This window comes from Diabrotica virgifera, chromosome 1 (assembly GCF_917563875.1).
Source record: "Diabrotica virgifera virgifera chromosome 1, PGI_DIABVI_V3a".
NCBI classification, from domain to species: domain Eukaryota; kingdom Metazoa; phylum Arthropoda; class Insecta; order Coleoptera; family Chrysomelidae; genus Diabrotica; species Diabrotica virgifera.
In genome coordinates this window covers 74,218,452-74,290,540 of record NC_065443.1, presented here as the reverse complement: position 1 = coordinate 74,290,540, position 72,089 = coordinate 74,218,452, and the positions used below count along the sequence as shown (strand labels likewise).

The following is a 72,089-nucleotide window of genomic DNA, read 5'->3' as shown; positions in this document are numbered from 1 at the left end:
CCATCTAAATATTTTTATTATCCCCGTGTATATTATATTTGTTTTAAAGGTTTTATACTGTTGTTTTGTCAGTATTTTATGGCCATGTGTTAGCTTACCACCAAACATATCAAATAAATCTTGCCCTAATACACTTTGTCCTTATTTGTTTCGGAACTCTAAATTTCCAGCAGTATTTCACAGTAAAATACTCGGAAGAGAAAGAAAAAGAGGAAAAGTTAAATTATATCTGTTTCCGATAATACTTGGACTCATTTTTTGTAAACAACACCATTTCTATATAGCGGACTCTATTATGTAGACCTAATTTAGTTCATTGGGTGAAATGTAGTAGAAGTACTACAGAGTGGCCCATGTTAAATATATTAAACGAAGCTACAACTATACAAGAAATATATTTTTAAATGGAAAATGGAGCAGATATGGAATTAGTCTTTATAAATTCTAAAAGTATGAAGAGAAGTATTCGTAGTTCACAAATGTAGTCTAGAGGTAACAAAGTACTAAACTCTAAGAAGGTGCCACAAAAATTTTTATTAAAATGTTCAATCTTAAAAAAGGACGCGTTTCGGCCAAACACGAGCCATCATCAGCAATTACAGGAACAAAACAACAAAGAACTGACCCAACAAGAAGGAGGAAGATCGATTGGTTCAAAAACAATTTGTGCTACACAAAAATTTTTAAATTAAGTTTTAAACGATTTACATCGTGTTTTATGTAAAATTATCAGTATGGAAGAACATCCGAAGCTTGTTCATCTCCCTATGAATCTGTGACAATCAACGGAAAGCACGAATAATAATATAGAATTAATAAACACCGTCAAAGTACTATATATACAACCCATAACAAAAATAAAAACAGTGACAAAAATAACAACAGGATTTGTAACATCAAAGGGATTGAAGTAACGATTGTGGTCTGTCACCCACTTTATTTATTTTTTTTATATAAATTTATGTGTCTCAGCTACAATGGCAAGCAGCCAGTGCAGTCAACGGGGGCAGTAGCAGCAATGGTCACCAAAATATCAAACAAGGAAGTGGCTCAAGCTCTTCAAAAAATAAAGAAAGGAAAAGCGGTAGCACCAGATGATATTCCTGGGGAAGTATGGAGAGCATTGGGAGAGACAGGAACAAGGTGGTTAGCAGGTTTATTTAATAGAATTATGGAAGTTGGACAAATTCCAGACGAATGGAAAAGCCGTATAGCCTGTCTACAAAAACAAGGGAGATATACAACAATGTACAAACTACAGGGCTATAAAACTGCTTAGCCACACCATAAAAATATGGGAAAGAGTAATTGATAGACGGATACGTGAAGAGACCGAAATATCCGAGAATCAATTTGGCTTTATGCAGGGCAGATCAACAACAGATGCAATTTTCATTATAAGGCAGTTGATGGAAAAATACAGGAGTAAAGAAACAAACGCTCATATGGTATTCACTGATCTTGAGAAAGCATATGATAGAGTTACTCGAGAGATTCTGTGGTGGGCACTCAATAAGAAAGGAGTCCCTGGTGAATATGTAAAGATTGTGAGGAATATGTATGAGGGAGTAACGACTAGTGTTAGGACAGGTGTGGGAGAGACTGATAAATTTCATGTGAAAGTAGGATTGCACCAAGGCTCGGTGCTAAGTCCGTATTTATTCTCATTAGTTTTGGACCAGATAACAGCGAAACTACAGAGTAACATTCCATGGTGCATAATGTATGCTGATGATGTCGTGTTAGTAGGAAATAGTGAAAGAGAGTTAGAACAAAAACTGGAACAGTGGAGACAAGCTCTCGAGGAAAAAGGTTTAAAACTTAGTAGGACAAAGACAGAGTATTTGGAATGCTCAATAAAATGGTATCTTTGGATGGTGAACTGATTGCAAAAAGCAATAGTTTTAAGTACCTGGGATCGGTATTACAGAGTAATGGAGAAATAGATGGAGATGCATGCAGTAGAATTAGGGCTGGATGGATGAAGTGGAAGGAAGCGAGTGGTGTCCTGTGTGACAGGAAAATTCCAATGAAGTTGAAGGGAAAATTCTATAAAACAGCCATAAGGCCGGCTATGATGTACGGAACTGAATTTTGGGCAGTGAACAAGAAAGAGGAACAGCGAATGCATGTGGCGGAAATGAGAATGCTTAGATGGATGAGTGGAGTGACAAAAAAGGATAAAATTAAAATTGAGTATATTAGGGGAAGTCTAGGTGTGGCACCAATTGATGCCAAAATGAGAGAGCATAGGTTGAGATGGTTTGAGATGGACATGTTGGTAAAGGGGACTAATATTGATATGACCCAAGAAAGAATTGTGTGGAGAAATGCAATTGGGGAAGCCGACCCCGCATAGGGATAAGGCAAAGAGAATGATGATGATGTCTCGGCTACAATGGCCATTGACACAAACAATATTGGTTATACAATAATTAATTACAATGCGGACTTAAAACTAATTATTCTAACAGTTATTTTCTAAATCTTAAATAACATTTGGTAAAAATTATGACAAAAATATTGGAGATACAATTATTAGATACTATAGAGACCTACAACTAATTATTACAATAATTATTAATTATAATGATTAATTATTAATCACTGAATTTTGAATAACAGGTAGAAATTATAAAGACAAAAGATCATATTGTGTTAAATAATTGAATATCTTTCAAGAAACTAATTAGGTTATGAATTTGATCGGACGAGTCTAAAATATCATTAATATTTGGCTTAAGTTTATGTCGATTTCTTTGTGTCACATATAATACTGAGGTCACTCAGTAAGGATGTGTTTCACGCTTAAAACACTAGAGCAAATTTGACAATTATGCTTCGGTTCAGACTTCATTAAGTATTCGTGTGTGTATCGGGTATGTCCAATTCTCAACCTTCGAATGACTGTTTTTTCTTTTCTAGTCATAGTTGGGAGTGCAAATAATATATTGACAGTCTGCCGTATCTTGTGTAATGTGCATTTGATTGTGTTCCAGTGGATTTGCCAAGAAATATGTTGTTGCTGCTTAAACATCTGCTTCAAATCACTACGGATTTGAACATGTACTTTTGAGTGCTGACCATTTAGGCTAGAGGCTAGTTTGGCGGCGTGATCTGCTTTTTCCTTACCGGGGATGCCAATATGGGATGGTATCCAGATGATAGTAACAACAAAGTCTCGAGAAGCAAGTGTAAATATACCTCAAAAGTACTTTAAAAAAATGGAAACAAAAATATATAAGGATGGGGATATCACGTACCAACACTATGGTATATACTGTCAACTTTGCAGATGATCAAGTAAAAGTGGCTACAGATAACAATAATATATGAATATTTTATATGAGATAAGTAAGTAAAAAGAAAACCGAATAGTTGTGTATTGGAAGACAACAAAAATATGTCATATTAGAAGACTTAACCACGATATAGTACAGCTACGACTACAAATATCTAGATATCAATATTTCGCACGATGGAATATTAGACAAAGCAACAAGAGAAAGAAATACGGTATTTAGAAAGGAGATCATAATGTTAAACAGTATTTTACGGGAGCAATCCATCAGCAAAGAAAATAAAAGAGGTTATGAGAGTATGACGAAAAGTTCACTCTATACAATTGTGAGGCACGGCAGAGAAAGAAAGATCACTGACAATGCTGAGAACAAAGGAAAAGGATCTTTGGAAAAGAACGGCTGGAAAAGATCTAGAAGAGAAAGGATTACCAATAAACGCATTAGAGAAATGATGGAAATCAAAACGAGCAATAATTAGTTGATATTACACAAATTAATTTTATATTTTCTGACAAAGTATGTATTTTGATTACATACATTTTTCTTTTGGTTTCAATTAATTTAATTCAAAATAATTTTTCTTAAACACCCTTATAAAAAATTATGTTTATATTACTGAATAGAGAATTAAATATCCTTTCAAATGAGCTAGCACTCACCCGTATTCTTATTTAAAAAATCATCGATTGCGTCATCACGCCCAGTTGGATTACGTCCCTAGTATGATATATGTCAAAAAATCATAATTCAAAAGTAAAAATCGACTTGTCTCAGGATTTTTCTTTATAGTTGCTGGCTTACGAAATAACGATTTTATTCCAAACATTTGCACCATGCTGTATGTTTTTATTACCAACAAACTTAGCGAACTTTTATGAAACAAATTCTGATTAATTATGTTACCTGAAAAACGCTAAATTTTTCCTCAAATAACAAAGAAATAATAGTAACGTTAAAAAAACTTAGAATATAGGAATGGTCGTGGATAACAAGCCCTGACAATTAAAAGAAAATGAGAAGAAGGGCAATTAAATGTTACATTCAAAGCATTGTAACACACAGCAAAATAAGTTGTGGACGTCTATGAAGAAATATACATTTTAAGAAGAAAAGAAAGTTTAAATGTTGAGTTGAGTCATTAAGTTTGCGTTTTCAAATGGTTGGTTAACAATTGAAAATACATATAAAACAAGAAAAGAAGTAAAATTGGTCTCCCTAAACTCATAAAAAACTTAGACCATTTTTGGTAGAGACTCCCGCTATACTAAAAGAGAAATGAAACAAAAGGGTAATCGTGCTGTTTCTGAAATTAAAACTACTTCAGTTTGGAGTTTATTGACAACCTAGATAGCGCCATTAAGAAGTTTTATAGGAATGTCGGATATTAAGTCTGTAGTTAAACATAAACTACTAGTTTTATTACAAGTTGTAACCGACATTATGATCAGAAGCGCTATTGAGTTGTCAAAAAATAAAGCCAATAGGATGTCGTTAAATTAAAAATTTATTAACTGACTCTGTTTTCTTTCCCAGAAACTAAAATTAAATGGGACTAAACTCTATTATTTCGGGAGCTTACGGCAATATTTGTATTTTAGAGTGCAGAAACATATAATATTCGGTTACATCTAATCCAACTATTTCTATACTAAATTAAATTGATTATATTTCATGAATGTTCCGAATAGCTTCACTTATAATAGCAATTGCAAATCGAATTACACATTTTGAAGTTTATGACCATAGAGGTTGTCCAAGTAATGAAGCATAAAATAGGACAAAACCTCGCAATTTTTACAGAATAACCTCGCAATTTTTACAGAATGGATCGATTTGCTTGAAAATTTGAGAATAAGTAGTGGATAGTCCATGGATATAAAATCTATATGATGCCAAAAGGCGCTTTTACCATGGGGGTGGTTGCCACCCCATGTTGGGGGTGAAAATTTTTTATTATATTTTGACCACAAAAGTTGGTAAAAACATTTATTCTAAGCAAAAAATATTCTATACATTTTTTTGATAAAATTAATAGTTTTCTATTTATTCGCTATCGAAAGTGTTAGTTTTATATTAAAAAAATTAATGTTTTTAATCAGTTTTCTGCAAATAACTCAAAAAGTTTTTGTTTTATCAAAACAACTTTGCTTAACAAAAATGTACCTTTTGAAAAAATCAACAAAACCGTTTTTCTTTATTTTCTTTAAGACCAATAGTAATCGAGCTATACTTTATTATATTTTAGGTCTTCTTCGGCAAATGCTTAATATTGTAGTTTCAAAGTCAAAAGACGGGAAAACTAAGCATTTTTCGAGGTTCACTTGTTTAAACTAATTTGAAGTATTTAAAAATTTCTATCTTCAGAAATAAAAAAAGTCTTTAGCTCAAAAATTAGGCGGCTTATAATGAAAAGAATGTCAGGCCCTATATTTTTCAGCGAAAAAGTGATCGAAAGCAAACCCCTAATCACCACCCTGATTAAAATTAGTCATTGACCTTATTTCGTCTTCTTTACTTATGTATTATTAATAGGTTCTAGAAGTTTAACTGGTTTAGAATGATTAGTTTTAAAAAAAAATGGAGTCAAAAGCAAATATCGAATTTTTGAAGTTTGGTAAAAAATTCCTTTTTCTTCAGAATAGGAAGATTATCATCAGAGATACAAAAAAATATTTAAATATAAAATTATAGCTTATTTAATTTCCAAGAACTTGGTTTGCAAAAATTTTCTCTACGGTAAAAATTAAGTGAGGTATTGGCAATTAAAACTTGTAATAACATGCAAAAATCACCTTTACCAACCCTTTCAAAGTCACCACTTTTTGCGACTGAGGATTTTAAAAGGATTTGGTATTAATAGTCTTATAGATCTTGTAAAAACCTACAAAATTATTTTTTAACAAACTCTCTAAGATAAAAATTAAAAAGGTTACGGTTAAAAAATCAATATATTTTTTTCAAAAAAAAAAAAAGAAATCCAATTGGAAGCATAATAATGTAAGTTAGCTTTGCTTTCAGTCATTGGCCTTATGAGTTCTTCTTTATTTATGTATTATTAATAGATTTTAAAAGTTTGACTGGCTTAGAATGATTAGTTTTTAAAAAACTAGAGTTAAAAGCGAATAACGACTTTTTGTAGATTGGTAAAAAATGCCATTTTCTTCAAAATAGAAAGATTAGCATCAGATATACGAAAAAATGTTTTTATATGAAATTGTAGGTTATTTAATTCCCAAGAACTTGGTTTGAAAAAATTTTTTCTACGGCAAAAATTTAGTGAATGGTAAATGAGTATATATCGAAAAACATTGATTTTTTTCTATATAAAACTAATACTTTCGATAGCGAATAAATCGAAAAGTATTAATTTTATCAAAAAAATGTATAGAACATTTTTGCTTAGAACGAATGTTTTTATCAACTTTTGCAGTCAAAATCTAATAAAAATTTTCCACCCCCGAGATGGGGTGGCAGCCACCACCATTGTAAAAGCGCCTTTTGTTATCATATAGATTTTGATCTTTGGACTATCCACTATTTATTCTCAAATTTTCATGTAAATCGATCCATTCTGTAAAAATTGAGAGGTGAAATGCTTCGGTTCCTGGACTAAGGTATATATTAACTATAATTAATCTCATTGTAATTATATCTCATGGACTGGTTTGCGGTATCTCTTTCTAGCACATTGTATCGAGAAACTAAGATGCCATTAAGTGTAAGTATAGGCACAGAAGGGGAGGACAACTGTCGCAGCTGTACTATGCGTAAAAGTGAAACAGCACTAATCCAAATAAAAAAGATGGTGTCGTCACTTCGCTCTGAATGACACTCTGTCTATGATAATATATAAGCCTATGTTTATGACTAAAGATACTTTTCCTTCTTCTTCGTTTAGATCTTAACATCCTCATCAATCTGATTTTACAACCCTGTGTGGGTGTTAGCCTCCTCCAGAATTTATCTCCAGTCCGTTCCAATCCATCGCCTTCCTCTGCCAAGAACGTATTCCCATATTTTTCATGTCTTCATCTATGATATCAAGGAACTTTATTCTGGATCTTCCTCTTGTTCTCAGACTAATGGATCTATCAAGATGCTTTTTTACAGCTTCGTAATTTTTTGCCATCTGCATTACATGTCCTACCCACCTCAGACGCGCTATTTTAATGTAATTTCCGATTCTAGTTCATGGTATATAGTCCAGGGTAATAAGGTTTTTTCCATGACACTTGAACAGCCTGGGTACTGAAGCGTTTTTTCGACAGGAAATACCTATAAGAGCAAATTGTAACTATTTCCTGCGTAGGATCTGGCGGCCATATTTATTTATAAACAATTAAGTGTCAAAAAGTGGCATTTTTTACTTTTTTTTTTTTCAAATCAATGGAAAACATGGAAACTTATGGTTTTTTTAGTAAAAATTTCTTCGAGATTATGGAAAAAGCTTTAAAATGACTTATTACAAAGTTTGATATACTCATTTGTTGTAAATATAATTGCGAAATGTTGTAAAAATTAGTGTACAGGTTTGAAATTTTTGTCAAATAAGGGTTCTTTGGTGCTTAATATGTGACAAAAATTCAAAGCGATTCATTGAATTTTTTAAATTTTATTCAAATTGTTTATCCCAGAGAGCATTTTTTTGCAATAACATAAGTCAGAAGAAAATGACGTTAGAACCATTCCACAGGTGTCAAATGAAAGAGCATGAGCTATATTTTCAACTTGGTTTAAAAAAAGTGAATAAAAAATGCATTTATTAGTAATAAATAATTATGCAAAAGTATCGTAAATCTTTCCTTATAAACTTTTTACTTTGTTATATAAGAAATTATACATATTTATTACAATTTATTATCAATTATGATATAGATAACATTACTTGGTAGTTGTGCACTTAAAACAGGGTAAAAAAGTTAATTGTTTTGGAAAAAGTTATTCAAAAAGTTTATAAAGAAAAATTGTCTATATTTTGCATAATTATTTATTATTAATAAATGCATTTTTTATTCACTTTTTTAAACCATGTTGAAAATATAGCTCATGCTCTTTCATTTAACAGCTGTCGAATGGTTCTAAGGTCATTTTTTTCTGACTTATGTTATTCCAAAAAAATGCTCTCAGGGAAAAACAATTTGAATAAAATTTAAACAATTGAATGATTCGCTTTGAAATTTTTATCACATATTAAGCACCAAAGAACCCTCATTTTACAAAAATTTCAAAGCTGTACACTAATTTTTACAACAGTTATTGAGAAAATATTTTTTTTGCAATTCCGACCTTTTTTCGCAATTATATTAACAGTAAATGAGTATATCAAACTTTGTAATACGTCATTTTAAAGCTTTTTCCATAATCTCGAAGATATTTGTACTAAAAAAATCATAAGTTTCACTGTTTTCCGTTGATTTGAAAAAAGGGGAAAATGCCATTTTTTGACAGTTAATTGTTTATAAATAAAATTGGCCGCCAGATCCTACGCAGGAAATAGTTATAATTTGTTACTATAGGTATTACCTGTCGAAAAAACGCTTCAGTACCCTGGTTGCTGAAGTGTCACGAACAGAGTATATTTTTGTCTTATTACCCTGGCCTAATATTCTATAAAGTTCGAATCTCTAACCTGTTCTCCACACTATATTGTCATTTACTGCTACATACATAGATTCGCCATATTTTTCGAAACATCCTAACATAATATTCTCATTACTTTTTGTTAGAGTTTAACTCCAAGTCCAACACACGGCTTTTGTCCAACAATTTAACAACTAATTTTATACTCCTATTTCTTTCATTGCTCTGAATATTTCTCTTTTATTTACAGAGTCGTAGGCTGCCTACGACTAATAAATATAAATTATGTGATGAGTATCATAAATAATATGTGATGAGTATCTATGCTACTGTTTTTTCTAAAATTTGTCGCAGAGTTACAATCTGATGAACTGTCGATCTACCACTTCTGAAACCAGCCTTGTAGACCGGTCTGGTTAGACTTAAAAATAGGAGTGAGGTTACAATAATTACCATCAAGCTGAAAATTGGCAGGATTGTTCAAAATACCATCATAAATGAAGTCTAGTCCTCATAAATCCGACCTCAGCTAAAAAATTTACGCGGGGTCAAAGGTCACCAAATATGGTTTTTAGCGATTTTCAGCGAAACGGTAAGTTTTATCATAAAATTAGTTCTAACAAAAAATGTAGATTAGATAATTATCTATAAAACATATCTTAATACTTTTTTCCTAAGAGCCACCGTTTTTGAGATACAACGATTCAAAGAGTTGAAAGAGTTCTAATCGTCATATTATGTGTTAGTACACCACCTATATATATCACTGAAGCTGTAATACAAGTAAACATAATATTCTATCGTTCAACTTAACTTATATTACACATAATAATATAAGATATTATAAATACGATGTTTCTACTATACAGCTTGCGGTCTACCGAGGGATGCAATGTATATATGTATTATATTAGAGTGCCAACAAAAAAATCTTTACAAAGTGAATGTAACGTGAAAATAATAAGAATTATTATTTCAATTTTACGGCTTATTCTTAAAAAAATAGTAAATTGATATTACAAAGTATTACCCTATAGTAATTAAAAAAAACAGTAAAATCCTGTATAAAAGGTATATTTAAAAAACCCTCAAAAGGGCCACATCAAATTCACATAACTAGTTTTCGACTGGTTAACCAGTCGTCATCAGTGCTTACGTGCAATGTACATGCTAACCACCAAGATCTTATTTTACAAAAATATGTGGGTCAAAGCCCAGTAAAAGTAGTCCGTCAAGGAAACATTGGTTTAAAAAGCTACATTAAGTGTGGATGTTTAAAATATTTAACTAATCTGCCCCAGGTAACATCTAAGCTGTAGATTTGACTTGTTTACATGTTGTAAGTATGACGGCAAGTATGAATCTTGGTGGTTAGCATGCACATTGCACGTAAGCACTGATGATGACTGGTAAACCAGCCGAAAACTAGTTATGTGAATTTGATGTGGCCCTTTTGAGGGTTTTTTAAATATACCTTTTATACAGGATTTTACTGTTTTTTTGTATTACATGGTATACAGCCAACCACAGGAAAACTTTTTCCTTGTGAATTCTTACAATATTTCTTCTTATTTATGCATCTTATTCAATTTGTAAAGATGGGTTTTGTCTGAATAAACACGTTCTATCGGTACTTCGGCTAATCTAATCACCCTACCTATTCTTTTCTCAGAAGGGTTTGAACATAATGATAAAAGCCAACTTTCTAGGCAAAATGTTGAAAATATGCTGTTGAAAAAAAATTACTGCTGAAAATATATCGGTAAATAATGATGCTGACGTAACGATAATTGAAACAGCCATAGAGCAATTCAATTTAACAAATATATCTATCGTTGTAGGTGATGATGTATACTTGCTCGTATTAGTCACTGCTCGAACTCCAATCGAAAAACTATCTTTTGTTAATACCTGGAAAAGCTCAACATCAATCGGAAATATATTCATCGAAAAGTTTATCTACTTTTGCAAAGTGTCAAAATCATATACTATTTTTATACGCAATAACTGGCTGTGATACATCTGCATTTTTCAGAAGGGGTAAAACGACTGTTTTTAAAATGTTTGAAAAACAAGATTTACTTGAATGTGCAAAAATAAAAAAAAACTAATTCAACTCCACAAGAAGTTATTTCCAACGGAATTAGCTTTCTTCTCTCTATGTATGGAGCGCCTAAAATTACGTGCTTAGAGTAGTTTCGATATGCACGTTTCTTTAAAAATACTCGAAATAAAAAACAAGTGCAGTTATCTTGTCCTCGTCCAACCTCAGCGACTGCTCATCAACATCTTTTTCGAGTATATTACCAAGTTCAAGTGTGGCTTGGTTATCAGCTAGATCCAAAAGACTGGGGATGGAAATTAGTCGATAGTTCATTAGAACGAATTTAAACTTTACTCCTACCTGCGCCGGAAAAACTCCTGAAGACAATTTTTTGCAGCTCTAGAAACCAAACAAGTTGGACTGTTTTGTTCGGTAGCATGCATTAATTGTCAAAACCGGTCGTGCTCCAATGTTGAATCACCAACAATTGAGGATTCATTTGATTCTATCGAGGAGCCATGCGGTGTGTCATTATTGGGAAAATTTACTTGCACCCAGGATGAACAAGAAGAAGAAAAAGAAGAAAAATTAGAAGGGGAAGAAGAAGAAAAACAAGGAGAAGAGGAAGCTGTAGTATTAGAAAATTTTGAACCAGTTGGATAAATTTCACTTTTTTTAATTTATACCGCTTTTTATAACTTTTATCATTTTTATCCCTTCCAGTCTTTTTTCCAGTCATGGAAAAAAGGCGGTAGTAGATCAGATGTAGAAAATATAATAGTAAAGACACAACATGCATACAGCTCCTTAAAAAAATTTGAAACACATGCGATAGATCAGAACTAATCCAAATCAAAACATATTTAACAGCTGTATTAAGAGTATAGTATTTTATGGCACAGAATCTTGGAGACAGACGAAAAAAAACAACCACCAAAAAATTACAAACCTTAATAAGACTAGATAATAGCTGTAGGCCTGGATCTGACTGTAACAAGAGATCATGAAAACATTGGCCTGAATTGGAGAGGGGTTAAACAGAGAGAGAGGGAAATAGAGAGGAACGAAAAATATTAGTAGAATTAATTTCGAACAAATAAAATATAAGAGGATGCGCATCTGCATCAGGAGGAAAGGCAATAGAGAGTTCGTAATAAGTAGGAATAAATTAATTAAAAATATAAAAAAAGAAAAACAAATAAATTAAAGACAAAAATATGTTACACACATGGCTCACTTAAAATAGGATAGAATAAAAGTATTACTATATAGGGCTTTTCATTCACAGTCATTTGTTTCGAGCTTCTGTCATGTGTCATATAATATTAATATATGTACGTCATACGTTATTGGCATATACCAATGACACAAACCAAAGACGTATGACGTAGATATATTAATATTATGTGACACATGACAGAAGCTCGAAACAAATGACAATCGATGAAAAGCCCTATACATTGACGTATCGTTATTGATTAAGTAACCTTAATCCTGGAGGCCCATGAGCTCCATTTTCTTCACAATTTTTTTGTGTGGTTAGAGAATATCTCAATAAACAAAGGTGACATGGTGCCAACCTGCGCTTTTACCCTGGGGGTGGATGCCACCTCTCCTCGGGGGTGAAAATTATTTTATTAGAAATAACCCCACAATTCGATAGAGGGACAAATTATAAGCAAAATTTGTTATATAAAGTTATTAAAATAAATCAAAACTTTTTGAGTTATTAAACATCAAAAATTTTCATTTTTCGTGAGAAAAATGCATTTTTTGTTCTGAAGCTATTTCCTTGTGGCATTTTTTATAATTACTTATTTTTTATGGGAAATAAGCCACAATTTTACTAAAAAATGAATTTATTAACGTTTCGAACCCCAAATCGGGTTTCGTTGTCAAAATACAAAATACTATTAAAATAAAACATGTTGTTGCTAAGTAAAAAAATTCTTCTAATAATTTATTTAATCTGACTCATTTATATTGGCAATTCAGACGTATATTATACATTTTAAAGTAGAAGACTTTAAAATGATATCGCCAATATTTATGAGTTGCGTTCCTGGGGCGACTTTACTAAAAGATAGTTCATTCGATTACATGAAATCAATCCCAACTCAAGAATATCCGTCGCAAAAAATCATAGCATGTGATCTGTCTTTAAAAAGACAACCAAATGCAACGATGACAGTAAAATTCTCGCGTTAGAGATTCCATAGTAAATCACGAGGGAAAACCAGGAAAAAACCTCGTGATACTATCCCGACATCGTAAGTATTTGGTCTTACATTTAATCTACCTTCAAAAAACTAATACCAAATTCTGACTTTAATATGTTTAAATTATAAATAATATTAATATTACATAGATATACAATAAGTAATACTAAAATATAAAATTTGAATATAAAACTCGATATGTTATTGACTTATATTTTTATTTTATTGACTATATTTTTACTTAGCAACAACATGTTTTATTTTAATAGTATTTTGTATTTTGACAACGAAACCCGATTTGGGGTTCGAAACGTTAATAAATTCATTTTTTAGTAAAATTGTGGCTTATTTCCCATAAAAAATACGTAATTAGAAAAATGCATGTTTTTAACCGATTTTTCATAAATAACTCAAAAACTATAAGTTTTTACAAAAAAGGTATTATTTTCAAAATTGAGGCCAATAAAAAATCAAATAAACTCCTTACTAGAAAAACCTTTCAGTGTTAACTAAAAGTGAGTTATAGGTAATTGAATGTATATTTCTTTCGTCGAGTACCCAAATCTAAGTATTCAAGCTTAAATACCGGGAAAATGAAGCATTTTATAACATAAACTTATTAAACATTTGTTAAAGTTCTTAGAAATATCTATCAAACAAGCCCTAGAAGAAGTTAATAGCATTAAAATTTATGCACCAAAAATTTTTCAAAATTTTTCTTTTAAAAATTTTTCCAAAAAATGTTATTGTTTTTTTGTAAATAACTCCGTTAATTTTTAATATATCAGGTTCACCTAAAAACTAATTAAAAGATGATTCCAAGAGCTATTAAAAGCGTCGAATTTAGTCTTTTAAACCTCTTACTTTTTTAAAAATAAAAGGTTAAATGGCCCCGTTTACATGGTTCTCGCAGCAAAATTGAAATTTTAAACGTTTCTATCTCGATTATCTTTTACTCTACGGAAATAGTAAAATGAATGAAGTATTTGAAGCGGAAAAGACTAAAATTTAGTGATATATCATTTTTTTTCGTATCTTGAGTATTTTTGGAGTTATTATCAAAAGAAAATGAAAAGTACGATAATTTTAAAAATTATGATTTTTTTAAATTATATCTTTTTGTCAAAAATATATAATTTTAAAAATTATGATTTTTTTAAATTATATCTTTTTGTCAAAAATATGCATTCTAAACCGGTCAAAATTGTTGAAATCATTAAGAAGTGTTAACCTAAAGAAATTCTTGTTAGGATTACTACAAATTTTAATTTTTGAGGAAATGGCGTATGTTTTATTTTTCACTTTTTCCTAAAAAAATCGAAAGGGTTCTCTTATTTTCATCATAACTTGCTTAATTGTGATGCAATTAACTTATACTGGAGCTCACTTGATAGGCATTCCGAAGTACTTTGACAGGTGCTAAACAAGTATATTCTATAAAATGCATCGTTTTCTCGTTATGTAAGCTTGAATACTTAGATTTGAGTACTCGTCGAAAAAAATATACGTTCAATTACCCGTAACTCACATTGAAATAACATTGGTTTAGTTGTTCAAGTGCGGATTAAATTGTATTAAATTTTTATTATCGTTAATTTTGGTAATAATATTTTTACAAAAGCTTATAGTTTTTGAGTAATACGTGAAAAACAGCTTTAAAACATGCATTTTTTAAGAAAAAATAAAATCTTTGATATTTAATAACTCAAAAAGTATTGATTTATGTTAATAACTTTATATAACAAATTTTGCTTAGCAGTTGCCCCTCTATCGATTTCTAGTATTATTTTTAATAAAAAAAATATCGCTCCCGAGAAGGGGTGGCATCCACCCCCAGGGTAAAAGCGCAAGTTGGCATCATGTCACCTTTGTTCCTTAAAGTATCTTCTAACTACTCACCAATTTTCATGAAAATCGATTAAGGTTCAACGAAATCGGAGGTGAAAACCTTCAGTGACTCCACTATTAGGTATAGGGAATGCTTTAGCAATAAAAAAGTACCGTAAAATATCATTTTACTACAATACTAAAATACAGGATGTTCCATTTAAGTAAACTCAGAAAATACTTATTTCGAGTTTTGACAAACCCTGTAAGTATACTAAAAACATACATTTCTCTATAATAATAATATTTAACAATACTAGACTATATTAAAAATCGTTTAAACATAAATAGAAATTTTTGTGTCAAATCACTACAATTCTACAGGGTGTGAATATTGCTACGAAATTAACAAAAAAACGTAATTATCTTTTAAACTTCTACCTAAATAACATTTTTCGTAACTCTTACGATAAATGAGTAATTGGACTTCCTCGCACTAATTCCCCACCCTGTATGAAATTAGCGAAACACCTAATATTAGAAAAAATAATAATGCAGCAAAATTAATTTTTTCACAACTAATTAGCGGCAAATTTCTATTGTGCGTGCCGTATTATTTGCGAGAAGTGATTCGCTATAAGTTTATGTACATCTGCTTGTGGACATCCTGTGAACATAGTACATCCAACGTGCTCTTTGTGCTTTTACTTTTTGTATTATGCTATGTTGGTTGTACAGCTCCATTATTTTCTTATAATTTGTTCTTCTCAATATGCCATCATTGTCCTTTGTCCCTCCATATATCTTGCGTAATATCTTTCTTTCCCATTATTCCAATTTCTGTGCGTCCAATAGTCCAATGTATAAGAAAACAAGTATTTTCTTTTCTATTTTTATTTATTAAATTTTCCTGCATTAAGCTCCCATAAATATTCTTTCATACTCTTTCAGAGTAGAGATTAACGATTAGAGGAGACAAAATACAGCCTTGCCTCACTCCACGCATGATCTTCACATATTAGGTGTGTTCACCTTCAACTCTAAAGGTTTGCAGTCTGATTTCAGTAAAGGTTTCTAATTATTTTCAGATCTTAGTTGTTAATTCCTGCTTCTTTTAGTATTTGCATCATCTTGGCGTGCTGTACTCGATCAAACGCTTTCTCGTAATCAACCAGCCATGCGTATACGTCGTAATTGACGTTTCTGCATATACAGGGTGTCCAGAAACTCTACCGACAAACGAAGACAGGAGATTCCTTAGATAATTTTAAGATAATTCAGCCCAATTCACCTAGTCCGAAAATGCGTCTTAAGGGAGCTAGAGCTCTTTGAAGATGGCGTCATGAAATTAGTTTTTCTTAAATACCTCTAGAACGCTTCTATTTAGAAAAACGAAAATTGGTATGCGTATTTACTTTTCAGAGGTGAATCGATTCCATTCATTGCAAATTTCTAGTACCTGTCATAGGCGTCCGTTTTGGGTAGAGCAACGGGTATTTTATCGCATAACTTTTTTGTCCTTAACTTTTATGCATTTCTGACACCGGATTATTAAATTGTGAGATATTCTAGTACTAAAAGGTACTCTTGTTTTAAGTCGGTAGGACACACCGTTTTCTAGAAAAATCGATTTGAAAGTTTTTCGATTTTGGAATTTGAAAAAAATTGAAAGAACTTTTCAACAAAAAACGAAGTATTTTACCAACATAAAGTAAGAGTAACTTTTAGTACTCGAATACCTCATAATTTAATAATATAGTGTCAAAAATGCTCAAAAATTCAAGACAAGAAAGGTATGCTATAAAATAACAGTTGACCTACCCAAAACGGACGCCTATGACCAGTACTAGAAACTCGCAATTAATGAAATCGATTTATCTCTGGAATATAAATAAATGTACCAGTTTTCGTCTTTCTAAACAGTTTTTTTTTAATTTTTTTTTAATTCATAAAGCGAAAAATTTTCGAATCGATTTTTCTAGAAAACGGTGTGTCCTACCGATTTAAAACAAGAGTACCTTTTAGTACTAGAATACTTCACAATTTAATAATCCAGTGTCAGAAATGCATAAAAGTTAAAGATAAAAAAGTTATGCGAAAAAATAACCGTTGCCCTACCTAAAACGGACGCCTATGATCTTTACTAGAAGTTTGCAATAGATGGATTAGATTTAAATCTTGAAGATAAATACGCGTACCAATTTTTGTTTTTCTAAATAGAAGCATTCTGGAGGTATTTAAGAAAAACTAATTACAAGACGCCATCTTCAAAGAGCTCTAGCTCCCTTAGGAAGCATTTTCGGACTAAGTGAATTGGGTTAAATTATCTTAAAATTACCTGAAGAATCTCCTGTCTTCATTTGTCGGTAGAGTTTCTGGACACCCTGTATACGGAATAAGACGTGTATTGAGAACAAAGGCTCTCTCGTACCAACAGCATTTATCAACCCAAAGTTATACTAAAACAAGTATTTTCTTTTCTATTTTTATTTTTCCAATTTTCATGCCTTTTCCGTGTTTTGTTTTCGTAAATAAAACGTTATACCAACGTGATGTAAGATAAATTTTGATTATAAGTGGATAGCTACCATAATCTTTCTAAGAACGTAAACTGGGCGTTTCCAATAAAAGGTGAATTAGATTGTAGAAGCGTTTAGGTGAAAAAGTGCTCTGCTCGTTGCGAAATAATGTGTTACACATATTTATCTACAAGTTCCTGTTTATAATGTTGCGTGATGACGTTCTGGCATGCAACTAAATAACCTACTTTGTAGAATGCATTTAGCTAATAAAATGCGAAAGAGATCTCTGAGATGTGTCTACCGTTGGTAATTCATTAAGAGTTATTTGTAGTTAGGAGACTCAATTGTGTGAATGTGTTTTTATTACTTGTGTTATACAAAGTGTCCCAAGATCGGAACGAATTTGATATCATTATTATCTTTGTATAATCTAGTGAATATAAAACGACCATAATAGGCCAGCGGCACACCCCTAGTTTGAGGCTTAGAAATCGAAAAAGCGACCATGATAGGTGAATGTCAAATTTTGGCAGATGAGATTTGTCCGAGATGTTTGAACAAATTAAAAGAGAAGTTGTTAATTTTTAAACAATTTGTCGTCAGATTTCGTTAGTTTCATGTTTACTTAAAAAAGTTGGGTGACAAACTTTTTAGTTTGTAATTTTAATTAAGACAGCACTAAAACATTAAGTCATGAAGAAATTTTCTGGAAAATTTCAAGTCAAAATATGCAATATGAAAAAAGTTATGTGACTTTATAGACGAGTGGCACTCCCCCAAAACAATGCTTGTTTCTCGACATACTGACCACGGTGTGGTGAATGGCTAATTTTGATCATACTTTATGTTTTTGATGGTTCTGAAAACGACAATGAGGTTTATTTTGAATTTTAGATGGAGGAACATTGTGAAAATCGCAATTATACCCTAAAAATAAAAAAAATGATATCACGTTTTTCTTAAAATTAAAAGTTGCACCATTTTTTTTTCTATAAAAAATTTTGTTCTTTGTGCTCTATGTTTGAACATAAACTTCTTAAATAGCTAAATTTCAAATTTTGTCACTCTACTTTTGTGATTAAACTTTGCAATTCAGGAATCTGAACCTTTTACTTTAAACAATTAATAACTTTTATTATGATAAGACAGAAATATTGAAGCAGGTCCCATTGCCTTTAAAAAGGTAAGAAATATATCTGTACAGTGGAACCTCGATAAGTCGGCCCGCAATAACCCGGAAGTCCGGCTAACCCGGACCGATTTTCATCAGACAAACATTTCAATAATAAAAATGTATGTATTATGTTAAAACATTTTATCTGTAGCCTCTTCTGGAATGTCTTAAAAATATCGAGTTTCATTGATAAAACTTCGCTTGGACCATAATATAATATTTGAGAGATAATGGGTATTTGTGTAATTTGAACTATACGATAGTAAAAATGACTCATGGCACACGGTGGCGGCAGCAGAGCGATGCTAATTATCTGGGGCTACCGCAAAACAACAGACACCTGTTATTCCTTTATTTATTTCCAACTGTCTTTTACAAAAATATTTTTTAAACAATGGTCTTTTAAACAATGAAAGAGCCACTGTTCTTAAATAACATAACATTGCTCCGATGGCAGACGAAATTGACACAACCGAAACTGACTGAGTTTTTTTACCTAGAAATGAACAATACTCTATACTATACTGTCTATACTATACTCTTTACAACTATAGGTAAGTTAGATGTGTATTGTGCATATATATTTCATGTTATTTTAATTATAATGGTATAACGGACTTTATCTATAAGTATACCGTATTTTATTAATTTTTACCATGCTCTCCGGCTAACCCGGATTTTCGATAACCCGGATCGGCCGCGGTTTCGATTAATCCGAGTTATCGACGTTCCACTGTACTATAAACATTTCAGAAAAAAATATTAAAATAAAACAGAGTTGTAGCGAGTTAAACGCAAAAAAGACGTGATTTCATTTTTTTTTATTTTTAGGGTAAAATAGGGATGTTCACTAATTTTTAAATATAGTTAAATTCAATAGATTACAAAGTATATAAAAACGTAACAATCATAAAACTGTTTAAAAATGTATATTTTTTAAGATAAATGAGTTCATAATGTTGATTTTCTTGGAGGCTAGAAAAACGGTACCCTGCAGCGAGGCTACGGTCTGTGACGTTAGCAGTCGTAACGTCTTTGATCGACGACTAGTTTTGTATACTTATTTACTCAGTGTATTTAAATGTGTGCAGTTTTTTACGTACTTAATTATTAAAAATAAAGCCAAATAAGTGGTGTTTTGTTCCTGGTTGTGTAAATACATCAAAAAACAGTTCTGACAAGATTTTTATTACCGTTCCAGCCAATTTAAAACAGAAAAAGAAATGGTTTGTTGCAGCTAGAACTTAAAATAACTAACTTAAAGAACTAACTTAATAAAATAAACATTATAGAAGTTTTCCAGAGACTTTCGGCCCTTGGTAATAATGTAATTGTTCTTTCTGCATTTACATTTTTCAAAAATACTTATTAGTTTTCTCAGGATTCGAAAAAAATGAATGAATTTAAATAGCATTGGACCAAGATTTTGCACCTACCTCCTTAAAGAGTAAATGAAAAAGTTTCGGGACCTCAAATTTGTATTCCTTAAACTGGGATATTCCTAAAAACGGGATTCTAATAATACATACAGTAAAAGTAAACCTTGAAATAACTGTGGATGTAGGTATAATAATTGTGGATGTAGGTATGACTTTATATTATATTAAAATCATTAATACTTTAGTGAAAATATTGGTTGAAATGAAAATGTATAATACCCAAGTTCAAAAATATTTTTTACCTTGGAATAGTTGTCAACTCGAAATACGAAACAACCGAAATAAGATCTAGAGTTGAAAAGGACATAGCAACATTTAACAACATGCATGAGAAATATTTTCACCCATTGCGACATAATATCTCTCCCACTAAAAATGCGGCTGCTAAAATGTTATTATTTCCGGTCTTGCTATATGGCGCAGAGGCCTGGACAATAATGGAAACATTAATGAAAAAGCTAGAGGCATTCGAGATGTGGGTGTACCCACGTATCCTCAAAATATCCTGGGCAACCCACACCAACGTACAGGTATTGCGTCGAATGGGAAAACAAAAAGAAATCTCATTTACAAATAAGAAACGAAATCTTAAATATTTCGGTCATATCATGAGGCATGATAAATATCGTATACTCCAATTGATAACGCAAGGTAAAATAGAGAGCAAACGCGGACCCGGAAGAAAAGACACTCATGACTTAAAAACTTACGCCAATGATTTGGACAAAAATCGATCGAGTTATTCAGAAACGCCTCGAATGAAATTAAAATTGCCATGATGATAGCCAACGTCCACAACGGACAAGGCACATGAAGAAGAATAAAAATATTTTTAATACACCTAACCAAGGTAAAGTAATAACCAGCCAATGTACGTATACAATATGCATGCGTACAGTGCATGCATACAACTTTCTCTATTTTTTTTTGTGGAGTATTAAGCATTTATTTTTTTAGCTTAAAGAAGACATGGAAAATTATATGGAATATACACTCAGTAAAGCTGTGGTAGATTTATTTTTTTACAAGATGCCAATAAATCATACACCATTGTTACATCTACACTACAGTCGGTAGTTTATACGAATCGGCTTTCTGAAAACCTTTTTCCATTTTATTTGTTTATTTTTGTAAAACCCAAAATATGTCCTTACAAACAGTCTATCCACTTTAAACTAAACAAATTCACTATAAAACTCCACTTTAACCCTGATAAAACAAGAAGAGAACAAAATAAAATGACCTGAAACGTCAAACAGGTAAACAGTAACACTATGAGAATGGCGCGCGCTTGGGGTATGCAACTAGTGACGTAAGGCCAATAGAGAAGCGTTCTTGAAATTTAAAATAATACTAGATTTCTAATAAAGATTTTTTATAGAAAGGCTTTTTCAATTTTGTTGAAATTTTGGACAATTATTCCTAGGGTGTTTCTTAATCGTTTTACATGTTTGAAATGACTTTTTAATTTTTTGTGAACATCCCTATTGCGATTTTGACAATGTTACCGCACGTAAAATTCAAAATAAACCTAATTTTCGTTTCCAGCACCATCAAAAACATAAAGTATGATCAAAATTAGCCATTCACCACACCGTGATCAGTATCTCGAAAAATAAGTGTTTTTTGGGGTGTGCCGCTCGTATAAATGCACATAACTGTTTTGCTATTGCATAGTTTGACTTAAAATTTTCCAGAAAACATCTTCATGAATTATATTTTATTGCCGTCTTGGTTAAAATTATACACTAAAAAGTTTGTCACTCAACTTTTTTAGGTAAACACGAAACTAACGAAATCTGACGATAAAATGTTTAAAAATTAACAATTCCTCTTATAATGTGTTTAAAGATTTTGGACGTATCTCATTGTTATTTAAATACTTCAAAGATGACACAGTAATATTTCAAAAGGAAATATTTACAGCGACCAAAGATACAGCGAGGTAAATTTGAACAATCATCAAAATTGATTTTTCGCATTTTTGCATAAAATTTAATTTTTGTTCCACCAATTCTTGATAAAAATAAACTTCATATTCGGATTCTGCGACCTCGAAAACATAAAGAAGGATCAAAATTGGTCATTCACCTTAAAGTTGATTTTCGTGGTCGGTATAACGTAATTATTGGGGTTGCTGCCCAATTATAGGGGAGCCCAGGCGGGGATTTTTGCAGTTACTCGAGCGCGTCAGATTATTACATGGGGAGAAACCTTGTAACCTGAAAATGTACCTCTACCATATATTGGCTCTTAATGCAGGGGAGTTCGTTAAGGGAGGGCCGAAAAAAAAATCCATCCTTAGAAAAACTCGAAATCGTCAGATTAAGATAAGGTAAGTTAAGTACATGCAAAACAGTGTATATTTTAAAAATCTGACGATTTGAGCAGGACGTAAGGAAATGGGTGAGTCCCAAAGTTTCACAAGAAAAAAGCAAATATTTCACGAAATGAATGACAGATCGAAAAACTAAAAAATACGTACAGAATATTTTTTAAAAATCTATCGAATGGCACCAAACATGACCTCCCACGGAGGTGGAATGGGGGGTTATTTTAAAAAGTGGCAGCCTCCATTTTTTATTGAAGATTTGGATTTCTTACGTAAAAATAAGTAACTTTTATTCGAAACATTTTTACAAATTATGGATAGATGGCGCTATAATCTAAAAAAACGATTGTTGGAAATGGAAAATTAAATTTAAAATGGCAAGTCCCCACTAAAATGGAAAACTTTACTTAACTTTTTTTGGTTTTAGGACCTACTCTTCACAAGCCAATAGGTCCCCAAACGCTCGAGTGACTGCACATTTAGCAGACTTTGCTCCCCTACCATAAGGTGTAACCGAGGATATTACTTTTTAATAATGGTATATTGTGTTTAGGGGTTATAGCCCTCATTTACCATAAGTTTTACGTATATTCTGATAAATTCAGATCACTGTTCATTCGTGTTTACAAACCGTGTTAGCGAAAGGCCACACGTTTGATAATTTACGGCGCCGTAAGAGCAGTAAACCTGACGAGGCATTGTTTGACTACCCCCTATTTCATCTACAACAATGCCTCGTCAGGTTTACTGCTCTTACGGCGCCGTAAATTATCGCCCGTGTGGCCTTTCGCTTAGTATTAGTTGCGAAGTTGTTATGCTATGGGCGGATATTTCTTTCAACTGACGCACCGAATTAATTTTCATCGAACATGGAACTCTAACGCACAAGTCCTGTAGTCGGTACAGTTCGGCTATTCCTATTCCGTTCCGCGGGACCTTAAGTTCGTTTTACGGCTACTGGTAGCGTAAATTTGTCGCCCGTATGGAGCCTTGAGCCTTAGGCTACGGCTCCACGGGCGAGAAATTGACGCTAGCAGTAGCAGTAAAATGAACTTAAGGTTCCGCGGAACGGAATGGGAATAGCCGAACTGTACCGACTACAGGACTTGTGCGTAGTCGGTACAGTTCGGCTACTCCTATTCCGTTCCGCGGAACCTTAAGTTCATTTTACTGCTACTGCTAGCGTCAATTTCTCGCCCGTGGAGCCGTAGCCTTAGCCGAAACATACACACGTCAGTGTTGTCCCCTACGCCCCTTTCGTCGAGCGGCCTTATTTTTTCTGGGTGAAAGATGAAGGTCCTAAGTGTAGCGTAAATGGTTGAAAGACGTAAAATGCAAATACTTATTTTTGTATGTTTTTTTCGCAATCATTGCTATTTTGCAACAAGGGTGACTATTTTTTAAATTTTTAACCAATTCTATATTATAGGAAATTTAATTACGCAACTTTTATGTCAGTACAACTTTTTTAGAAATGAATAGTTTTAAAGTTATAATCAAAAAACCAAGAAAAAAATCGAATTTTTCCTTCATATTTTGACATTTTGATTATTTAAACAGTATATTTATATTTAAGTTTTATATATAGTATATTTATATTTAAACTATTATTTGAGTTATTTTCAAGCAATTTCTGCAAAAAAATTTGAGTCACCTCTCAACGTCCATCTCAAAACAGATGCGCCCTGGACTATACTGCACGAATCGTCATGGGCTACCAAATACTGTCAGAATTCCCACTTTGGATTGGCCCGCTTATATAGTCTTGACATGAATGCATTATGGTTCATTCCACCAACATACGCCTGTTTTGGATTATCGCGACAACGAATATTTCAGTGTGCAACATAAGAAGTACGAAAGTAAATGGCTCTAATAATTATTCCAATAAACAGCAATGTAATTTGCAATTTATTTTCTTTCTTCATATTTTGCACAATAAAATATTCGTTGTCGAAATAATCCAAAACAGACGTATATTCGTGGAATAAAGTATAGAACATTTATGGGATATTTTAGGGAAAAAACTAAAAAGAGGCAACCGTCGACAGAAACGATTCAAGAGCTGGAAATAGTGTTGAATAAAAAATGAGAACATATACCTCAAGAACAGATTCAGCAACTTATTGCAAGAATGCCTACCTAGGCGTATTGAAATTCTACGCAGATATAGAGGAGGCAATACTCGGTACTAAATAAGAAAAGCCATCTGTGGGTAATTAATATTTTATTTATTGTTATGCTAATTTTTTGCGTTACTTATTACTTTCTTTTGGGTTACTTATTTTTGGTTTATTTCTTTTTTTTTTCCCTCCCATTTAAACCACTACCACGTAATAACTACAGAATAAAAAACATACAAAATGCAAGTATCCAGATTTTTTTGATCAGGGCTGTATTTTAAAGTCAAATTGTGGCATATTCCCAGTAAATACAGTAAATTGTATTAAGAGGCCACCAGGACAATGTTTCGGAATAATAGTAAGGTTACTTAAAATTTCATGTGTCGACCATATTAAAAACGAAGTGCCCTAAGATGAGATACCCAAAAAGAAAATGTCTATACTTAGCACTATTCTAACAGGCGACAAATATTCTCTTGAATATCTAATCTTAATACGCAAAAGTTTGAAGTGAATTAGGGCGCAAGTTACACTCATGATTCAGAGATTTTTAAAAATTGGTTTGATAAATGAGATGTCAATACAATAATAAGAACAGTAACAGAAGCATGTTTGTGTGTCCTCTAATCGGCATGAACTTAAATTTTTTTTACGTCTCCATTGTTCCCTTTTTGTTAGAACCTTCGTCTATCGAATTGGTACTATGGGCCATTCCACGAACATACGCCTGTTTTGGATTACTTCGACAACGAATATTTTACTGTGAAACATAAGAAGTACGAAAGTAAATGGCGCTAATACTTATTCCAATAAACAACAATGTAATTTGCAATTTACTTTCGTTCTTCTTATTTTGCACAGTAAAATATTCGTTGTGGAAGTAATCCAAAACAGGCGTATGTTCGTGGAATAGGGTATAATAACAAATCCCTCCAAAACTATGTAATTTTTCATAGCCTCTGTTGGTTTTTTTGCCAATCAGAACTATTTTATTGGTTTTTAAAATCTCCAACATTGTCAACTTTTTTCTTGTAGTAAAATAATATGAACGCCTAGAAGAATATCGTTCATCCGGAAGAAAAGTGACACAACTCAAAAAAAATGCATAAATCGAGTTATCTTGTTTAATTGACTCCAAATATCCTATACTTTTATCAGGAAAAATGTCACATCGATGTTTACTTCCAACTTCAAAAGGTGGCGGTAGTGTCCTTTGTAGTAGTAGTCCTTTGGCAGTAAAATTACTTTTATTTCGGAACAATGACACTTTTCAGTTATAACATTCAGTTATAACTTTTCAATTATAACAGTCTAACATTCGAAGTGAACTTATCGTTATTTATCACAACACCAGTTTTATTTCGAGAAGCGTCCTAGGTATCTTTCGTTACTTAAAAAAAAGGACCACTATTTTAAAAGAAAAGTGACATAACTCAAAATTTGGATATATTTTCTTTGCTAAATCAGATATCATAGTTTTTTTCGTTTTGCCTCTTACACAATTAGAAACATTCACTGATTAATATTCTTCGTTTTTAATTTATAAATTTTAGCAGTTACCGTTTAAAACTTACAGTAAATTAAGATCTACAAAATATATTTTTGTCTCCCTTGAAAAAGGTTGTTTTTTGAGTTGGGCCACTTTTCTTCTGGATGAGTGATAATATATTCTTCATTTCGTCAGAACTCTTCTTTTTTTCTGTATAATTTTGCAATTACATATATTTTTTAATTAACTGACTTACTTCACAACATTGTGTTTTATTTATCTTGCCTTTAATAATAATTCCGTTAATCGTTATATCGCTTACGATACATCTCTGTACAACCTGATTGAAAATATTAAAAACATGTTCTTTAAACTCATGAAATATGTATACAAAGTAACTGTAACGCATCGTACGAGAAATTCATGTCCAATTGTTCGTTAAAATTATCATGATGATTTTTCATTCTGTTCGTGTGCGCCTTTTCCCAATAAGTGTTTTTGATGGTATCTGATTTTAATTGATTTATTTTGTGATTGTCGAAAGTCTAAGTATACACAACATTACTTTTCAATTGATTGCACTTGAAAAGGAAAACCTACTTTAAAAAAAAGTTTTAAGTTTCTAATCTACACCGGGGTGCAAAATTAATCGGACACCGCAAAAACGAGTCTTTTTGATGTCTCGAATTTCCTAAACCTTTTGTCCCATTTAAGTGATTTTTTTAATATATTATAGCCTTATTCTTTAACAATATCGCTGTAATAGCACTATTGCTAAACAGTTAAATTTTCATTGTATATCGGGTGTACCAATCAAACTGTGTTTTTTTTTTCTCAAAGTTCGCAGCAGCCTGTGGAATATTCTAGGATTTCTAAAATACTGAAATTAAAATCCAACTAATAGCCACATATTTTCTCAACATTTTGTTCTTTGATTCATTCGCTTACATTAAATCATAAAAAAGTTAGGTACTTTAACAACTAACCATGTTGATCATCAATACAGGGTGTTTCTAAATAAGCATGGCAAACTTTAAGGGGTAATTCTGCAGGGAAAAATAATGACAGTTTGCTTTATAAACGGTATGTCCGCAAATGCTTCGTTTCCGAGATAGGGGGTGTTGAAATTTTTCTTATAAACTGAAGATTTATTTATTGTTTTAAAACCGATTAAGATATGCATGATTTTAAGACGTAGTTATTGCACATTTTTTGACACACATTTAAGAATTTAATATTAACCATTGGCGCGCATACGGGTAATATGACGGCTCATGATGTTACATGTATGCGCGCCAATGGTCAATATTAAAATATTACTTGTATGTCAAAAAAAGTACAATAACTACGTCTTAAAATCCACTAAATTCATTTGCATATCTCAACCGGTCTTAAAGCAATAAATAAATCGTCAATTTGTAAGAAAAATTTCATCACCCTCTATCTCAGAACGAAACATTTAGGGACATAGGTTTATAAAGCAAACTGTCATTATTTTTTCACGTAGAATTACCCCTTGAAGTTTGCAATACTAATTTAAAAACACCCTATATTGATGAAAAACATGGCTAGTTGTTAAAGTAGATACCTAAATTTTTTATGATCTAATGTAAGCGAATGAATAAAAAAAAAATGTTGAGAAAACATGGGGCTATAGTTGGATTTCAATTTCAGTATTTTAGAAATGCTAGAATATTCCACAGGGTGATGCGAACTTTAAGAAAAACACAGTTTGATTGGTACACCCGGTATATAATGAAAATTTAACTGTTTAGCAATAATACTATTACAATGCTATTGTTAAAGAACAAGGGTATAACATATTAAAAAATCAGTTAAATCGGACAACAGGTTTAGGAACTTCGAGACATCAAAAATGAACCAATTTTAAGGTGTCCGGTTAATTTTGCACCCCAGTGTAATAGCACATAAGATGATATTTAAAATGCCATTTTATATCCTACCAGATTAAAAACAATGGAAAACCTTCTCTGGTTATACCATCTGAGGCTTCTAAAAATGCAAGCCATACAGATTCTGAGACTATAGAGGGATGAGGGAATTTTACAATTTATAATAATTAACATCCCATCTGCTCAGGAGAGTACACAGCAAGCATCCCTACCGGTTTCGGTGCTTCATAGCCCCGAAACTTCACTGCTTTATCAGGAGATACATATCTTCTCTCTGACTGAACCAGGATACCACTCCGCGTGCAGTCACGGATTGCAACGAACGCAATGGCAGAGATGCACTAGCGACATCTGCTAGAAAAAAGTTGAAGTTTTTAAAGAAGCCTCGGATGGTGTAACAGGAGAAGGTTTTCCATTGTTTTTAACCTTTTAGGATATCAAAATGGTATTTTAAATATCGTTTTATGTGCTATTAGATTAAAAACTTAAATTTTTTTCTAGCAGATGTCGCTAGAGCATCTCTGCCATTTCGTTCGTTGCAATTCGTGACTGCACGCGGAGTGTTATCCTGGTTCAGTCAGAGAGAAGAGCATATGTATCTCCTGATGAGATGCTACGAAGCTCCGAAACCGGTAGAGATGCTTGCTGTACTCTTTGATTGAATTAGAATATAATACGACTGCAGTTTCGGGTTGCAACGAAATTGAAAATCTTTAATCATTTTCTTCTTCTGTTTTTTTAATGGCTTCGCTACGGGGCGATTCGCCAGCACAATTTGTTGGCGACCGTGATGTAATCTGGTTCTAAACCATATCAGGGCCGCTTACATTTACAAATATATACATAATTTTTCTTCAAATAACCATTTACTTAGAACACATTAGCAAGCATGCTCGAAAATTTTTCTTCCAATAATAAAGATAAATTCCAATAATTTTTCTACAGTGACTACAAAAAACAATACTTCACAGGTACTTCACTTTTACGAACTGTAACTAAAAATTAACTTTTTCTTAAGGATGTTTTAAATTATTTCAAATGTATTTAACATTCTACACAAAACGACATCAACACGACTTACACAAACGAAACAACGACGAACACTGTTTAATCATTTTAGAAAAAAAAATCAATGGGAAAATACCCAGTAGCTGGCTGTATACCATAATTAAAAAATCATACAGAAGTAAAAAACTTCATTTGTACAATGGTACATGGTTCTTGCCAGTTCAATGGACACAGACCAACAGTCCATTGAACTGGCAAGAACCATGATTTTTTATCGAGCAGGGAACCATGTTGCCCTTTAAGCACTCCTAACACATAAATTACTCCTTTAACATCGACTTGGAGTCGCTATAAATATTATAGAATTATCATGTAAACCATATTTCTCGATGTTACCATTTTCATAAGGTTGCTAGTTCCATGTACTAGGCAGAACGCACTGAAGATGATCTGATCTAGATCGAAAACGTTTTGCAGATTCTTTTGGATGACTTTTAATAGTTTTTATTAAACTTTTTATACCGTTGTACAAATGAAGTTTTTTACTTCTGTATGACATTTTAGAAAACTTTTTATTTTGGTAAATTTTATTTATTTAAAAAAAGAAGTTAAACCATCTATATTAATTTTTTTTGTAAAAAAAACCTTAGATTTTACGGTTCGATGTCCTTAGAAATGAAAGACATAAATACCAGTTAAGAATTTGAAGTACTATATAACCAAATTATTCCTGCACTTCAGAATGACCTCTTCTTGGAAGTACCATCTCGGAGACAGGTCGGCAATCGCCTTAGATATCCGCACTTTAGAAACGGTAGCTCTGAAAAGTTCATTTGATGTATACCCATATTATTCTCTCAGGTTACACAGCCATAATATTCTAAGTTTCCCTATGCTTCTTTTTCTGCCAAGCTTTCCCTGCATAATCAGTTCGAGCAAGTTGTATCTCCCTCCACGAGTAATATCTCTGAGATATTCCAACTCTCCTGTTTTGACTGTATTTAAGATTTCCATTTCTTTATTCACCTTTCTCAGAAACTCTTTGTTTGTTACATGTTCTGTCCACGATATTTTCAGAATTCTTCGATATACCTGGAACTCCAATATACAGGGTGTCCGGAAAAGATTGGTCATAAATTATACCACAGATTCTGGGGTCAAAAATAGGTTGATTGAACCTCACTTACTTATATACAATAGTGCATACAAAAAAAGTTACAGCCCTTTGAAGTTACAAAATGAAAACCGATTTTTTTTTAATATATCGAAAACTCTCAGCGATTTTTTATTGAAAATGAACATGTGTAATTTTTAAGGCAGCAGCGTTTCAAAGTAATTTAAGTAAAATTTGTGTACCCCGTAAAAATTTTATGGGGGTTTTGTTCCCTTAAACCCCCCCCCAAACTTTTGTGTACGTTCCAATTAAATTATTATTGTGGCACCATTAGTTAAACACAGTGTTTTAAAACTTTTTTGCCTCTTAGTACTTTTTCGATAAGTCAGTGTTTATCGAGATATTTTAAATATTTGTCGAATTCATTACATATTTGTAAGTACGATTATAGAGACCTGTTAATAATCTGAAAATTTATTTACAATTTACATTTTTAGGTATATTTTGGAAAAGAAGCTACATCTTGATAAAAGGTGACTTATGAAAAAAAGACTAAGAGGCAAAAGTTTTAAAAACACTGTGTTTAACTAATGGTACCACAATAACAGTTTATTTGGAACGTACACAAACATTTGGGGGGTTTAAAGGAACAAAACCCCCATAAAATTTTTACGTAAATATATTGAAAAAGAAGCCGAATCTCGATAAAAACTGGCTTAGCGAAAAAATACTAGGAGGCAAAAAATTTTAAAAACGTTGTATTTAACTAATTGTACCACAATAATGAATTAATTGGAACGTACACAAAACTTTGGGGGAGTTTAAAGGAACAAAATCCCCATACATTTTTTATGGGGTGGACAAATTTCACTATAATTTTGTTTTTAGATTTTCCTTCCATACTAATGATACATGTCCATTTTCAATAAAAAATCTCTAATAGTTTTCGATATATTGAAAAAAATCGATTTTCATTTTGTAACTTCAAAGGGCTGTAACTTTTTTTATGAGCACATTTGTACCTAGGTAAGTTAGGTTCAATGGAACTATTTTTGACCCCAGAATGTGTGGTATAATTTATTACCAATCTTTTCGGGACACCCTGACATCGTCGGCATTCAACCAAAAGGCACTAAGTCAAATGAAATGTAAAAAATAATTAAGTCATCTTAATGCTATTTGATTGTACAAATAGTAACAAAACTGACTTAATGCTGTTTATCAATGGAAATTTACCAATGAAAATAAACAATTCTGACTTAGTTAGTTTTACTTTATAAAAGAGCATAAAGAACTGTATGACTATTTACGCTATAAAGCAATAAAACTATTTTCGCCGATTTTTGACTTGTGTCGTTTTGGTTGTAAGCCCGTTCAGTGAAAACGTGCCATCGGGTTCTATTTTGCACTAAGGCCTTCACCTCATTCCAAGACTTTCCTAGACCTCTTATCTCGTCCATGATCGATCTTCTCCAAGTTTGTGCTGGGCGACCTCTTTTTCTCTTTCCTTGGGGATTCCACTCTAGGGCAGTCTTTGCAATACTGACGAATGCAATACTCGAATAATTTCAGTTTTTTTCATTGATGCCGCATTTAAGTTCCAAGCTTGCTTGTTGTGCGGGCCACTAGGTCCACATCATCTGCATATGCCAAAAGTTGGGATAATTTATTAAAAATGTTTCCTCTGTTGTCTATTCGAGCATCTCTGACCGCCTTTTCCAGAGCTATGCTGAAAATGAGACACGCCAGCGCATATCCCTGTCAGAGCCCAACATGCGTTTCAAACGCCTGTGACTGTTCGCCCTGTATTTCGACTTCGCAAACAACTTACCGTATTGTAGCCTTAACCAATCTTATCAGTTTATGGGGGATGTGGAATTTATTCAGGGCTTCATACAATTATTAATTCTTAGGACGCTATCCCAGGCCGATTTAAAATCTACGAAAAGATGGTGTGCGTCGATATTGAATTCATTGATCTTTTCCAGTATTTGCCTTAGCACAAAGATCTGCTCTGTTGTTGATCGACCAGGCCTAAAACCACTTTGATATTCTCCAAGAAGCTCGCTGCTCTGAATATGCACTTAGGCGACCATATTACAAATAAGATAAGATAAGATAAGATAAGATACTCGAAATTATTTTGCATGCTGTATTAAGGACAGTTATTCCCCTATAATTTCTATATTCCAATTGATCACCCTTTTTGTGTAGCGTGCAAACGATTCCAACACACCACTCTTCCGGGATATTTTCATCATTCCAGGCTCTCAGAATTATTTTATATACATATTTGATTAGTCAGGGTAGCACTTCCACATTTTGTAAATTCCGCGGATATACCATCACTTCCTGGAGATTTATTATTTTTTAGGTGTTTTATTGCATCCCGTACTGCTTGAATTGATGGAGGCTCTAATGGTGTATTGTTGCTTGCTCCTGGGGGTGGTTGATTTGGATCTTCTACTTCGACAGTTAGTATAGGTCTGGATCCCGCGTATGAAAAGTTGATTAATAGCAAGCTGTAAATTTGTTAATAGCTTAAGGGTGTCTAGTCGGATAAACTTTGATATATGGGAACACTGGAACAGGGGCAGTTTTAATTGTGGAACAGGTTAAAAATTTGGAACGGTCAGAACACGAAAAGGGCACATTTATTTTGTCCGACAGAATAGACTTAAACTCTCCGAACAGAGATTAAACTCTCATGCAAAAATCAGAATGCTATTTATCACCAAATGGGTGTTTTAATGAGTGTAACATGTAGAATATGTCAAATGACAGGAATTATGACAGGTTATAAATAGCAGTCTGATTTTTGCATGTGAGTTTAATCTCTGTTCGGAGAGTTTAAGTCTATTCTGTCGGACAAAATAAATGTGCCCTTTTCGTGTTCTGACCGTTCCAAATTTTTAACCTGTTCCACAATTAAAACTGCCCCTGTTCCAGTGTTCCCATATATCAAAGTTTATCCGACTAGACACCCTTAAGCTATTAGCAAATTTTCAGCTTGCTATTAATCAACTTTTTTTTCATACGCGGGATCCACACCTGGTACTTTATAGTGTGCCACCCACCTTTTCAATACTTTACAATATTTAAATAATTGTTCTTGATAATACAAATCTAAATACATAGATGGTTAATTTAGAAGGAAAAAATAAAAAAACAATGAAATTTTTAAATACTATTTTATTTTTATCTACAATTTTTTAAATGGAAAAATTAAAATGAATCTTTTCGTCTTATTCACGAGCAGCCCTTGGGTGCATACATTTCCTATAACTCTATCCAAACTTTAGCAAATTCCAAAGCACTTCTATAGAGTTACCCTCGGGACATCGAACCGTTAACGAAAGCTGTCAAACCGAAATTTAAAAAAGACTGATGGCAACGTATCAGTAACATATCGGCAAATGTAACATTGTAGATGTTATCAATAACGAACAATGTGTCTAGGAAAGTTTTCAGATATGCCGTGATGTATTTTTCTCGTCCAAACTCGAACAGGAAAACAAGTTTGTTTTTATTGTTAGGAGTTTATCTTTTACTTCCTCTAGATTGACGAGAAATAAACAACTTAAAGCAATTTGGTAAATAAGGGACTTCTATTTATATTTTGTGTAAATTATTAAGAATTTTATCGGAATGTATGATTTTTTTAAAATTAACTTTTTTTGCTTACATATTAAAGGTTAAATTTCACAGAGGGGTACCGTTATGTTATTTTGACGTTACTACACTTGCGAGCAAAAAATCAACTTACTCAATGAATTGTTGTTTATGCTTAATAATTTTATGTTGTGTAACTTGGAATTTAATCAACTAATGCAAAAAATATTGTCTATAATAGGGCTTCCAAAAAATAATTGTTTTATGCAAATTGGTAACGTGTTGAAAAATTTGCCTACTTCTGTATGGCATAGGGAATGCAACAAACATTGTAACGGGCATGTTCTTAGCCCGATCAGGGAACACAAAATTTTACGAAAATCTTCAAAAAAATAAAGGAAGGATGAAAATTTGGAAATAGCTAGTTGAAATTGTCTATTATTATATAAGAAAAAGTTTACAATTCTACATCCCCTCCATTTTACAAAAATTGGGAAATACGGGGTGAAAAATAGTTTCTCGTGAGTCGTGAGTGAAAAAATATACGTTCAAAATAGGCCCGGAATTGGATAAAATGACTAATTCTAAGCAACTTTTGTTTTAGAGTTTTTCCACTAAGTCAATACTTTTCGAGTTATTTGCTAGTGAATATATGTTCATTTTTAACAAAAAAAAAATGTTTATGGACGGTTTTTCGCAGATAACTCAAAAAGTAAGTACTCTAGCGAAAAAAATATTGTTAGTAAAAATATAGCTTATAAAAAATTGAAAAAAATGGAGTACGAACGAGGTCTGCAGACCCAGTACAAGCAGAGTTGTAGTTAATGAAAGTAGGTTCTTCTTCGTCAAATTCCAAATCGAATATTTCAATGTGGAATAACCAAAAAACAGAGCACTTTTTGGGAAAAGTTCATTAAATCTTTTTTAAAGTGTTTAAAAAAGGGTTTATTTTTGTTTTTTAAAAAATTTTTTAACCTTAAAAATGAGTGAGTTACGCTCAAAATATTGTTGGTCCCTTTTATTTTTTGATACAAAAATCGCGAAAATCGCCCCCTAATTAGCTTCTCAAATAAAATTAAGCGTAACCGCTTCACAATTTACTTTACTTATGTATTGTTTATATTATCTATAAGTTTCATAGGTTCTCAGTGCTCAGTTTTGAAAAAAAATGGGTTTAAAATAAAAGATTTTTTTTATTTTGAAAAAAAAATGGAATTGTTTATGGAATTAACTTAACAATTTTTAGTAATACCAAAAATCTTAAAGAAAAATCAAATCTACGTTTTGCTTTTATGAATATTTTTCCTTTTTTGTTTTCTTGTTATACTAAAATTGATTATGCTATGGCTGTTCAAAATTTGCCTAAACTGGTGATTAGTTACTCGTTCAAGCCATTTTAACTACAGCATTTTCAAAAACTTTCACTTTGAACCGATGAAACTTAGAGATCATTATAAACAATACATAATCAAAGTAACTTGTGAAGTGGTAATGATAAAATTTATTTGTGATGCTAATTAGGGGGTGATTTTCGCGATTTTTTTTACCAAAAAATAAAAGGGACCAACAATATTTTGAGCGTAACTCACTTACTTTTAATGTAAGTTTTTTTTTTAACAAGAATAATCCTTTTTTTAAACACTTTAAAAAGTTGAAATGAATTTCCCCGAAAAGTGCTCCGTTTTTGGGTTATTTCACATTGAAATATTCGATTTGGAATTTTATGAAGAAGAACCTACTTTTCATTAGCTACAACTCTGCTTCTACTGGGTCTACAGACCTCAAGCATACACCATTTTTTTCAGTTTTTTATAAGCTATATTTTTCTGAAATACTTACTTTTTGGGTTTTCTCCGAAAAACCGTCCAAAAACATGTTTTCTTCTGTTAAAAATGAACATATTCACTTGCAAAAACTCAAAAAGTATTGACTTAGGGAAAAAACTGTATAGAACAAAAGTTGCTTAGAATTAGTCATTTTATCCAATTCCGGACTTATTTTGAATGTATATTTTTCACCTTCAAGAGGGGGTATTCCCTTCTATTTTTGAAAAATGGAGGGGATGTAGAAATTTTTTCTTATATAATAATAGACAATTTCAACTACCTATTCCCAAATTTTTATCCTTCCTTTATTTTTTTTGGGTCAGATTGTTCTTTGATCGAGCTATCTACGCAATGTAGATCTTTACAAATTTGGCAGTAGTTGTCTCAGTCGCTTTTAAAACGTTGATGTGTGTGTACACATCGCAGTGGAGTAAGTGAATATTTTACAAATGGATATTTCAGCAGTGAAGGCGACCCAGGTAATTGCATTATTACGAGAGGGTTATAGTGAGAGACTTGTCGCCCGTCGCCTACTTATGACGTAGTCTGCAGTCTAAAGGGCTTACCGTCGCTACCAGGCTACAATCGACGACCAAGTTCGTGTCAACGGCGTGTAACAACAGAGAGGGACGATCGATTAATTCTATTGAATGTCTTGCGGAATCGGCACGCGAAAGGAATTGAGCTTTAACAATCCTTTAGGAAGGTTAGTTAGTGGACAGTTAAGAGAAGACTTAAGGCTGCCACTTTGACTCCCAGACGAGCTAACACATAGCTCAAATTGAAAGCACGTCAGAAACAAGCCCGACTTAAGTTTACCCGTGAACACGTCAGTTGGACCCTTGGCCAATTGAGCAGACTTTTATTCTCTGATGAGAGTCGAATGTACTTGTATAGCAATGACAAATAAAGAAGACAGCGCGTTTATCGGAGGTCCGGAGAATGATTTGCCCAGTGCTGCAGTACCTAAACAGTGAGCTATGGTGGTGGTTCGTGTACGTTTTGGGATGGTATATCTTTAGAAGGAAAACAGAGCTTGTGTTCTTATCCGATGGCGGTCTCGGAAGAGGTTTGACAGCGGATTGTTACTTTACGGATATTCTCCAAGACCATGATGTTCCTTTAGGCCAGGGGTCTCCAAACTTTCCAGCCTTAGGGCCATACTGATTACTCCTGTAAGTTCCGAGGGCCAAGATGGCAACACTGCATATTATTAATTTTCCTGTATTTAATTTTTTCCCGTAAAATAACGAATAATTTAATTTTTTGTAAGTGTGGTAAGCTGTCAACATTATTAAGTATGTCAAATATTCACCTATTTTTGATATATTTTAATTTAATACAAGGTAGACATAAACAAACAAAATATTTCCACCAGTGGAAATCTCCAATCTCTCCCGAGATTGTCCACTAATAACATAATTATTCTTTCTACTATTTTTCAACGCCATCGTTAGAAATTGTCACAAACACACTTAACTATCCGAAATAATAAGAAGTCTGAAAAATAATAGCCGCAAATCACTTAAGTGTTACGCCCCTGATAACTGGGAGGAGACTAAAGACCCCACCTAAGCCAGTAAGCAATTTTGGGTTTGTGCGCTCCGCCAAGTTAGCTGGCGATGACAATAGTGGCGTAACTACAAGTCAGTTCCTATGAAACTGTTGTGAAATAAAATAGGGCGTACCTCCTTAAAACAAGTTTGTGCGTGTAACAGTATTTTGATTTGATTTGAATTGTTGCTTTTGTGTGTGATTTAGTAGAATGGAAAAGAAGCGAAAAATTGATAGTGAATGCAGAAAATTCAAAGATCAGTGGAACATTCAGTATTTCGTAATTGAGTCCAGTAACAAGGCGCTATGTTTGATTTGCAATGAAAGCATAGCCGTTCTCAAAGAATATAACGAAACGTCATTATGAAACAAAACATTCTCAAAATTACTCAAAATATACAGGAATTGTGCGGACAGAAAAATTCGAAGCTTTGAAGTGCGGATTGAAATCGCAGCAATCTTTATTTACAAAAGTCAAAACTGAACAAGAGGCGGCAACTCGTGCCAGCTTGCGTGTGGCTCTTGAAATTGCAAAACGTGGAAAACCATTCACCGATGGAGAAATGATCAAGGAATGCATAATTGCAGTAGTCGAAGAAATGTGCCCTGAATAGGTAAATTTATTAAAAACTGTCAGTATGTCAGCAAACACTGTGGCTCGAAGGGTACAAAACATCGCTGAAAATATATCCTCTCAACTGTTCGACAAAAATGGACATGTTGAGTGGTTTTCTTTGGCCTTGGATGAGTCAACGGATGTGTCAGATACTGCTCAGGTGTTGATTTATATTAGAGGATTAGATAAAAGCTATGAAGTGCACGAAGAACTTCTTTATATGTATAGTATTCATGGCACAACTACTGGTATCGATATTTTTAAAGGAGTTGAAATGGCCATTAATAAAAAGAACCTTCGATGGAAAAACTTGAAATGTATTACAACTGATGGAGGCAAAAACATGAGTGGGAAAGATAAAGGAGTGGTCGCTCTTGTGTCAAAGGCTGTAGAAAATGACGGCGGCTCAAAACCATTAGTCTTACATTGTATCATTCATCAACAGTCTTTGTGCGGAAAATGTTTGGATACGTCTGACGTTCTGAAACCAGTCATATCAATTGTTAATTTCATCAGACCTTTTGGGCTGAATCACCGACAATTCCGACAATTTATTGCAGAGATTGGAGAAACAGACTTACCTTATCATACTGCCGTACGCTGGCTTAGTTGTGGGAAAGTCCTTCAGCGCTTTTTTGAACTTCGAGCAGTGATCGAAATTTTTTTGAATGAAAAGCACCGCCCTCTTACTGAATTACAAAACAACGCATGGCTATGGAAGTTAGCATTCTATGTTGATTTGACAAAACATGTGAACGAACTGAATTTGAGATTGCAAGGAGAAAACCAGCATCTTCCTGATTTATACACTAATATCAAGTCATTCCGGATGAAATTGATACTGTTTCAATCACAACTACGAAGTAAATGTTTTTCACATTTTAAAACATGTGAAATATTCAGCCACACTACTGAGACTTAGTTTCCTATCGATTTTGCAATCGAAACTTTGAGTGCTTTGAAGATAAATTTTGATACTCGTTTCTCGGACTTTGATGCCATTGCGGATTGCGAATCAAATTAAGATTTTTCAGAATTCTTTTGATGCTGACATTGAAATCCTAGCCCCGGAACTTCAAATGGAAATGATTGATCTTCAGTGCAGTGATATAATTAAGAACAAATATGAAAACTCATCTTTGTTGGAATTTTATAAGAGTCTTCAACTGACACAATTTGATAATTTGCATAAATTTGCTCGTGGGCTGTTTTCCGTTTTTGGTACTACTTATTTGTGTGAGAAAACCTTCTCCAAAATGAAGTACACAAAAAATGTATACAGATCTAAATTAACTGACGAGCATCTTAAATCTCTTTTAATAATTGGTACAAGTAAAATTAGTCCACAACTACAAACTATTGTCGGTGGAAAATCTCAATTACATACATCTCATTAGCATTTCATATGTCATGTTTGTTATAAGGTATGTGTTGTTCATTACTTACAATGTATAAAATGTTAGTTGGATTCATTTCAATAATTTGTTAGTTATTATATGCTGAAGTTAAATTTACTGCATAAATTATACATGTCTTTACTCATTACCATTATGTGTTTCTTTATCCAACTTATCACAAACATTTTATTTGCTATAAAAAATATTAAGGAGTTTTCAAGTATGTCTCCGCGGGCCGGACAAAATCTGTCTGCGGGCCGGATGTGGCCCTCGGGCCGTAGTTTGGAGACCCCTGCTTTAGGCGATGGGCTGATGCATGATAACTCTCGATTTCCTAGCGCGGATTACGAAAGAGTACATTGCCTGAAGAACACCAATATAACAACCATGGACTGGCCTCCATTGAGTCAGGATATGAATCCCATTGAGCACCTATGGGATGAGCTCAAACTCAGGGTTGAGCTACGTAATCCAGCACCACCGACGGTGGCAGAGCTAAAAAATACATTAGATGAAGAGTGGGTAGAAATTCCTCAGGAATCAGTCAGAAACTTAAAAAGGTTCTTAAGAAATCGCATGCAAAGTGTAATAAAACGCATAGAAGGTAACACTGAGTATTAATTTTGATTTTTTATGTTAAATTACTTTTATATTCATTACATAACGGCTTTCGTTCATAAAATGTTTTCTCACATACAATATTTTGTTATCTTTGTTATGTTCTTTAGTTACTAACTTTATAAAATATTATTGTCATTGCAATAAAAATTACTTCTGTTCACAATATTTTACTTTTAATTTTACATATATATGTTGATAGACACTTGCCAAACAGCGTAGTCAAAAAATATAACTCATTTTACTTTATTCTACGGCCGTGCTAAAAGAGCCACTTTCACGCACGCATTTCGTTTCCGGAAGTTGCACTTTCCTGCACGGCGTACGGGAAAGTAAAATACCTTGTAATATGGCAATATAATATATTATAATACATGGAATAAACTAATATTTATATATTATTTACTAATTTATTTCAAATTTATCTTATTGTGTTCATGTTTTAATGAAATTAGCGCGATTATTTCATTCATAGAAAGCTACGCCCAATAGAAAGCTACAGAAATCTGAATTAAATCGATAATTTTTGATAAACTCCCGTCGTTAAGTATATTACGTCAGATGCCCTTCGTTGAATGCATTCAGTGACATTAATGACAATTAATGTTTTAAAAATTATAAAAGTGATGACTTTCAATCGTCAAATATTTATAAAAACTGTGTGTTTAATGGTACTTACATGAATAAGTTACAATAAAATTTTGGTTTTAAACAGTTTTATTCATGAAATAATCGCAACAAATTGCACTCGACCTCTGAAATTAATATAGAATTTTTGCTCTCGTGACACTTTGACATAATTTCACTCGCCTTCGGCTCGTGAAATTAAAACTGTCAAAGTGTCACTCGGGAAAAATTCAATAATTTCAGAGCTCTTGTGCAATTGCTACTGATAATTCGATGAAATAAAATTATTTTGACATAATATTTAAAAGTCAGATCAGTAGACAATTACAATGGTTTTGAATCGTCGTCATGGAAACCAATATCGTCGTTCGTGGTAACCCATTATATTGAAAGTTTGGTTTTGACAACCTTATCAAAGAATTAATTTGTGTATTTTCACTTCTAAATAAAAATTGATATGCTTTTTCTCATGAGGATCTTTCAGTGCGTCACAGTTTTTCGTTTTCTTTCTAACGCACTAAATTGTATGTGACAGAAAAAAACGCACGTCGGTGATTACATTTCGTCGGTGACATTTATAACATATATTCTAGTTGTCAATAGATGGCGCTATAATCGAAAAAAAAAATTTACTAATTATATAATATATACATATCTACGAATATAATTTGTACAATTTATAAGACTATACAAATCAAAGAAAATACCATTTTATAAATGAAATAAATAATTGATTTGTTTTATGCCAAATTGCAAATAAAATGTGACAACTGTCAAATTTAACTAAAATGTCATGTAAGAATAAATGTCATAAATGTATATTATCACGGACTTACCTTTTTTTCTATCATTTGTGACGCACTGAAAAATGCTCATGAAAAGAAGCATATAACTCTTTTGTGGCTTTTTTCCAAACGTACGGTCCTAGAAAAAATATTGTTCCTAACTCACGCGGAAAGTGTCTTCCCCGCACTTGACTGCTTGCCCGAACTCCGCTATCGCGTCATTCGGGTCAACGGCAGTCTCGTGCGTGAAAGTATCACTTTCCGCACTAGTTAGAAAAATAACTATTTAGTCGATTTTTTTGCTCGCAAGTGTATAAAGTGTATAAAATATTACAGTATACTAAGATTACTACTGTCAGTTTTATTGTAGATGGCATTCTTAGTTCGGTTGATATAACATATATCTGAGATTGCAGACAACAAGAAGTATGTGTGTAGTTTATTTAATATAAAATACATTTTACTTTCTATCATAAAACAGAAAAAAAAATGTTTGTTTAATAAATAAAAATTGCTTTTCACTTAACATTAATTCTCAAATTGCCACCTACCTTCCTCTTGACAGTAATTAAACCGACGACGATAATCTTCTTAAACATTGTGGATCATTGTGTGGGCTCCAAAATTATATGGGAGTGCATGCATTTCGTTACATCATGCTATGGTACGCTGGACAAGCCATACAGTCTGTAGTCAACACCCCGATGTATGAGCGGGAACAAAAGGTGAAAAATACTCATACTCTCATGAGTCGCATCTGGCGAGTCATGAGGGCCTTCACATTTTACTCTCTTTCAACTCGTCTTGAGTAAAATTTCTTTAATCTTTCCTATCGGCCTCACTTGGCCAATTCTTACTTTTTCCGACCCCGAATGGCTATTAGGTTTCCGAGGGCAGACGGGTCACTATTTTTTATTTACTTCTATCACTCTATCAATACTTCTTACCGAATGATTGCCGGTATAAGCAATCCCCCACTTACTGACCAACGGCTTCGGGCGGATGAGTTGGTGAGTGGTAGGGCACTCTGTTGTCCTGAGACCGAGAAATCGGTCTCAAAGGCGGAGGAACCAGGAAATTGTCAATGGCATCAAGATGTAGAAGGCCAGGAGAAACCACTACATTAAAGATCCTTGTGGATATCTCTAGTACAGCTTCCCATGACAGATAAGGAAACTATACATACATTTAATGATCATGGACTTCGGAATCCAAGATCCGGCAGGGGAGGAAGATCACAACCAGACCACGGGGCCTCTCAGGTCGTCAACACACGAAAACCTCGTGTCGTGGAAATCCACAAGATAGCTACGTGGAACGTAACAACTATGTTTGAAGGTGCAAAATTACAAAATATTCAGCTAGAAATGGCCAGATTAGACATTCCTATCCTAGGTATATGCGAGACGAAATGGCTAGGGTCAAACATATTTGAGAGTAATGGATTCATTGTATACCACTCGGGAAAGGCAGAAGGACCCAGACGTAACGGAGTCGCAATCATTGTTAAAGAAGAGATTCGTAACTGTATCCGAAATTTCGTCCCCTTCAATGATCATATCATTATGATTCAGCTGCAAAATAAACTGCTGAATATTAATATAATACAAGTCTTTGCACCAACAGCTGACAAACCAGATGAAGAAATTGAACAATTCTACAGCGAAATTAAACAAATTCTCCGGAGCACAAAAAAACATGAAGCTACAATTATTATGGGAGACTTCAACTCAAAAGTTGGTGCCGAAATCACACAGGATATAACCGGAAAGTATGGACTTGGAGAAAGGAACGAAAGAGGGCAAAGACTAATACAGTTCTGCCAAGAAGAGAAATGCATTATAGCAAATACTTTGTTTCAGCAACCTAAAAGACGACTATATACCTGGAAATCTCCAGCTGATCAAGAGGGAAAGATAGTCAGAAATCAAATTGACTACATTATCATTAATAGAAGGTTTAGAAACGGTATTATATCTGCAAAAACATACCCAAGTGCAGACGCAGCAACTAACCATAATCTGCTCTGTGCTGGATTCAAACTAAAACTAAAAGGAATAAAAGCCCCCACAACGCAGAAGAAACCTAATACTCGACTCCTAAGAAATGCCGTAATAGCAGATGAGTTCGGAAATAAGATAAATCGTGAGATTAAAAAACAGTTAGAAAGATCTGAACAAGAAAATATCGGTCAAAATCTAGATATCATGAATTCCGCCATGGTCACCATAGCAAACGAAGTTTTGAAACCTGAAAAAGACCCAATAAAGAAAAAGGATTGGATGACCGATAAAATACTAGACCTTATTCAACAAAGAAGAAATTGGAAAAACAAAGACGAGATTCGGTATAGAGAGATATATCGACAAATAAGATACGAGGTTAAGCGAGCAAAAGAGGACTGGATGGAACAAAGATGTCGTGAAATGGAAGAACTACAAAGAAAACATGACGAGTTTAATATACATAAAAAGCTTAAATAAATTACCTACACTCAGAGAAAAAGAACTCCTCACTTTATGAGAAACTCCAAAGGTAACATAATTCTCGACTTGGATGATAAAAAGGAAGAATGGACTACCTATATAAAAGAGCTCTTCCTGGATACGAGGCCACCACTTAACACCACCAAGTATACGAATACTGGTCCTAGTATTTTAAAAGCGGAAGTAGAGAAAGCCATCAAACAGAGCAAAAATGGGAAATCTCCAGGCCCTGACCAAATACCATCAGACTGGCTCAAACTTCTGGATGACGACAATGTCTCACAATTAACAAACATTTATAACCATATATACGAGACTGGAATGATGCCGCAGATATGGTTGGAGTCTACATTTATTCCACTCCCAAAAAAACCTAATACATCATCATGTAAAGACTTTAGACTAATTAGTCTCATGAGCCACTCTCTCAAGCTACTTCTTAAGATAATTCTTAATAGAATCAAGCAGAAATGTGAAGAGACAATGGGAAACAAACAATTCGGTTTCAGAGAAGGATTGGAAACAAGGGAAGCTTTGTTCTCAATGTTAACATTACTTCAACGATCATGGGAAGTACAGAAACCAATTTACGTCTCCTTTATAGATTTTGAGAAGGCGTTTGATAGAGTTCAACATGATAGGTTGTTTGAATATCTAGAAATGATTGGTATAGATGATAAAGATCTGAGACTTTTACAACATCTATATTGGAATCAAGAAGCTTCTATTCTGGTAGACGGTAAAGAAACAGACAAAATTTGCATCCAAAGAGGTGTCAGACAGGGTTGTGTGTTATCCCCAACTTTGTTTGACGTATACTCAGAAATAATTTTTAATGAAGCCTTGGAAGGACAATGTGGAGTTCGAATCGGGGGAGAAACTATTAACAACATCAGATATGCAGACGACACCGCGATCATGGCTGAAAATATCGAAGATCTTCAATTCCTTATTGATCGAGTCACTAGAGAATGCTCCAATAACGGACTTAACATAAATGCAACAAAGACAAAGTTACTTGTGGTTAGTAAACAAGACGTCGGCCCTATGCAACTAATTGTCAGTGATGAATCAATAACAAAAGTTAACCATTTTAAATACCTAGGGTGTTGGATAAACGAGACACTAAATCCGGATGAAGAAATTAAAACTCGTATAGAAATTGCAAGAGGAGCATTTATGAAACTTAGATCTATTCTGAGCAACTCTCAGCTGAACTTACAACTAAGAATCAAGTTCCTAAAATGTTATGTGTATCCTGTATTACTATATGGATGTGAAACCTGGATCATGAAGGTTAACATGATGAACAAATTAGAAGCCTTTGAGATGTGGTCGTATCGTAGAATGCTCAGAATATCTTGGGTTCAACGCATTTCAAACAGAGAAGTCTTAAACAGAGTAGGTCAAGGCGAAGGTGACTTAATGAAGATGATAAAAAGAGAAAACTTGAATATCTGGGGCATATAATGAGAGGTAGCAGATACAGGATGCTGCAGTTAATACTCAATGGAAAGATCGACGGAAAAAGAGGAATTGGTCGAAAGAAATTTTCATGGCTCCGAAACCTTCGTCAATGGACTGGCTTATCAGCAGATCAATTGTTACATGCCGCACAAGATCGAGAACGATATCGGCAAATTGTTATGGAAGCTACCCACGCCTAAAAATTTGGGCACGGTACTTAAAGAAGAAGAAGTGGATCATTTCTGGAGTTATATTACTATCTTCCAATATAGTTCTATTGTTTAAATATTGTAAATTTTATAGTCAATATATGTAAAGTTTTGGTTTTAAGTAACTCCATAGGAAAAAATCAAGTGGTGTGAGATCTAGAGATCTTGGGGTCACTATACAGAAAGTCCGCAAATAGGACAGGAACGACAGGAAATAAAGCGGAAATAATATTAACTATCAAAAGACGAAAACTTGAGTACGTGGGACATGTGATAAGAGGGCAAAAATATTTATTATTAAAACTTATTATGCAAGACAAAATCCGAGGAAAGCGAAATGTGGGAATACGAAGAACATCCTTGCTTAAGCACTTAAGAGAATGGTTCGAATGCAGTAGTGCAAAGCTAATTAGAGCGGCAGTCCATGATTTCCAACCTTTGATAGAAGATTGAACATAAAGAAGAAGAAGAAGCAGGGATACTCTTGCACTTTTGGGCAAAGGCAAATGTGACCTTTTTTTCTTGAAGAGCCTCTTACGGGGAAAATATATTTTCATTTTTTACAATATAAAGTTATATTCGTCTTTATAGACATTTTTGTAAATAAAAATGACTGTAATGGGCCAAATGACAACATATGGTTTCAGGAAGATTATGCACTGATGAGTTTACATGGAACTTGGTGCCCAGGGTTACTGCTAAGGCACGTCATTTGAAGGTTCAAGAATTTTCGGCACTAATGTGATGCAAACATATACTCGGGAGTTTTGGAGTTGTTGAACACAAATATGGCATCAGAACCACACCCTCGGAGAACCTAGTGCTCAGGGTTAATGGTATGCACGTTATCTTGGGCGTAATGACGTAATCGATGATTTTTTAAATGAGAATAGGGGTCGTGTGCTAGCTCATTTGAAAGGTCATCCAATTCTTTATTCAGCAATATTAACATTAACATAATTATTTATACAGGGTGTCCAAAAAAATTAAAATTAAATTTATTGATACATGAAGAAGGATGTATGTAATTTATTTAATAAAAAAAAACATTTTACACAACAGAAATTTTAAAAAACAAAAAACAGTGCATTTCACAAATAAACATTGTTTTTCAATATTTAAATTGCCAAAGAGGCAGGTGGGTTGTAACTTAAACATTTAATTTAAGCGAAAATAAATGTTTATTTGTGAGATAAACATTTTTTCTACGTTCAGGGTCCATCCGATCTACGTGGTATCTCCACATGCATCGTCTTGCTCTTATCCATCCCACTACGTCGTGAACGCCTAGATCTCTCAATTGTGTGTTCGTTTCGTATTTTATCCTGAGTGTGATAACTCTTATTTATCTTAGAGTTATCATCTCTGTTGTTCTCATTATTTGTTTGGTCTTTATTACCTCGGCGCTTGTCTCAGCAGTGTATGTCAGTACGGTCTAACACATATCTTAAAAATGCGGACTTTGCTTTTGGTGTTCATATTATTTATTCCGCCAGAGTATATCCCTCAAGAAACCAGATTATTCTCGCTGCTTTCATTGCCTGCTGTTTTGTTGCTTGCCACAGGTGAATGTCGCTAGATATTTCCTCATCCAGGTATAAACAATCGATTATATGGTCGAAAACTACTATAATTTACATCTAATTGGGTTCTTGGATATTACCATCAATTGGGTTTTCTCTGTTGTTAGTCTCATTCTTTTTGGCGATTATTCTAAATTTTTGTAGTACACGTTGTAAGTCATGATCTTCGTTTTCGGCTATTAAGGTCATAACTGAAGCTATAACTTCATCTATTATCAAATTAAAATAGGCATGGGCTGAAGCTGTCATCCTGTCTAATGCCTACATTGGATTTGATTTCTTCAGTGAGACCGTGTGTGGTTCTCATTCTTGTTTTGTTGAATCTACTGAGCTCTTTGATCATGTTTCTATATTTCTGAATAAAGTGTTTATTTCCAAGAAGAGAGAGCACGTCCTTCAATCGTACTCTGTCGAATGACTGTTTCACATATAGAAGACTCAGATATGTATAAATAATTATGTTAATGCTTATATTACCGAATAGAGAGATAACCTTTCAAATGAGCTAGCACACGACCCCTATTCTCATTAAAAAAAAATATCGATTACGTCGTCAACCCCAAATGTATGACGTCACTAGTATGATATATACATATATCAAGAAAAATTATAATTTAAAAATAAAAATTGACCTGTTTCAGGATTTTTCCTTAAAGTTGCTGGCTTACGAAATAACGAATTTATTCCTTGCACCATACTGTACAAGAAACTTATTAACGACTTTCAGCGTAGCTGTGATTAACGTAGAATTGATGATGATTGTCAAATTTCATAAGAAACAGTGTGAAAAAACAGTTTATTAATCGCCAGACTAATCGTCTAGAAAGAAGTTTCTACCAGCTAATTAAAAGATACTCGTATAAAATTGAATTTCCTTCTCAGTTACAAATATGGTTTCGTGCACTTGGATCACGCACTATCAACGACCATGGCGTATGAAAAATATTTATAGTAGGATAATTTCAGCGAGCTCGTAACCGTAAATCGGTTTTTTCTAACTTTTTTTATTGCCAGCTGAGTAGAAAGAAGTTCGGAATTTGTATCTGGTATGAGCGAAATGCACTTAGTAGAGAACCGATAACTCAATACACATTCAATCGCGTCGGCTTTACAAATACGCGATCGACTGCACACAGACTTGAAAGCTACGAGATGTTGGATTAAGTCATATCAGAAAAAGGATAGGATACACTTGAGTGCAAAGTAATCGACTCAACATTATTTTGCGAAAATACCTCTCCAGTTTCAATCTGAAAAATGTAAATTTAAAAATATTGTTCTACAACCGTGTTAAAAATGCAATTTTTAGCACTCCATAGGAGCGTTAAAAATGCTACTTTAAAGCACTAGTGCTTTAAAAATTTTAAGGCACTGCAGTTAAAAGTGAATTGTTGTCAAATTGTGAAACGTCAATAGTTCTTTTCCTAACTAGAGCGGAAAGTGATACTTTCCCGCACGAGACTGCTGTTGACCCGAACAACGCGATAGCGGAGTTCGGGCAAGCAGTCGAGTGCGGGGAAGACACTTTCCGCATGAGTTAGAAACAATATTTTTTCTAGGGCCGTAAGTTTGGAAAAAAGCCACAAAAAATAGAGTTATACCAATTTTTATTTAGAAGTGAAAATACACAAATTAATCTTTGACAAGGTTGTCAAAACCAAACTTTTAATATAATGGGTTACCACGACGACGATATTGGTTTCCATGACGACGATTCAAAACCATTGTAATTGTCTACTGATCTGACTTTTAAATATTATGTCAAAATAATTTTATTTTATCGAATTATCGCGCTAATTTCATTAAAACATGAATACATTAAGATAAATTTGAAATAAATTAGTAAATAATATCTAAATATTAGTTTATTGCATGTATTATAATATATTATAATGCCATATTACAAGGTATTTTACTTTCCCGCACGCCGTGCGGGAATAGTATATTATGCAACAAGTGCAGAAAGGTACTAATTTCTCACGAGTTTGAAAAGTTGCGGTACGAGCGCAAGCGAGTGCCGCAATTCAAACGAGTGAGAAATTACCTTTCTGCACGTGTTTCACACTATACTTTTTCTACAAGCACAGTTTTTCCTAAAAATAAAAATCACAATTTCCAAACGACGATTAATTATAATAGGTACCTACCTATGTGATAAATTTTAAACTGTATTTAATTAATACCTACTAATCAATTTAAATTCCTTATACCTAAATAAATTGCACAGAAATCAGTTAAAAAATTAATGCAGTGCCTTAATTTGTTTAAATTTAAACAATTATTACACATTATTGAAATTATATTTATGCAGTCACGGATTTACACAAAACCTACTTCATTCGACGTCTCTTGCACAGGTTGCTAAATCCTTATTGGTTATTTGATAATTATAAAATGTTTAATAAGAATAAAATTGTAAAATAAAACAGTTGTAACATCCATAATTTAGTTTCTATGCTATAGTTAAATATAATAATTGTCTTATAGGTTATATATTTGTCTAAAGTTTAACCACGGATGTAACCAGAATATAACGTTACTCAGAATGCGGTAGTCCACGGATGTAAACAGAATATAACGTTACTCAGAATGAGGTAGTCAACTGTGCAGAAAAGAACTTTGCGGCACAGAAACGTCACTTTGCGGCACAGAAACGTCACTTTTCTGCACACTAATGTCAAATATCTTATACTGTGAGAAAATATCAAGTTTGCTAACATAAAACCGTGCAGAAAAGTGCACTTTGAATAGTGGTTGTAGAAAAAATTTATTTTCACGCACGCCGTGCGGAAAAGTGCAACTTTCGGAAACGAAATGCCTGCGTGAAAGTGGCTCTTTTAGCATGGCCGTAGAAAAAATATTTATATTTTCATTTATTAACATTAATATTAATACTACAACTTACGCAATTTGAAAAAGTTGGTTTAAAAGGATGTTATTCTATAGTTGTTATGATTTACGTATTGACAGTATAGGCAGTTTTGATGTAATGTCAAGAAAAATATAAAAATGGAATGTCAGTCAAGTTCAAGTAAAAGTTTTTGTAGATATTGTCCTGTAATTGACAATGAATAAATTATAATTATTGATATATAAGACGTTTGCAGAAAAAATATTGTATGATATACGTGTTAAAAAGTACATTTTTAAGGCACTCATGTGAATTGCAGAATTCGCTTCGCTCATTCTGCAAACTTTCACATGCGTGCCTTAAAATTGTACTTTTAACACTTATATCATAAATAACTATTAGTGTACAATCAATAATCTCATTACAGGGTTTTAAAAAAGTTTTGGTTTTGGGTGAATTGAATGACGTATTATAAATAAAGAATGCAACATAGAGAGGGTGTAACAATTTGACATGAAGATACTGGTAATAGTGATTATGTCTTATGATAAGGAGGAGGCCGTAAACGAATAATAAATTATATACTGCCTATCCGAGCCAGTAACGGAAAATGGTCTAAAAGTAACAAAGAAAAAGCCACAGTCCTTGCCAAATACCTGGGGAAAATGTTTACTAAATCACCAACCACATGCTCAAAACAACAAACCTGATGCAGAACATTTAATTCAATTATATTTAGAATATCCGTACTAACTAAAAGCACCATTGGAAAAATTCACTGCCAAACAAATTTTCAACAAAATCCAAACCAATTCTAAACCGGAAAAGTCCCCAGGGTGCGACTGAATCACTGCAAGAATTCTAAAAGAACTTCCCAAGAAAGGAGTGCAATATTTAACACAGGCTTTTAACGTAATCTTAAAAACTGGCCACTATCCCCTTTTATGGAAAGTAGTACAAATCATCTTAATACCCAAACCAGGCAAGCCTGTAAAAGAATTTACGTCCTATAGAGCTATCAGTCTACTTACAGTGATACAAAGGTCTTTGAATAACTACTACTGGAACGATTTTAGCCAAACCTCGTAGAACAATAGCTAATACCCAACCACCAGTTTTAATTTAGATAACAAGAAGCTACCATTGAGCAAATTCACCGAATCTGCAATCCCATAAACAAACCCTTAGAAGAGAAGAAATACTGTTCTGCAGCATTTTTGGATTTTTCGCAGGCTTTTGATAAAGTCTGGCACACTGGCCTGCTATACCAAAGAAGACAAGTCCTTTCTCTCAATTACTTTCTAATCCTCAAGTTCTCCTCTTCGAATCTAAAAAGTGATAATTTAAAAATATTTAGTGTACAATCGTTAACCTCATTATTGAGTTTTAAAAAAGTTTTTGTGTGAATTTGTGTGAAAGTGTTTTTGTGTGAATCGGATGACCTATTACAAATAAAGAATGCAACTAAGAAAAGGGGTCACAATTTAATCTGTAGATACTGGTGATTATATCCGCTGATAAGGAGAAAGAAATTAAAGACGGAGGAAGATCCGTTAAAGATTAAATGTAAGAAAAATACGTAACGAAGAGAAATAATCGATTTCTTTATAAATAGATAATCTCAAAGAAGAGCTTAGAGAGGTCCGATGTGTGGTTACCAGCGTTTGGACTGTCAGAAGGAGACGGAAGGCAGCCAACCTGACACCAAAAAGGGTAGCTACTGGTCCCAAGCTAACTAAAGCCCAGAAACAAAGGTGATTAGAATTTGTTCGCGAACATCTGGATTGATACATATACACACCCATTTTTCTTGACTAGAATTGACTGCTACATTTTCTTGACTGCTCTTCCATTCTCTTTTTTATTTCGCTCCAATAGTAGATGTCATTTATTTTATAAATTATGTACCATTTACATTTTTTCTTAGTTTCAGTGGTTGCCAAAATATCAAGGTTTATCCTCTTAAATTCTTCTGTCAACTTTTGGTCTTTAGTTCGCCATACTTAAGTTTCAAGTGCTATATGTGATTTTCTCTGTTTTTTTTCACGGCGATGGCTGAATCTTAAGATTGGGTTTCTCATACTAAAAGCAGAATTTCCCCCATTGGGGTTGCTGCCTCTGTTAAAAATGTGGATTATCATCCAGAAAACTACATCCTGATTTTTTATCCTGTTTCTTGTATGGTCGCAGTTTTTTGTTTTATATGTGACAGGATGCTAAATTCTGGCGCTAACACCCCCACTTTGGAGAACCTATAATTTTAGCTGCCTATTCTGGATCCGACGCTGGTTGCAGCTGCTCTCTCTGGGCCTGACTTTATATGAGCCACTTCCGCTGTTCCCACCATCTGAAGTGTTCTTTTCGCCGTGTCTGCAGTTGTGGTCTTTGGACCTTATCCCGGGTCTGTGATAGTGAAGCGGTCCGATAAGTACTTAGTCTTAATTTTGGAAAACTGGTGATTTATTTTTGAACATAGTCTCCTTTTAGCTTGACACAGTTGACCCAGCGATGTTTCAACTTCTTTAACTCGCCTGAAAAACGCGTTTTCTCGAGGTCTACAACGTAGGCTTCCATGGCGGCGCAGAGGTTTGAAAACAAAAAGAAGTCGTACAGGACCAAATCTAGAAAATACGAGAATACGGTGGACGGGTCAGCAGTTGTGAGCCGCGGCGGCAGCGGCGTCGTCGGAAATGTGAGCTGGTGCGTTGTCATGGTGGAGGAGTACTTTTTCCCTCCCCAATTGGAGCTGCTTTTTCTGCAATTCGGCATCGAATCGGCCGAATAATGCGGCATAGTAAAACCATGTGACCGTTTTGTCTATTTCCAGTAAGTTGATATAGATCACACCTTGCGAATCCCAAAAGCGGTGACCATCACCTTTTCGGCCGATAGGACAGTCTTTGGAGCATGTTCTTCGGAGCACGTTCGCGGGCTCACGTCCACTGTATCGACTGTTTCTTGGCCTCTGGTGAGTACCGGTGGATCTATATTTCGTTGACGGTTATGAAGCAACGTAGAAATTTCTTGATATTACGCTTAAACAACCTCAGATATTGCTCTAAAGTGGCCTCATGGTTGCACTTGTTGGCCAGAGTGAGAAAATGCGGCCGACAACTTTCTTATGCTCAAAATTTCTTGCATGATGTGACCTACGCGATCTTTTTGGATGTCTATTGTCTCAGCTATCTCGAAAACCTTCAGCCAGTGGTCTGCTATAATGAAATAGTGGATTTTTTCACGTTATCCTCCATGGTAGCCGTTTTAGGGACACCTGTGACCACGTTGAAACTCAAACCAATTTTTGTTGGTCGCCATCGAAGGAGAATAGTCGAATAGTTACCGTACAGCGCATCCAAGCACTCTTTGATTTGGACAAGCAGCGACCGATATTGCTCTTTTTCGTTTTTCTAAAATCCTTAGACACACCTGCTTCCACACGCGGTCAAAACAAAACTCTAAGTCCGATTCAGCTGAGATTTTCAGATAGGCCGTCTATAAAAATGTATTATACGATAGTAGATTACTATTGCGATAATGGCGCCATCGGGCGGAGAGGTTAAATATTTATTCGACCACCCACGTATACACAACAGAACTGGGTCCCTACTTGAACTTTATCATCTGTTAACGTCAGTTCCAAGGAGTTCCTACCCACTTGGGTAGTGGGTAGGAACTCCTTGGATAGTCCTATCAGGGAAACTGAATCATTCCCTGTCCCCCACATATTCCAGGTACTTCTTGGCCCGGGAAACTAGTAACTGCTTAGGGTCCCTTTTTCAGGGTTACGGATGAAGACCACAACGGCAGCCACGGCGGAGAGGGAAGCCTTCGGTACGGTGAGGGTGGCGACCCCGGATTTTAGGGTTAGTATAAAATCTAACACATAGAAATGGGAAGCAGCATTAGTTTCATCATTTTTTAGTTTCACTAAGTCTCTCGGTAGCCGCCGAAGAGACAAGACGTGCAGAGTGCGGACGAGCAGCAGTAGCAGCGCAACAAGTCGAGGAGAGGGAAGTGCTTTGGTGTAACGTACTTCTTAGTACGGCTGTGAATGTAAGCACAGCAACACTAGAGCGCTCGCTCTCGCTAGACGCGAAGACGTGGAAGCAGAGGCAAAAGCCAACCTCTTGGATGTGGTGAAACTCAGGAAGTTTGATTTCATTGAATTTTCTGAGACATTGCAAACAAGGGTTGGAAAGCAGAATAAGCAATAGCGGGCTCGACGTGAGCCCGCTACGGGATACTCTCTGTGCCTCCGTTAGGAATGGGTACAGTTTAAAACACTGTGCCTCGACACTGCAAGGTGTAGTTATTTAGAATACATCTTGCAGCCCCGGCCCCTAAGGTCAGAGAGTTGAGAAAATCAAGAGGATCCCGTACCTAGTTCTGTCTAGGTACGAGAACTACCGCGCTGTTGTGCAGGGAGCCAACCCTGAAGTCGATGTGGTGTCGGGCCAATCGGCTGAAAAAAAGGCTTCTTCTAAAAGTTAGGTTACCGCTCCCAACCAAAGATGACACGAGTCAGATCTCGGTCACCCCCCAGATCCAAGGCGCTTTCCCCGCCAAGATATGCAGACTCTAAAGAGTCCCTCCTGTTACAGCACCCTGAAGAGAGCAGCGATGACCACTCGAGCGACCAGGAAGATGGAAAAGACGGTTTTACGATCCAAAATCGTAGAACAAGAAAAAAGAAAAAGAAGTCAAAAGGCAAGGACTCCACGCAGAACGTCGAGACCACCGAGAACGTCACCGAAGCCACCCAGGAAGTCGAGGATTCCCAGAACATCGAGGCCACCCAGGAAGTCGAGGACATGGACGAAGACGTCCCAGGCGCCGAAGGCGGGGGCACTACCAAACGTCAGCGGGTTGAAGAGGATGCCGCCAGCGAAGACGAGCTGACAAGGGCCAACGAAGAAATCAACCGACTCAGAACCCTGATGAAAGAATTTGCAGCAAACGTTGATGCAAACAACAAAAAATATGAAGAGGTGATCGCACAACAGAAGGCAGAGATCAAAGAGCTGAATACGGAGATTCGACGAATGAGCGAAAAGATGGATGCCAGATTCGACGAGTTGATAGCTCTCCAGAAACAACTCGCAAAGAAACCGGAGAAGAAAAACCCCGAAAAGACGGACAAAAAACCACCAGTAGAGCAGCCTGCCACCAAAAAGATGACCACCGAGCAGACTCGACCACCCAGCCAGAAGGCTACCACCTCGACGAAGGAGGCGTCCACCCAACAGAGGAAAAAGAGAAAGGAAGAGTTTCCACCCCTGGTGACACTAACCGACGAGGAAGACGCCACATGGACGTCCAACCAAGAAAAAGCCATGAAACTAGCTCCCCAGGTACAGCTACCCCTCCCCGAAGAACCAGTGCCATCCACGAGCACAGATAGGGACGCGCTTGCCGCTTCCAGTCAAACTGATACAGTGTCAATGGAAACAAACCAAAACGAAGAAGACGCCGAAGAAGCCGTGTTACCTGAAAACCAGGTAACACCATACAGAAAACCGCCTGTAATTAAGTTACAGAGTGTCAGCGAGACAGGGGCTATTCTTACCATAGCCCAGGGCAAAGGCATCATCACCACAAACAAAATCTCCAGAAGTGGCAGAGAGACGCTCATCCAGGCTAAAAGCCCGGATGACTACAGAAAGATGACAAGGATAGTGGAGGAATATGCAGAAGCATACGCCGCCAAAGAGAAAAAGAGGCTACAATGGATAGCCTTTCCACTCGACGAAGACAGGAAACCAAAATTAGTGTTACGAGGATTGCCCACGAATACCACCGAGAAGGCAATCCAAGAAGACATGGCAAACCAATATGGAATAACCTGCCACACAGCACGTAACATGTCTACGAGAGTAGGGAAAAGGAGGCCACTACCCATGTTTGTCATGACACTGGATCAGGAAGACGTGGAAAAAGCAAAGCGGGTAACGAACCTGTGCCACATGAAAGTTGTGGTAGAGGACCTACACAAGGCAGCAGGACCGACGCAGTGCTTCAACTGCCAAGGGTACCATCACGCCCAGAACTCGTGTCACAAGGACCCGAGATGTGTGAAGTGCGGCGAAGAACACCACTCAAAGCAGTGCCAGAGAGCCAGAGAAGTCAAGGCAACGTGTGCCAACTGCAATGGGAGCCACCCAGCCAACTACAGAGGATGTCCTAGGTGCCCAACCTGGGGGAGGCCTCCACCACAGAGGTCACAACAGCGACCACCACCAAACCGAAGACAGCAGGCAACCGGGGTATCCTACGCGCAAGCCACGCAGGGAGACCAACCAGCGCAGAACAACACACCGTCCAACCGACCAACCCTCCCAGACGAAGAGTACCTAGTCAGGATGGTCACAAACATCGTGACTAAGGTAGTCCAAGAGGTGATACTCAGCACCAGGCAGGCACAGAACTAATGGCAGAGAGGGGATACTTGAGGATAGGCTCCTGGAACCCGGGCGGCATAACCACAAATCAGAACATACTAGATGAACTCGCCAACAGATACGAGATGGACATCGTAGCAATTCAGGAAACAAAACTGACCAACAACTTCAACCTAAAGTTTCCTGGATACGACGTATATAGGAACGACCTCACTAGAAGATCAGGAGGAACGGCCATCCTAGTAAAGAAGGGTATTAGACACACCAGTTACACTACTCCACCACTGGTCAACATGGAAGCCACAACAATAGAAGTTAACATGAGGCAAGGCGCAATAAGGATCACATCAGCCTACGTAAGACCACAAGACCCTTTAATGGACGATGACCTAGATGCGTTCCTAAACATCGCCGAACCATCCATCATAATAGGAGACCTGAATGCAAGATCCCCCAACTGGAACGACAGAGCTACGAACAGGAATGGACGACTACTAAACAGATACATAGAAAACAACGAAGACACAATAGCAATGGGCCCAGAAGAACCTACCCACTACCCAGGAAACGCACTTCCGACACACATCGACTTAGTTGTAGCCAAAAACCTAGGACTGCAATCAGAATTAATCACGCTGGACGAAGGATCAACTGACCACCACCCCATCCTATTAGAAATCGGAACATGGGAAGAGACAAACCCGCCAAAAAGAACAAAAAAGAAAATAAAGTGGACTAACTACAAAAGGTTAGTAAGTGAAGGAATAAACATAGTGCCAGTAATAAACAATCCAGAAGAAATAGAAGGAAAAGTCCTAGAGTTCGAAAATATCATCCAAGAGGCAATTAGAAACAGCACAACAGAGGAAGATGTCGAGATATTCATGGGAAGGTTCAAAGACATACCACAAGAAACACAAGAGTTGATAAGGGAAAAAAATAGAGCAAAGAAAACAGCAAAAAGAACAAGAAACAGAGTAGATAAATCCTGGGCAAATATTTTAAATAGGGAGGTCCAAACGGCCCTAAAACTCCACCGTAGCGAAAAATGGGACAACTTTGTACAAGAGATGGAAGAACAAGACTCAAACATGAGAAATGTCTGGAAGCTCCAGAAAATGTTGAGAAGCGACAGGAAACCCATCCCCCCACTACATGGAAGATACGGCATGGTATACACCATAGAAGACAAAGCAGAGGCAATGAGGACTACACTCGAAGATGAATGCAGACTGAACTTCCACCAAGATGAAGACGACGACTTCCTGGAAGAAGTCGAAGAACAAGAAGAAGGACCAGAAGACCCAGAGGACTTCATCCCCCCAACATCACCGGAAGAAATCAATGAACATATCAAAAATAGTTCACCGAGAAAAGCGCCTGGCCTCGACGAAATAACCAACAGAGCCCTAAAATATTTGCCCAGAAAAGCTATAGTGTATTTCACAAATATTATAAACGCAATATTAAGATTCAAGACATTCCCAAACAGATGGAAAGAGGCCCGTGTCATCATGATTCCAAAACCTGGCAAGAATCACACATTCCCACAGAACTACAGGCCAATCAGCTTACTTCCAGCGATCAGCAAGATAGTGGAAAGAGTCATCCTCAGCAGACTGCAAGCGGAAACAACCCGACTAAATATCATCCCAGAGGCTCAATTCGGATTTAGAGCAGAGCACTCCAGCGAACTACAAGTCCTCAGGCTAACCGAGTACATAGCAGCCGGTTTCAATGATAAGCAGTACACTGGAGCAGCGTTCCTGGATGTAAGCAAGGCATTCGACAGAGTCTGGCACAAGGGGCTCCTATTCAAAATGCGGGATTACGGGTACAGCGGAGCGATGACGAGGCTAATCTCGTCGTACTTGGGCGGCCGGAGGTTCAGGATTCGGATAGGACAAGTCCTGTCCGAACTCGGAATCCCGGAGGCTGGAGTACCACAGGGAGCGGTCTTGTCACCCCTGCTGTACACGATATACACCGCAGATGTACCTAGAACACCAGGTACCCTCATGAGCCTCTACGCCGACGATACAGCAATAGCGGCCAAGCATAGAAACGCAGATATAGCAGTGACCAACCTACAAACTGCACTAGAAGAAATTGAAGCATGGTGTATCAAATGGAAGATAGCCATAAATTCAGAGAAAACACAAGCGGTTCTATACAAGAAAGGGAGACAGCAGCCAGAGGAACAATTGAGGGTGCAGAACAGGCCCATCGAGTGGAAAAACGAAGCCAAATACCTAGGAGTCATTATGGATAAAGGATTAACCTTCCAAAAACACGTAGAAGCCACAGTCCAGAAGGCCAACATAGCAAGAGCGAATCTAAGAGGACTCACAGGCAGAAAAAGTAAACTAACACTCAAAACAAGGTTAAGATTGATAAATAGTATAATCCTACCGGTATTAACTTATGCGTCTCTCGCATGGGGACACGTATGTAATACACACAAGAAGAAGATCCAAGCAGTCCATAACAACAGCTTGAGGGAGGCCGTCAGAGTCCCAAGATATGTAGCTGAAAGATTCCTGTTCAGAGAACTCCAACAGGTGAGAGTCACAGAAACCATGACAGACAAGGCAAGGGTCAAATTCGCAGAATTAGAACATCACCCAAATTACATACTGCGAGAGACGCTAAGATACGACGAGTTCCACCGATGGAAGCACAGACGCCCGAAACAACAAATTATAGGATAAACTAAAAGTGATAAGTGATAGTAGTGTGTTCGTAGCTCGAAACAAGTGCCGAAGATAGCGTTACCCACGAAGTCCAAGTACCACGACCACCTCCAAGGTAAGCAAATATTAGAAAATTAGAAGGGCCTTAAGCCCCCAAAAAAATTCATATAAAATAAAAAAAATGGCGAAAGCCCCCAAAAAAATTAAAAAAACCAAAAACACAAAAAAATTAGAGCATCGAGTCATCGGGCGGGGCCCAGCAGGGCCCAACAGGGCTCAGTGGGGCTCGGCACGATGACTCGGGGCCCAAGCAAGCAATTTTTAGTACCGCGGATAAGTTATTAAGAAGATAAAGGCATAGAGCGCATCACGCTGGGCCTAGTTTTTGCATTCGATTAGGATACCACAGTGGAATCTTATTACCCAGGGTTCCATTGTGAAGAGCATTTGGCTACGATAGTTGTGCCTCCATCGCGCATCAGCGTGCTATGGGGGGGAAAGGGATGGCCTGGGGCATTGGAGCGAGGTGGGGTGATCCCTGTATAACTCGGGTCAAAACACCTCGCCCCAATGACTTGTTACACCCGAATGTACTCCTTCGAGAGGGTGAACAAATCCCACAGGTCGGGTTAAATCAAATTGCTTGCTTGCTTGCTTGGGAAGCAGCATTTTCATTACTGTGTTAAGGTGGAGAAAAAGTTTCGGAACAGTTTAATACGGACACTTTTAGGCGGCAATTACTACATTAGATTGATACATGAACATTACTGATCATGGGCTGCGGAAGTCAAGATCCGGCAGGGGAAGGAATACAAAATTAAACCACAGGGCTTCCCAGGTCGCTTGCCAGCGAGCGAAATCCCTGTGAGCAAAACATCACCAGACATAAGATGAAAATGAAGAATCCGTATAAAATAGCTACATGTAATGTAACAACTTTATATGAAGCCGGTAAGATGAGAAATCTATTCTCTGAAATGGACAGACTAAACATTAATATCATGGGGGTGAGTGAAACAAGATGACCAAATACAGGGAATTTCATAGCACACGGATACGCCGTTTATTTTTCTGGAAATCAAGACCATATGCATCCAAACGGAGTAACAATAATTATGAAACAGCATATTAGTAAATATGTGACTAACTTCATCCCAATGTCAGACAGAGTAATTTTAATACAGCTGAATGCTAAACCTGTAAATATAAATATCATCCAAGTTTATGCTCCCACTACAGATGCAGATGAGCAGAAAATTGAAGAATTCTACCATCAAATCTACCATCAAAAACAACAAAGAAACACGAAACAACAATAATTATGGGAGACTTTAACGCTAAAGTTGGACAAAAGATGATACAAAACATCCCCGGAAAGTTTGGCTTGGGAGAGAGAAATCAAAGAGGTGAGCGTCTAATGGAATTCTGCCAAGAAAATGCCTTCATCATTACAAATACCTGGTTTCAACTTCCAGAAAGGCGTCTCTACACGTGGAAATCCCCTCAAGATGGACATCAAGGTAGAATGGTACGGAATCAAATAGACTACATCCTAAAAAACCAACGATTTCGGAACAATATTAAAGATGTAAAAACTTACCCCGACGCCGACATAAACTCAAATCATAATTTACTCTGCTCCAAAATACAAATTAAATTATAGAAACTAAAGCCAACCTAGCCAACCAAACCTAGTAAGATATATCTCGACCCCCTTAAAAACACCCAAACGCACGAACACATATCACAGCAGATAAATAGTAAAATGCACAGAATATCAAATATACCAAACGAAAACAGAACTATTAACGAATGTTGGTAGGATATTCAAAACTCGATTTTAGAGTACGTAAGGGAATCTTTAAAAACACCTACAATGTTGGCAAAAAATGACTGGATGAACCAAGAAATTCTAGACCTGCTGGAAGTTCGACGAAAATACAAAAATAGAAATATAATCAAATACCGTGAAATCAACAAACTCATAAAAAGAAAAATTAAACAGGCCAAAGAATCCTGGCTTGAGAATTCATGTAAAGAAATAGAAGACCTCCAAAAAAAGCATGACAGTTTCAACCTCCACAAGAAACTTAAATATACCTACCTCCGGAATTAGAAAACAGAAAAATGCTCACGTACTTAAAAGCGCAGACGGAAAAAATTGTGATCACAAACAACAGTGCAAAGAATGGGAGAGACACATCAGTGACCTTTTGACGATGATTCTCGAGAAAATGCTCCAAATACTACATGTGACAACCAATTAGACAGAGGTTCCAGTATACTGAAGTCAGAAGTCATAAAAGCAATACAACAAGCCAAACACAATAAAGCACCTGGACCAGATCAAATCCCTGTTGAGCTACTTAAACTTTTAGATGAAGCAAGCAAGCAAGCAATTTGATTTAACCCGACCTGTGGGATTTGTTCACCCTCTCGAAGGAGTACATTCGGGTGTAACAAGTCATTGGGGCGAGGTGTTTTGACCCGAGCTATACAGGGATCACCCCACCTCGCTCCAATGCCCCAGGCCATCCCTTTCCCCCCCATAGCACGCTGATGCGCGATGGGGGCACAACTATCGTAGCCAAATGCTCTTCACAATGGAACCCTGGGTAATAAGATTCCACTGTGGTACCCTAATCGAATGCAAAAAAAAACTAGGCCCAGCGTGATGCGCTCTATGCCTTTATCTTCTTAATAACTTATCCGCGGTACTAAAAATTGCTTGCTTGGGCCCCGAGTCATCGTGCCGAGCCCCACTGAGCCCTGTTGGGCCCTGCTGGGCCCCGCCCGATGACTCGATGCTCTAATTTTTTTGTGTTTTTGGTTTTTTTTTAATTTTTTTGGGGGCTTTCGCCATTTTTTATTTTATATAAATTTTTTTGGGGGCTTAAGGCCCTTCTAATTTTCTAATATTTGCTTACCTTGGAGGTGGTCGTGGTACTTGGACTTCGTGGGTAACGCTATCTTCGGCACTTGTTTCGAGCTACGAACACACTACTATCACTTATCACTTTTAGTTTATCCTATAATTTGTTGTTTCGGGCGTCTGTGCTTCCATCGGTGGAACTCGTCGTATCTTAGCGTCTCTCGCAGTATGTAATTTGGGTGATGTTCTAACTCTGCGAATTTGACCCTTGCCTTGTCTGTCATGGTTTCTGTGACTCTCACCTGTTGGAGTTCTCTGAACAGGAATCTTTCAGCTACATATCTTGGGACTCTGACGGCCTCCCTCAAGCTGTTGTTATGGACTGCTTGGATCTTCTTCTTGTGTGTATTACATACGTGTCCCCATGCGAGAGACGCATAAGTTAATACCGGTAGGATTATACTATTTATCAATCTTAACCTTGTTTTGAGTGTTAGTTTACTTTTTCTGCCTGTGAGTCCTCTTAGATTCGCTCTTGCTATGTTGGCCTTCTGGACTGTGGCTTCTACGTGTTTTTGGAAGGTTAATCCTTTATCCATAATGACTCCTAGGTATTTGGCTTCGTTTTTCCACTCGATGGGCCTGTTCTGCACCCTCAATTGTTCCTCTGGCTGCTGTCTCCCTTTCTTGTATAGAACCGCTTGTGTTTTCTCTGAATTTATGGCTATCTTCCATTTGATACACCATGCTTCAATTTCTTCTAGTGCAGTTTGTAGGTTGGTCACTGCTATATCTGCGTTTCTATGCTTGGCCGCTATTGCTGTATCGTCGGCGTAGAGGCTCATGAGGGTACCTGGTGTTCTAGGTACATCTGCGGTGTATATCGTGTACAGCAGGGGTGACAGGACCGCTCCCTGTGGTACTCCAGCCTCCGGGATTCCGAGTTCGGACAGGACTTGTCCTATCCGAATCCTGAACCTCCGGCCGCCCAAGTACGACGAGATTAGCCTCGTCATCGCTCCGCTGTACCCGTAATCCCGCATTTTGAATAGGAGCCCCTTGTGCCAGACTCTGTCGAATGCCTTGCTTACATCCAGGAACGCTGCTCCAGTGTACTGCTTATCATTGAAACCGGCTGCTATGTACTCGGTTAGCCTGAGGACTTGTAGTTCGCTGGAGTGGTCTGCTCTAAATCCGAATTGAGCCTCTGGGATGATATTTAGTCGGGTTGTTTCCGCTTGCAGTCTACTGAGGATGATTCTTTCCACTATCTTGCTGATCGCTGGAAGTAAGCTGATTGGCCTGTAGTTCTGTGGGAATGTGTGATTCTTGCCAGGTTTTGGAATCATGATGACACGGGCCTCTTTCCATCTGTTTGGGAATGTCTTGAATCTTAATATTGCGTTTATAATATTTGTGAAATACACTATAGCTTTTCTGGGCAAATATTTTAGGGCTCTGTTGGTTATTTCGTCGAGGCCAGGCGCTTTTCTCGGTGAACTATTTTTGATATGTTCATTGATTTCTTCCGGTGATGTTGGGGGGATGAAGTCCTCTGGGTCTTCTGGTCCTTCTTCTTGTTCTTCGACTTCTTCCAGGAAGTCGTCGTCTTCGTCTTGGTGGAAGTTCAGTCTGCATTCATCTTCGAGTGTAGTCCTCATCGCCTCTGCTTTGTCTTCTATGGTGTATACCATGCCGTATCTTCCATGTAGTGGGGGGATGGGTTTCCTGTCGCTTCTCAGCATTTTCTGGAGCTTCCAGACATTTCTCATGTTTGAGTCTTGTTCTTCCATCTCTTGTACGAAGTTGTCCCATTTTTCGCTACGGTGGAGTTTTAGGGCCGTTTGGACCTCCCTATTTAAAATATTTGCCCAGGTTTTATCTACTCTGTTTCTTGTTCTTCTTGCTGTTTTCTTTGCTCTATTTTTTTCCCTTATCAACTCTTGTGTTTCTTGTGGTATGTCTTTGAACCTTCCCATGAATATCTCGACATCTTCCTCTGTTGTGCTGTTTCTAATTGCCTCTTGGATGATATTTTCGAACTCTAGGACTTTTCCTTCTATTTCTTCTGGATTGTTTATTACTGGCACTATGTTTATTCCTTCACTTACTAACCTTTTGTAGTTAGTCCACTTTATTTTCTTTTTTGTTCTTTTTGGCGGGTTTGTCTCTTCCCATGTTCCGATTTCTAGTAGGATGGGGTGGTGGTCAGTTGATCCTTCGTCCAGCGTGATTAATTCTGATTGCAGTCCTAGGTTTTTGGCTACAACTAAGTCGATGTGTGTCGGAAGTGCGTTTCCTGGGTAGTGGGTAGGTTCTTCTGGGCCCATTGCCATTGTGTCTTCGTTGTTTTCTATGTATCTGTTTAGTAGTCGTCCATTTCTGTTCGTAGCTCTGTCGTTCCAGTTGGGGGATCTTGCATTCAGGTCTCCTATTATGATGGATGGTTCGGCGATGTTTAGGAACGCATCTAGGTCATCGTCCATTAAAGGGTCTTGTGGTCTTACGTAGGCTGATGTGATCCTTATTGCGCCTTGCCTCATGTTAACTTCTATTGTTGTGGCTTCCATGTTGACCAGTGGTGGAGTAGTGTAACTGGTGTGTCTAATACCCTTCTTTACTAGGATGGCCGTTCCTCCTGATCTTCTAGTGAGGTCGTTCCTATATACGTCGTATCCAGGAAACTTTAGGTTGAAGTTGTTGGTCAGTTTTGTTTCCTGAATTGCTACGATGTCCATCTCGTATCTGTTGGCGAGTTCATCTAGTATGTTCTGATTTGTGGTTATGCCGCCCGGGTTCCAGGAGCCTATCCTCAAGTATCCCCTCTCTGCCATTAGTTCTGTGCCTGCCTGGTGCTGATTATCACCTCTTGGACTACCTTAGTCACGATTTTTGTGACCATCCTGACTAGGTACTCTTCGTCTGGGAGGGTTAGTCGGTTGGACGGTGTGTTGTTCTGCGCTGGTTGGTTTCCCTGCGTGGCTTGCGCGTAGGATACCCCGGTTGCCTGCTGTCTTCGGTTTGGTGGTGGTCGCTGTTGTGACCTCTGTGGTGGAGGCCTCCCCCAGGTTGGGCACCTAGGACATCCTCTGTAGTTGGCTGGGTGGCTCCCATTGCAGTTGGCACACGTTGCCTTGACTTCTCTGTCTCTCTGGCACTGCTTTGAGTGGTGTTCTTCGCCGCACTTCACACATCTCGGGTCCTTGTGACACGAGTTCTGGGCGTGATGGTACCCTTAGCAGTTGAAGCACTGCGTCGGTCCTGCTGCCTTGCGTAGGTCCTCTACCACAACTTTCATGTGGCACAGGTTCGTTACCCGCTTTGCTTTTTCCACGTCTTCCTGATCCAGTGTCATGACAAACATGGGTAGTGGCCTCCTTTTCCCTACTCTCGTAGACATGTTACGTGCTGTGTGGCAGGTTATTCCATATTGGTTTGCCATGTCTTCTTGGATTGCCTTCTCGGTGGTATTCGTGGGCAATCCTCGTAACACTAATTTTGGTTTCCTGTCTTCGTCGAGTGGAAAGGCTATCCATTGTAGCCTCTTTTTCTCTTTGGCGGCGTATGCTTCTGCATATTCCTCCACTATCCTTGTCATCTTTCTGTAGTCATCCGGGCTTTTAGCCTGGATGAGCGTCTCTCTGCCACTTCTGGAGATTTTGTTTGTGGTGATGATGCCTTTGCCCTGGGCTATGGTAAGAATAGCCCCTGTCTCGCTGACACTCTGTAACTTAATTACAGGCGGTTTTCTGTATGGTGTTACCTGGTTTTCAGGTAACACGGCTTCTTCGTCTTGGTTTGTTTCCATTGACACTGTATCAGTTTGACTGGAAGCGGCAAGCGCGTCCCTATCTGTGCTCGTGGATGGCACTGGTTCCTCGGGGAGGGGTAGCTGTACCTGGGGAGCTAGTTTCATGGCTTTTTCTTGGTTGGACGTCCATGCGGCGTCTTCCTCGTCGGTTAGTGGAAGGTGTGTCGCCAGGGGTGGAAACTCTTCCTTTCTCTTTTTCCTCTGTTGGGTGGACGCCTCCTTCGTCGAGGTGGTAGCCTTCTGGCTGGGTGGTCGAGTCTGCTCGGTGGTCATCTTTTTGGTGGCAGGCTGCTCTACTGGTGGCTTTTTGTCCGTCTTTTCGGGGTTTTTCTTCTCCGATTTCTTTGCGAGTTGTTTCTGGAGAGCTATCAACTCGTCGAATCTGGCATCCATCTTTTCGCTCATTCGTCGAATCTCCGTATTCAGCTCTTTGATCTCTGCCTTCTGTTGTGCGATCACATCTTCGTATTTTTTGTTGTTTGCATCAACGTTTGCTGCAAATTCTTTCATCAGGGTTCTGAGTCGGTCGATTTCTGCGTTGGCCCTTGTCAGCTCGTCTTCGCTGGCGGCATCCTCTTCAATCCGCTGACGTTTGGTAGTGCCCCCGCCTTCGGCGCCTGGGACGTCTTCGTCCATGTCCTTGACTTCGTGGGTGGCCTCGATGTTCTGGGAATCCTCGACTTCCTGGGTGGCTTCGGTGACGTTCTCGGTGGTCTCGACGTTCTGCGTGGAGTCCTTGCCTTTTGACTTCTTCTTCTTTTTTCTCATTCTACGATTTTGGATCGTAAAACCGTCTTTGCCATCTTCCTGGTCGCTCGAGTGGTCATCGCTGCTCTCTTCAGGGTGCTGTAACAGGAGGGACTCTTTAGAGTCTGCATATCTTGGCGGGGAAAGCGCCTTGGATCTGGGGGGTGACCGAGATCTGACTCGTGTCATCTTTGGTTGGGAGCGGTAACCTAACTTTTAGAAGAAGCCTTTTTTTCAGCCGATTGGCCCGACACCACATCGACTTCAGGGTTGGCTCCCTGCACAACAGCGCGGTAGTTCTCGTACCTAGACAGAACTAGGTACGGGATCCTCTTGATTTTCTCAACTCTCTGACCTTAGGGGCCGGGGCTGCAAGATGTATTCTAAATAACTACACCTTGCAGTGTCGAGGTACAGTGTTTTAAACTGTACCCATTCCTATCGGAGGCACAGAGAGTATCCCGTAGCGGGCTCACGTCGAGCCCGCTATTGCTTATTCTGCTTTCCAACCCTTGTTTGCAATGTCTCAGAAAATTCAATGAAATCAAACTTCCTGAGTTTCACCACATCCAAGAGGTTGGCTTTTGCCTCTGCTTCCACGTCTTCGCGTCTAGCGAGAGCGAGCGCTCTAGTGTTGCTGTGCTTACATTCACAGCCGTACTAAGAAGTACGTTACACTAAAGCACTTCCCTCTCCTCGACTTGTTGCGCTGCTACTGCTGCTCGTCCACACTCTGCACGTCTTGTCTCTTCGGCGGCTACCGAGAGACTGTTGAAACTTTACTGAGTCAACTTTTAGATGAGAAAAACATTACCTACTTGACTACTTTCTTTAACAAAATTTACAACGATGGAAAAATACCAGATGATTGGTTGGAGTGAGTCACTGTTTATAACATTACCAAAGAAAAGCAGGCCCACCAAATGCAGCGATTTTAGACTAATCAGTTTGATGAGTCACACACTTAAGATACTTTTACGTATTATACAAAACCGAGTATTCCTTCTCTGCGAAACTAGAATGGGTAATAAGCAATTTGGATGTAGAAATGGTCTAGGAACTAGAGAAGCACTATTTTGTATGCGCGTTCTATTACAAAAAAGTTGTGAATTACGAAAGAACGTTTATGTTTGTTTCATCGACTTCGAGAGAGCATTCGACCGAGTACAACATGATACACTTTTAGATTGCCTGCAGGCAGCAAGACTTAACCACTACGAAATAAGACTGCTGAAATACTTATATCACAATCAAGTAGCCTCTATCCAAATTGGAAACAGTCGTACTGAAAAACTGTCGATAAAACGTGGAGTACGACAAGGTTGTGTTTTATCACCCACCCTTTTTAATTTGTACTCTGAAGAAATCTTTAGGAACGCTTTGGATGACAGACAAGAGGGAGTAAGGCTAGGCGGAGAAGTAATCAACAATATTAGATACGCTGACGATACAGCCATTCTTGCTGAAAATTTACAAGATTTTGTAAACGTCTTTGTACGAGACACTACTGAATCTAGTCAGTGAAGCAAGTTATCGGAAAGGCCTTAAAATCAACATTTCAAAAACAAACTGGATGGCAGTTGGAAAGATTAATATAGATCAAGGTCAGCTTTCTCTTGATGGAGAGGAGTTAGAACGGGTAAATCATTTCAAGTACCTTGGCAGCTGGTTAAATGTAAATTGTAACTCTGATGAAGAGATAATAACTAGGATCGAAATATCACGGAAGGCTTTTATGACCTGGAAACCAATTTTATGTAACAGAAACATGTCGACGAATATTCGAAAGAAGGTGCTGAAATGTTATATGTGGTCTATCCTATTGTATGGTTGTGAGACATGGACGTTAAAAACCACAATGCTAAACAAAATAGAAGCATTCGAATTGTGGTGCTATCGACGAATCCTAAAGATATCGTGGGTTTCGCACACTTTCAATGGAGATGTTCTTCAAATGCTAAATTCAGAACGTCTGCTCATAAGCATCATAAAGAGGAGAAAAACAGAATACTTCGGCCATATAATTAGAGGACCTAAATACCAACTGCTTCGCCTTATAATACAAGGAAAAGTGGAGGGAAAGAGATGAGTGGATGAGATGATGAGATAGAGAGAGATTTCAGGAAATTGTAAACATGATGACGGCTAACGTCTGAATACAGACACGGCACTTAAAGAAAAAGAAGGTAGGCTGAACCTAGAGAGGTGTTTATTCCCAAGATCTGGATGCTTCCGGCAAGATTTTTTTGAGTAAGCCGTAAACATCATGTTATATTTCTTTCTTTTTTTTTCGTTGCTTTTTTTGGAAATTTACCAAGTATTTAAACCATCAAATTTTCTTAAAATTACTCGAAATAACTAAAACCTTTTATGATTTTAGAACTATTAATAATTTCCCGCTACGATCGATTGTCTATTAAGCGAAACAAAGATGCAGATACCATTGCCATTAGGTTAATTAAGCCAAAGTGCTTTTACTATAAGGAAGCTGTACCGGCAATAGCGGTAGCGAGAGACTAATGAAGATATAAATTGTGTGCTATATTTGTCTAATTGAATGTAAAAAATATTTCGTATTCGTATTTTCATTTTCGAAGTTTGTGCATTTCTCAATACAAATCGTAGTCACGTAGCCCACAATAATTTTGTCCTAAAATCGAAAACAGAGTAATTAAATAATAAAATGGGATCGTTGGAAGATGTAACTTCAGCACATGAAATTTTAATTTTACATGGACTTGATGAAACGGATGAATTCAAGAGTCTAAAGAATAGTTTTAAGAAGTCACGAGTTTGTTCAAAGGAAGAAATTTCCGAACTTTCTGCAAACCAGCAACTATCAAATAAACAATTATTATCTTTAAATCCATTTCTCGATGAATTATCAATGCTGAGGATCGGCGGACGGCTTTGTAACGCCTCCATTCCCTACCAACAGAAACATCCCTTGCTTTTGCCACCCCATAATCATACGACCTCCCTCATACTAGAGTACGAACATAGGCGGCTCGGGCATGCTGGTGCTCAAACCGTTCTGAGCAATATTCGTTTACGTTTTTGGCCCATTAATGGGCTCAGAGAGATCAAAAAAATCATTCGAAATTGCAATATGTGTTTTCGATTCAATAATCAAGTCTGCCAACAGATTATGTCAAGTTTGCCCTCTGATCGTGTAAATGTTTCTAGACCATTTCAGAAAGTTGGAATTGATTTCGGAGGATTCTTTCAAATAAAATCCTCAAGGCTTCGTAAATCTCCACTCATAAAATCATACATTGCGGTTTTTGTTTGCATGGTCACCAAGGCAGTTCACATAGAGCTAGTTCTTGGACTGTCTACTGACTCCTTTCTGAACGCTTTAAAACGGTTTGTCTCGAGAAGAGGAAATCCGTCAGTGATCTATAGTGACAACGCCACCAATTTTTTAGGTGCAAAAAATGTCCTACATGAGTTGTATCAATTTTTCAAAACTAATAATAATGTAAATATTATCTGTGACTTTCTTTCACAAAATGAGACCAAGTGGAAATTCATTCCACCTCGATCTCCGCATTGGGGTGGAATCTGGGAATCCGCCATCAAAAGCGCAAAATTTCATATCAAGAGATTGGTGGGTAATGCTTTGTTCACATCAGAAGAGTTTAACACTATTCTTTGTCAAATCGAGGCAATACTAAATTCTCAGCCCTTAGGTCCAGTTTCTAATGACCCTACAGATTTAACCTGCCTTACACCGGGACATTTTATGATAGGGTCTCCTCTCACCGCTTATCCTGAAAAGGATCTTTCACATTTAAACGTACATAGACTTTCCACCTTCCAGCAGATTTCTAAAATTCAACAAGTTTTTTGGAAACGTTGGTCGGTTGATTACTTAAATCGCCTTCAGAACCGGCCTAAATGGGCTGAAGAATATTCTAACCTGCAAGTAAATAAACTAGTTTTACTCAAGGAAGATAATGTACCTCCAATGATGTGGCCGTTGGCGCGCATCATTGAAGTATATCCTGGTAAGGATGGCAAAGTCCGTGTGGTTAAGCTCCGTACGGCTTCCGGAGAGTTTATCCGATCCATTTCAAAGCTTTCTTTATTACCAAATCAAACTCAACCTTAAAACGACCAACATGCTTATTTCTAGTTTTGTTACATTCTTCCTAACACTTATAATTTATTTTTTCTGTTCCTGTTACTGTGTAATTTAGTTGAAGCAGGGATGCTTCAACGCGGGGGAGAATGTTGAAACTTTATTATATAATCCAAATTCTAATTTTTGCTTTATTACGCCCCTAAAATTATGTCACATTTAATACACGATTTTGGCCTTCTTAAAAAATCTATCTCAAAAAATGAGTGACAATTCCTAAAAAAATATTTGTCAATGTTACATATATTTAAAAAACGATAGCTTTTTCAATTATAATAGTTCATAATTAAGTCCAAATTAATATTTGGGACTTTTTTGTACAATATTAATTCTCGATGTGTCTGGCGTAAAAGCTAAACTTAGCTTTAGTAAGTGTAGTCTTTTTAAATAAACCAATTAGGAAAAAGAAGTAATTTATTCTACAACCAAGAGACGGAGAAAACGGTTTGGGAATTAATATCAAAGCGATACTTCTTCATTTGAGAATGTTGAAACTTTATTATATAATCCAAATTCTAATCTTTGCTTTATTACGCCCCTAAAATTATGTCACATTTAATACACGATTTTGGCCTTCTTAAAAAATCTATCTCAAAAAATGAGTGACAATTTCTAAAAATAAAATATTTGTCAATGTTACATATATTTAAAAAACGATAGCTTTTTCAATTATAATAGTTCATAATTAAGTCCAAATTAATATTTGGGACTTTTTTGTACAATATTAATTCTCGATGTGTCTGGCGTAAAAGCTAAACTTAGCTTTAGTAAGTGTAGTCTTTTTAAATAAACCAATTAGGAAAAAGAAATAATTTATTCTACAACCAAGAGACGGAGAAAACGGTTTGGGAATTAATACCAAAGCGATAATTTCTTCATTTGGTCCGAAAGCTTTGAAATGGATCGGATAAACTCTCCGGAAGCCGTACGGAGCTTAACCACACGGACTTTGCCATCCTTACCAGGATATACTTCAATGATGCGCGCCAACGGCCACATCATTGGAGGTACATTATCTTCCTTGAGTAAAACTAGTTTATTTACTTGCAGGTTAGAATATTCTTCAGCCCATTTAGGCCGGTTCTGAAGGCGATTTAAATAATCAACCGACCAACTTTTCCAAAAAACTTGTTGAATTTTAGAAATCTGCTGGAAGGTGGAAAGTCTATGTTCGTTAAAATGTGAAAGATCCTTTTCAGGATAAGCGGTGAGAGGAGGCCCTATCAGAAAGTGTCCCGGTGTAAGGCAGGTTAAATCTGTAGGGTCATTAGAAACTGGACCTAAGGGCCGAGAATTTAGTATTGCCTCGATTTGACAAAGAATAGTGTTAAACTCTTCTGAAGTGAAGAAAGCATTACCCACCAATCTCTTGATATAAAATTTTGCGCTTTTGATGGCGGATTCCCAGATTCCACCCCAATGCGGAGATCGAGGTGGAATGAATTTCCACTTGGTCTCATTTTGTGAAAGAAACTCACAGATAATATTTACATTATTATTAGTTTTGGAAAATTGATACAACTCATGTAGGACATTTTTTGCACCTAAAAAATTGGTGGCGTTGTCACTATAGATCACTGACGGATTTCCTCTTCTCGAGACAAAACGTTTTAAAGCGTTCAGAAAGGAGTCAGTAGACAGTCCAAGAACTAGCTCTATGTGAACTGCCTTGGTGACCATGCAAACAAAAACCGCAATGTATGATTT

General features: G+C 36.1%; 2 protein-coding genes across 2 annotated transcripts; both read left to right on the top strand.

Annotated features, from left to right (window-relative positions):
- The first annotated feature begins 37,716 nt into the window (after nt 1–37,716).
- On the top strand, nt 37,717–53,857 carry LOC126890994 (general transcription factor II-I repeat domain-containing protein 2-like). Its single transcript, XM_050660177.1, has 2 exons — nt 37,717–38,557; nt 53,640–53,857. The coding sequence occupies exons 1-2, from the start codon at nt 37,717–37,719 to the stop codon at nt 53,855–53,857; spliced, it is 1,059 nt and encodes a 352-aa protein (XP_050516134.1).
- A 371-nt stretch (nt 53,858–54,228) lies between these two features.
- On the top strand, nt 54,229–59,562 carry LOC126890987 (uncharacterized). The gene is made up of 2 exons (XM_050660169.1): nt 54,229–54,867; nt 59,539–59,562. The coding sequence occupies exons 1-2, from the start codon at nt 54,229–54,231 to the stop codon at nt 59,560–59,562; spliced, it is 663 nt and encodes a 220-aa protein (XP_050516126.1).
- Nucleotides 59,563–72,089: the final 12,527 nt, after the last annotated feature.

Bases quoted from the DNA above. Each gene is read 5' to 3' on its own strand.
- LOC126890994 (XM_050660177.1), top strand. From the start codon at position 37,717: ATGTCAGCAAACACTGTGGCTCGAAGGGTACAAAACATCGCTGAAAAT. The intron at 38,558-53,639 runs GTAAATGTTTTT...ATCATTTTTTAG, and splicing joins GTTTCAATCACAACTACGAA to TTTCACTAAGTCTCTCGGTA.
- LOC126890987 (XM_050660169.1), top strand. From the start codon at position 54,229: ATGACACGAGTCAGATCTCGGTCACCCCCCAGATCCAAGGCGCTTTCC. The intron at 54,868-59,538 runs GTAGAGCAGCCT...GGACACTTTTAG, and splicing joins AGACGGACAAAAAACCACCA to GCGGCAATTACTACATTAGA.